This window comes from Grammomys surdaster, unplaced genomic scaffold (genome assembly GCF_004785775.1).
Source record: "Grammomys surdaster isolate TR1022 unplaced genomic scaffold, NIH_TR_1.0 317, whole genome shotgun sequence".
In the NCBI taxonomy this organism is placed as follows: domain Eukaryota; kingdom Metazoa; phylum Chordata; class Mammalia; order Rodentia; family Muridae; genus Grammomys; species Grammomys surdaster.
This window is the reverse complement of record NW_021604736.1, coordinates 931,145-1,001,905: the sequence shown is the minus strand read 5'-3', so window position 1 is coordinate 1,001,905 and position 70,761 is coordinate 931,145. Positions and strand designations below refer to the sequence as shown.

General features: G+C 40.8%; 1 protein-coding gene across 2 annotated transcripts; it reads right to left on the bottom strand.

Moving 5' to 3' along the window:
* Positions 1-10,026: 10,026 nt before the first annotated feature.
* Positions 10,027-56,788, bottom strand: Ndfip1 (Nedd4 family interacting protein 1). Of its 2 annotated transcripts, none has more exons than XM_028777955.1 (8): positions 56,528-56,788; positions 33,819-33,906; positions 29,379-29,509; positions 25,508-25,595; positions 24,554-24,678; positions 19,452-19,518; positions 15,042-15,147; positions 10,027-10,944 (listed from the first exon to the last, which is right to left on the bottom strand). In XM_028777955.1, the coding sequence occupies exons 1-7, from the start codon at positions 56,588-56,590 to the stop codon at positions 15,044-15,046; spliced, it is 666 nt and encodes a 221-aa protein (XP_028633788.1). In that variant the 5' UTR covers positions 56,591-56,788; the 3' UTR covers positions 10,027-10,944; positions 15,042-15,043. The 2 variants fall into 2 exon arrangements, with proteins under 2 accessions (XP_028633788.1, XP_028633787.1); XM_028777954.1 differs by having other exon boundaries at positions 10,027-10,928.
* Positions 56,789-70,761: the final 13,973 nt, after the last annotated feature.

The window sequence follows — 70,761 nt, the reverse complement described above, 5'->3', positions numbered from 1 at the left end:
CTTCTTTTTGCTGTCTAATTGCTCTGGCTAAGACTTCCAGTACTATATTGAATAGGTAGGGGGAGAGTGGGCAACCTTGTCTAGTCCCTGATCTTAGTGGGATTGCTTCAAGTTTCTCTCCATTTAGCTTGATGTTGGCTACTGGTTTGCTGTAAATTGCTTTTACTATGTTTAGGTATGGGCCTTGAATTCCTGATCTTTCCAAGACTTTTATCATGAAGGGATGTTGAATTTTGTCAAATGCTTTCTCAGCATCTAGTGAGATGATCATGTGGTTTTTTTCTTTAAGTTTGTTTATATAGTGGATTACATTGATGGATTTCCGAATATTGAACCATCCCTGCATTCCTGGGATAAAACCTACTTGATCATGATGGATGATTGTTTTGATGTGGTCTTGGATTCGGTTTGCTAGAATTTTATTGAGTATTTTTGCATCGATGTTCATAAGGGAGATTGGTCTGAAGTTCTCTTTCTTTGTCGGGTCCTTGTGGGGTTTGGGTATGAGTGTAATTGTAGCTTCATAGAACGAATTGGGTAGTGTTCCTTCTGTCTCTATTTTGTGGAATAGTTTGAAGAGAATTGGTATTAGGTCTTCCTTGAAGGTCTGATAGAATTCAGCACTAAAACCATCTGGTCCTGGGCTTTTTTTAGTGGGGAGGCTTTTGATGACTGCTGCTATTTCCTGAGGGGTTATGGGACTATTTAGATGGTTTATCTGCTCCTGGTTTAACTTCGGTACCTGGTATCTGTCTAGGAAATTGTCCATTTCATCCAGGTTTTCCAGTTTTGTTGAGTATAGGCCTTTGTAGTAGGATCTGATGATTTTTTGAATTTCTTCAGTTTCTGTTGTTATGTCTCCCTTTTCAGTTCTGATTTTATTAATTTGGATACTGTCTCTGTGCCCTCTGGTTAATCTGGCTAAGGGTTTATCTATCTTGTTGATTTTCTCAAAGAACCAACTCCTGGTTTTATTGATATTTTGTATTGTTCTTTCTGTTTCTATTTGGTTGATTTCAGCCCTGAGTTTGATTATTTCCTGCCTTCTACTCCTCCTGGGTGTATTTGCTTCTTTTTGTTCTAGAGCTTTTAGTTGTGCAGTCAACTTGTTAGTGTGTGCTCTTTCCAGTTTCTTTTTGTAGGCACTTAGAGCTATGAGCTTTCCTCTTAGCACTGCCTTCATGGAGTCCCACAAGTTTTGGTATGATGTGTCCTCATTTTCATTGAATTCTAAAAAGTCTTTTATTTCTTTCTTTATTTCTTCCTTGACCAAGTCATCATTGAGTAGAGAGTTGTTCAGTTTCCATGTGTACGTGGGTTTTCCATTGTTTTTGTCATTATTAAAGACCAGTCTTAGTCCGTGGTGATCTGATAAGATGCAAGGGATTATTTCAATCTTTTTGTATCTGTAGAGGCTTGTTTTGTGACCAATTATATGGTCTATTTTGGAGAAGGTACCATGAGGTGCTGAGAAAAAGGTATATTCTTTTGTTTTAGGATGAAATGTTCTATAGATGTCTGTTAAGTCCATTTGGTTCATAACTTCTGTTAATTTCAAAGTGTCTCTGTTTAGTTTCTGTTTCCATGATCTGTCCATTGCTGACAGTGGGGTGTTGAAATCCCCCACTATTATTGTGTGAAGTGTAATGTGTGTTTTGAGCTTTAGTAAAGTTTCTTTTATGTATGTAGGTGCCCTTGCAGTTGGAGCATAGATGTTCAGAATTGAGAGTTCACCTTGGTAGATTTTTCCTTTGATGAGTATGAAGTGTCCTTCCTTATCTTTTTTGATTAATTTTGGATGAAAGTCGATTTTATTTGATATTAGAATGGCTACTCCAGCTTGTTTCTTGGGACCATTGGCTTGAAAAGTTGTTTTCCACCCTTTTATTCTGAGGTAGTGTCTGTCTTTGTCACTGAGGTGCGTTTCTTGTATGCAGCAAAATTCTGGGTCTTGTTTGTGTATCCAGTCTGATAGTCTGCGTCTTTTTATTGGGGAATTGAGACCATTGATGTTAAGAGATATTAAGGAAAAATGATTGTTGCTTCCTGTTATTTTTGTTGTTAGAGGTAAAGTTATGTTTGTATCTTTTTTGGGGGTTGTTGGAAGATTACTTCCTTGCTTTTCCTAGGTTGTAGTTTCCCTCCTTGTGTTGGCATTTTCCATCAATTATCCTTTGAAGTGCTGGGTTTGTGGGAAGATATTGTGCAAATTTGGTTTTGTCATGGAATATCTTGGTTTCACCATCTATAGTGATTGAGAGTTTTGCTGGGTATAGTAATCTGGGCTGGCAATTGTGTTCTCTTAGGGTCTGTATGATGTCAGTCCAGGCTCTTCTGGCTTTTATAGTCTCTGGTGAGAAGTCTGGTGTAATTCTTATAGGTCTGCCTTTATATGTTACTTGACCTTTTTCCCTTACTGCTTTTAGTATTTTTAATTTGTTTTGTGCATCTGATGTTTTGATTATTATGTGACGGGAGGTATTTCTTTTCTGGTCTAGTCTATTTGGTGTTCTGTAGGCTTCTTGTATGTTTATGGGCATCTTGTTCTTTAGGTTAGGGAAGTTTTCCTCAATAATTTTGTTGAAGATATTTACTGGCCCTTTAAGTTGGGAATCTTCATTCTCATCTATACCTATTATCCTTAGGTTTGGTCTTCTCATTGTGTCCTGGATTTCCTGGATGTTTTGAGTTAGGAGTTTTTTGCGTTTTGCATTTTCTTTGACAACTGTGTCAATATTTTCCACCGTATCTTCTGCATTTGAGATTCTCTCTTCTATCTCTTGTATTCGGTTGGTGATGCTTGCGTCTGTGACTCCTGATCTCTTTCTTAGGTTTTCTATCTCCATGGTTGTCTCCCTTTGAACTTTCTTTATTGTTTCTATTTCCATTTTCAGATCCTGAATGTTTTTGTTTAATTCCTTCTTTGTGTTTTCTTCCATTTCTTTAAGGGATTTCTGTGATTCCTCTTTAAGGGCTTCTATCTGTTTACTTGTACTCTCCTGTATTTCTTTAAGGGAGTTACTTAATTCCTTCTTATAATCCTCTATCATCATCATGAGAAGTGATTTTAATTCTGAATCCTGCTTTTCAGGTGTGATGGGGTGTTCAGGGCTTGCTATATTGGGAGAACTGGGCACTGATGATGCCAAGAAACTTTGGTTTCCGTTGCTTATGTTCTTGCGCTTGCCTTTCGCCATCTGGTTAACTCTAGTGGTACCTGCCCTCACTGTGTAAAACTGGAGTCTGTATTTCCAGTTATCTTGCTTATTGCAGAGCTCCTCAGAGTCCAGAGGTCTCTGTGGTCTTATGCTCCTAATCTCCTGGGTGGAATAACTCCTGGGACTCAGGCCACCTCTTGGATCTGGAAATCCTTCTGCTCTGAGTGCAGTGGGTCCTCGATGACTCAGGATTCAGTTTCAGCTGCTCTGAGTGCAGTGGCTCCTGGATGACTCAGGATTCAGTTTCTCAACAGGACAGGAGCAGACCAACTCTGTGTCTGCTCCAGCCCAGAGGACCAGGCAGGGGCAGAAGGGAAGTGGAATTCCGGAGGGGCGGGGTTTGGGTAGCTGCTGTGCCCTGGATGTCCCTGGCTCCCTGATCTATCTCTGGGGTTTAGGGAGTGAGATGGAGATCTTACCAGCTGCTCTGAGTGCAGTGGCTCCTGGATGACTCAGGATTCAGTTTCTCAACAGGACGGGAGCAGACCGACTCTGTGTCTGCTCCAGCCCAGCAGACCAGGCAGGGGCAGAAGGCAGAAGTATAGTTTCTAATGCCTGCCTGAAAATATGTAAGGCCAGGAGGCTGTCACCCACACACATACACACATGCACTCACACACACACACACCTGCACTCTTTTGCAGTTAGTATTTATCAAATAGAGACCAAAGCAATGCTACAAGAAACCATGTACAGGGGCTGAAGAGATGGCTCAGAGGTTAAGAGCAGCACTGACTGCTCTTCCAGAGGCCCTGAGTTCAATTCCCAGCAACCACATGGTGGCTCACAACCATCTGTAATGAGATCCGGTGCTATCTTCTGGCCTGCAGGTGTACATGTAAGCAGAACACTGTATACATAATAAACAAATCTAAAAAAAAAGAAAAAAAAAGAAAAAGAAAAAAGAAAAGAAAGAAAGAAACCACGAGTACAGCCAAGCCTATTGGCTTATGCTTCTAATCTCAGCACTAGGGAAACTGAGGCAGGAAGATTGCTGGGTTTAAGGCCATGACTTGGGCAGCAAGGTGAGTTCATAAGGCCTAGATATATACAGGTGAGACTGTGTCTTAAAACAAGCCAGCCAACAAATGGCTTTGGTTCATTTTACACAAAATAGTTTCTAGTCATTTTATAAACAAAACAAACTTAAACAATACAGAAATGAACTTTAAAAAAAGAATTTCTGCCAGTTGAGATGATGCTGGTCTTTAATCCCAGCACTAAGGAGACCGAGGTAGGAGTTCTGACTTAATAGAAGGAAAGGTAAATAAACGTTTTGCAGAGTGGCATAAGCACCAGTTGCCGTTATTTTATAACTGGATGGTGGAGCATTTACACACTTAGTTTATTAGTGACTTCCCCATAAATGTTTTAGGAACACATTCCCCATAAAAGTTCAAGGCCAGCCTGGTCTACATAGTAAGTTCTAGGCCAGCCAGGGCTAAATAGACCCTGTCTCAAAGCAACAAGGCCAGACTGTAATTATTTTTTCAAAAGTGGAACTTGGAGCTGGAGAGATGGTCCAGGGGTTAAGTGCACTTACTACTCTTGCACAGGACTCAGCTTCTTTTCCTAGCACCCACATAGTGGCTCACAACTTGGAACTCAAGTTCCAGGGGAGTCTGATGCCCTTTCCTGGCCTACACAGGCACTTCATGAACATTCACATTCATGCAGGTAAAACACTCATACACATAAAGATCTTTTTAAAAAGAAAAGAAAGAGTGCTCACTGTTCTCCTACAAGAGCAGTTGGTTCCCAGTGCCCACGCCCAGCTGCTCACAAGCACCTGTAACTCCAGCTTCAGGGATCGTCTGGCCTCATGGGCACCTGTACTCCCCCAGCATACACACACTCAGGGACACGGACACACACAAATAAAAATAAATCAAAAACAAACAAACAAACTACAATTTGTTCATTTGCCATTACAAGACCTAAAACCCATTCGTGCTGTTTCTGAGGGGGATAAAGACCACACACGGAGAGATCCCTCAGTGACTTGGAGTCTGAAAACATAGGCAACATTTCTTAGCTTCTTTTTCAGCTGTCTGATGTCACCCAGGAAGCGCTCCACGGAGCTGACTTGGACAAACTTTTGACCTCTGTCTGGCCCTGCTTCCTAAAACCTTTATGGGAAAGTCACTAAGTGTGTAAATGCTCCACCATCCAGTTAAAAACTAACAGCTACTGGTGCTTACACCACGTATTTACTGCAAAACATTTATTTACCTTTCCTTCTAGTAAAATACTTACTTATACATAAAGGACAGTAAAAATATCCACAGCCTGCTATTAAACTTGATCTGTTCTTACTTACAGGCTTTCATATGCTGTTTTTGGGTAGATCGGGCATTACTTGAAAACAAGCACCCAGTAAGGGCCTAACTGAGATTAGCACCAAGGCACAAACCCAGCCATTCGTCCAATACAATGTCTGTCCTGAGAGTTTCAATGACTCCATCTGAAAGATCAAATTGCCTGTTAAAATGGCCAATATACTTCTAGCAGTGAGTCACTTGTGTGAAAATACCACCATAAAACACATTAGACTTTTGGGGGGTTTCTGTTTTGTTTATTTAACTTTAAACTGCAGTCTGGTGAATTTAATTCATCACATTTTTGTGAAAGTACTGCAGCGGCAGCAAAGGAGAACCTCTTGGTAGGTATTCAGTCTCTTCTTGGAGACAGAAGCATATGTAAAGAAAAATGACCTTACTCGAGACTTTTCAAAATCCTTAGTCTTTCTTTTAACTTCTGCTGACTCCATTTTATGGGGTCAGGGGGCTTCTGCTACCAGCTGGCAGTGCACATGGATGGTCTGGATGATCATCTTGGGACAAAGAACAGAAGGTGTCCATCTGCTCCGCCCCACACCCCTCCAGTCCTTTCTCAGCCCCCAGGCTTGGTTTCCTAGGCTATCGCCCTTGCCAGCAGCTTCATCTTCTCGACCTACAGTCCTTTAGGGGAAGGACTCTAGAGAAACATAAAGGAATGGGACACCAATGAAACTCCTTCAGAATCAACAAGTGCTTGCAAAAAGGCTAAGATCTAGGTAGTGATTTTCTTTGTTTCCTTACGTTGCGTTCTGGATAAAGGGCTGGTGAGAGGTGAGATGGCTCACTGGGTTAATGTGTTTGTCCTGGAAACCTAATGACCTGACCTTAGTCCCTGGATCCCAAGACAGAAACTCCCTACAGTTGTCCTGTGGCCTCCACACACATGTACCCATGTTCACACACATACACATCTCACACAAAAAAAAAAAAAAAAAAAATCCCGGGCAGACTGAACCTTTCTGAATTACTGGGTCTTTAAAAATGAAGCAGCCAACAGGAATAAGCTGACTCTGTGTAATTTACGAAAGCTTGATTCACACCTAGGACTATACTCACAGAAGGTCCTGTTAAGGGAAGCACAGGCTGAGAGCAGCACATCTGTTGGACTTGTTCCATGTCACTGACATGGCCCCATATAAACCTCTAGAACTCTGAGGTCTTCTCCTCATGGCTCTGGAAGACTGCACACATAGAAGCAGTTCTTAGAAGGGACACACACACAAACTCAACTGCAAGCTGCATTCAGGCCAGGCTGTCTGTCTGTCTGTCTGTCTCCTTCCTTCCTTTCTCTTTCTTCCTTTCTTTCTTCCTTCCTTTCTCTCTCACTCTCTCTCTTTTTTGAGACAGTCTCACTGTGTAACCCTGACTGGCCTGGAACTTACTATATAGACCAGGCTGACCTTGAACTCAAGAGATTCACCAATGCGGTACTTCTTAACCAGAAGGTAACATCTGGATTCTGCTTTTTCTATCAACGCTGTGTCAAGGATTTATTTATTTATTTATTTATTTATTTATTTATTTCCATTAGGTTTGGCTCCACTTTGTCCCACCAGGCTGTATCACTCTTCAGATGTGACAGTTAATCTTCTTTGTCACCATGGCTGGATTTAGAAATCACCTAGGAGACACACCTTTGGATATGCCCATGAGGCTGTTTCCAGAGCAGGTTCATTTTGAATGAAGGTGCCAGGCACCCTGGCATTGGCTGGGTACTGGACTTGATACTAAAGGAAAAGGCAGAAAGCAGGGGACACTGGTTCCCTCTTCTCTGCTTCCTGGCCAGGGCCAAAGACCAAGCTGTTCCCACTGCCCCACCTTCCCCAGCCTCCACACTTCTAAGTTTCCCTTCTTAAGCCCCAAGCCAAAGGAAATCCTTCTTCCTTTTGGTCACAGCAATGATAAAATTAACAAATACATCAGACAACTAAAGAAAAATAATGAACACTGCTTCTTCCTAGACCTCCAGGACACATCTTCTAAGATTTCAAGGAAACTGCTTTTCTCAGTTTGGATATCTATCAACACATGATCACTAACAGATGGGAAATCTCTTTTCATTTCCCACATAAATGACAGGGCTGCTGCTTGTGGTGCTGAATCGTGGTCACCAGGCTTTGCAAATATCAAGCACATGCTCTGCCACCATACTGTACCCCAGCCCGTAGGTGATTTTAATTAACTGCTTTTGGAGAAGCAGGAACAATATGCAAAGCAAGTTGGATGGTGTGGATGTCACACAATTCCCATCCCAACTTGCAGCTGGAGCAACTGCCTGCACAAACCTGTGGACACCCCTCTTCTTCCACAACACTCTGCAGTTAGGTTTAAGAGATTTACATTGAAGGCTGGAGAGATGACTCGGTGGTTCACAGTGCAGACTGCTTTTGCAGAAGACTGAGTTTGGTTCTTAGTACCGAGTCAGGCAGCTTCCAACTGCCCACAGTGCCTGCAGCTCCATGGGCACCTGAACTCACATGCATACACCCAGACAGAGCAACACACACATGCACAAAGTTAAAAGATCATAAAAAGCCGGGTGGTGGTGGCGCATGCCTTTAATCCCAGCACTTGGGAGGCAGAGGCAGGCGGATCTCTGAGTTCGAGGCCAGCCTGGTCTACAGAGTGAGTTCCAGGACAACCAGGGCTACACAGAGAAATCCTGTCTCGAAAAAACAAAAAACAAACAAACAAAAAAAGATCATAAAAAGCCAGGTGTGGCGGCTCACATCTTCATTCCCAGCACTTGAGAGGCAGAGACAGGTGGATCTCTGAGTTCGAGACCAGTTTTAGACCAGTCAGAGTTAAGTGGGGAGGCCATCTCAAAATCCAATAAACAAGAACACATCTTAGACTTATTACTGTAATTTTAGTAGTTTGCTTTTTTAAAAAGACATTTGTATGTGTAAATACGGAACACTCCTATTCCTCTGAGGCAGAGTCTCTCCCTGAACCTGGGGCCCATTTTTTTTTTCTCAGCTAGTCTGAAAGCCAGCAAGCCCAACAATCCTTCCTTGATGCTGGGGTTATAGGTATGTGCTAGACTCTGGACTCATTTTGTAGATGCTGAACTCTGGTCCTCATGGTTGTACAGTAAGTGGTCTTAACCTGAGTTGTCTCTCCAGAATGTTTTGTTTTTTTTTATAGAATGTTTATTTACTTATTTGATGTGTATGCACGTGTGCCAACATGAGTTTATGTGCATCATGTGTGTTCAGAACTCCATGAGGGTTAGAAGAGGCCATCAGGCACCCCAGAACTGGAGTTACAGTCAGTTGTGAGCTGCCATGTGGGTACTGGTAATCAAATCCAGGTCCTCTGAAGACGCAACACATACTCTTATTTATTGTTTTTTGAGACAGCTTTTCTCTGTGTAGCCCTGGTTGACCTGGAATTCACTCTGTAGACCAGGCTGGCCTCAAACTCAGAGATCTGCCTGTCTCTGCCTCCTACCTGCTGGGATTAAAGGTGTGCACCACCACCATGCTGCAACAGGTACTCTTAACCACTGAGCCATCTCCCCAATTTCCCTTGTTTTTAGATGCTTATTCTTGCTTGTGTGCGTGTGTGTGCTGAGGCATATATGCTATAGAATACATGTGTAGAGATTAGAGGAAACATCAGGTGTTGGTTCTTGCTGGCTACCTTAAGTCAGGGTCTCTTGTTTTTTCCTATTGGATATGACAGGCCAATCGGCCCATAGAGCATGGAGGGATGCTCCTGTCTTTGCCCATCTTGCGGGTCACAGACACTGTAGGTGGTGCCATCCCTAGGCAGGTGGTTCTGGGAACTATAAGACAGCAAGCCATGAGAAATAAACCAGCAAGCAGCACACTTCCATGGCCTCTGCTCCAGTTCCTGCCTTAAGCGTTTCTACCTGCACTTCCCTCCCTCAGTGATGGACTGTGTTGTGGAACTCTAAACAGATAGAAACCCTTAAACCCTTACAATCTGCTTTTGATCATGGTGGGTTTTTTTTTTGGTGTGCGTGCGTGTGCGTGTGCGTGTGCGTGTGCGTGTCTATGTCTGTGTCTGTGTGTCTGTGTGTTTTGAGACAAGGTTTCTTTGGCTGGCCTTAACTCAAAGAGTCACCTGTCTCTATCTTCTGAGTGCTGGATTAAAGGTGTGCACCACCAGACCTGGCTTGGTCATGGCATTTTAGTACCACAATAAACCCCTAAGACACATAAAGTTTTAATTTTTAGAATATACTCTGAGGCCGGGTGGTGGTGGCGCACGCCTTTAATCCCAGCACTTGGGAGGCAGAGGCAGGCAGATTTCTGAGTTCGAGGCCAGCCTGGTCTACAGAGTGAGTTCCAAGACAGCCCGGGCTACACAGAGAAACCCTGTCTTGAAAAACCAAAAAAAAAAAAAAAGAATATACTCTGGATTATTGTATAAAATTAGAAAGTGTTTTCATAATCAGCAAATGTAAACTCCAAAATTAAACACTAATCTACAGCAAAAGGTGCTACACAAGAGACATTTATTAATGTTCTATTGTATTTACAGCTTCATATAGCAACCAAAGTGAACTAGCACTTGGGCAGCAAGCACATCATTCTACAGTTATAACAGTTGTAAAAGCAAGGAGTACAGAATGTTAGGGATCCTCTCAAAAGTTCCAAACTAATTCTTTGCTCCTGACCCTCTGAGATTCTAGCCAGTTTCCAGAATAATATTTAATCAGAATCTGTCTTTGTCCTTTCCATTTTATATGAACTACACAGAACTACAGAATGAAAAGGTAATTTCTGAATATAGACTATGATAAATTAATGCTTATTTACCAATTGAGAACATTTTTTGTTAACACTACAATGAACTTTGCACTATGGTTTTGCTTCCAGATGTTCACACACAGTACAATTAAACATATTTCTAGATTAATTTGAACAGGAAATATGGATTATGTGCAGAAATGCAGTCATAACCAAAGTTTCAACTTTTGAGAAAACCCCTTTTCAAATAGCCAGCCTTATACATAGCTTACACTAATCTGTAATTTCAAATCTGCTTTGAGATGGAGGATGAATAAAGCAAGATTGCCCCCTACTGACTACAGGGACATGGCTCATGCTATTTAAAATGACTACAAACAATATATAAGGCATTATTAATAATACATCACAGACTTGATTGCAAGAGCTTTTTCAAACATTAACCACTAATGATTCGATGATTACAGAATTCTGCATTAACTATTAACATTTTACACCTAGGAACAAATAGAGAGAAATGATCTTTTCAATAGTACTTTATTTTTTAAAGCAGGTGACTGTTCCTCCATTCTGGTGGTGATTCACTTCCTGCAGGTGCTCTCGCTTCTCGAGGGACTTCATCAGTGCAGGAAGCCTTTGCCAGAAAACATCTGCCAGAGAAGGACACTGAACAGTCAGACTCCAGTTAGCTTGTTATGTTGGCTAAGAGCAGGGTATAGTCACAGAAGACAAGAGGCTTGGAGACATCCATGCTGCATTTCAACATAATTTGAAGATTTCTATACATGGACATCATAGTAGCCAATAAAGTCAATTTTTGGTGCTTAACATCAAGCCCCTCCTCCCACTATAAATAACTGGTGTGCTCTCTCTGAAGATTATTTATGTGTATGGGTGTTTTGTCTGCGTGTATGTCTGTGCTCTGCATGTGTACAGCACCTTCAGAGATCATAGGAGGACATTGAATCCTCTGGGACTGGAGTAAAAGATGGTTTTGACCACCATGTGGGTGCTGGGAAATGGAACCCAGGTCCTCTGGAGGAGCAGCTAGTGCTCTTAACCTCTGACTAACTTTCCAGTCCCAGTATACTCTCTCTTAAAAAACAAGTCAGGGGTCTGGAGAGATGGCTCAGAGTTAAGAGCATTGACTACTCTTCCAGAGGTCCTGAGTTCAATTTCCAGTAACTACATGGTGGCTCACAACCATCTGTAATGGAGTCCAATGCCCTCTTCAAGTGTGTCTCAAGACAGCTACAATGTACTCATTTATACAAATCAGGAGTTTCTCACTCTTCTTTCTTCTGTTCTAACATAAGAGGGAAAAAAAGGGCCATTTCCTAATACAACAGTTGTTACCATTCACTTGACAATTCTGTCAGATCTCACACAGGAAAAATTCCGTGAGGATACCAGTGATGTCACTCTTTATGTAAACTGTAACAAAGTTAGAAAGTGAATGTAAACTCACCTGTCCTATCCCACAAATGTGCTTTAGAAATGTAAAGAACCAAGGTATTGGAGCTGGAGAGATGGCTCAGCGGTTAAGAACACTGGCTACTCTTCCAGAGGCCCTGAGTTCAATTACCAGCAACCACATGGTGGCTCACAACCATCTGTAATGGGATCTGATGCCCTCTTCTGGTGTGTCTGAAAACAGCTACAGTGTACTCATATACTTCAAATAAATAAACCTTTAAAAAACTTTTTGAAGCTGGGCAGTGGTGGCGCATGCCTTTAATCCCAGCACTTGGGAGGCAGAGGCAGGTGGATTTCTGAGTTCGAGGCCAGCTTGGTCTACAGAGTGAGTTCCAGGACAACCTGTGCTATACAGAGAAACTCTGTCTCGAAAAACCAAAAAAAAAAAAAACAAAACAAAAAAAAAACAAAAACAAAAAAAAAAATTTTGAAAAAAACAAAAAAACCCTCAAGGTATCTGGGAAGCATGTTTTTCAGAATATATGCAATTCCTAACCAACTTTTAAAAAGTATTATGACAGAAAAGTATACTTTTAAAATGATGTCTGTGTCTATGTATGTCCCTGCTCTGTGCTAAGAACTGAACTCAGGGCCTTGAGTGCTAAACAGATGTGTATCACTGAGTCAAATCCCCAGCCCCGTACATACATGTAAGTATAATTCTCATGGAAATAATGTGGGGGAAACTTTAAGTATCTCTTGATTGTAATGCCAAAAGAAGCTTAGAAGTCAAAGAGACAATGGAACGACTGGAACTGGAGTTACGGATGTTGTAACCACCATATTAAATGCTGGAAACTAAAACCAGGTCTGCAAAAGCAGCAAGTACTCTTAACTGCAGAGCTAGCTCTTCAGACCCCATAGACGAGTCTACTGTGATCACTCCACAATTGTTTTTGTTGCCCATAAGCAAATCTGGAGGGGAGTATCTTCTCAATGGGGTTCCTTTTCCTCAACTCTAGCTTGTGTCAAACTGACATAAAACTAGCTAACACACTAATGATTTCACTTCCTTACACAATTCATCTTGTTTGTCCTGCATTCTGGATAGCCTAAAGAAGTCTCTACTCTTTGAGTTTTGAATGTTTAGACAGAGTCTCTCTATATAGCCCTGGCTGTCCTGGAACTATGTACACCGACCGGGCTGGCTTCAAATTCACGGAGATCTGCCTGATTACCACCATGCCAGGTGAGAGATGTCTCTATTCCAACACCCTCTGTAAACAATAAGTTCAGTCTGGAATGAAAGGTGTATTTTCTCTATGGAGTTACTTCTGAAATTCCCTACCTATGGTCTTTCTGGCACAGGCAAGCCTATACAGCTTGCTTATAACTAGGAATATTAACCACCAAAGAAGGCCAGATTCAGTGAGGTAATGCCGTAATACTTCATGCAATGAGGTTTAACTGTATCTTCTAACCAAAATATCTGTTGACTAAAGAAATAAAATATTCTACATGTACGTCTGGGTAGAGAGGTTTTATAGTCTTTTCAATGAACAAAGGTCACTCATGCCTACAGAATCTTACCATTTCCCTCCAAGGGATTTTGAGAGTTAATTGGTAAGGAAGCAATTAGATTTGTAGACACTGCTTTCAAATCCTAGTCCCTTTACCTGGGTTCAAGACTCTCTGGGCACACCTGAGTGATTTCATACCAACTACCATACGAGGCTGGGCAGAAAGCAAATAAATGTTCTGGTGCTCTCAGACAGGGCCACTCGTTTACTTGTGTGCAGGTTTCTGACAACTTTTAAAGCACACCACAGAAACCCTGCTCAAACCATTCTCTGACAAGTTCCCACAGCACTGTCCTAAAGACTGGTGATGCGCCGGGCGGTGGTGGCGCACGCCTTTAATCCCAGCACTTGGGAGGCAGAGGCAGGTGGATTTCTGAGTTCGAGGCCAGCCTGGTCTACAGAGTGATTTCCAGGACAGCCAGGGCAACACAGAGAAACCCTGTCTCGAAAAACCAAAAAAAAAAAAAAAAGACTGGTGATGCAAATTGTGGCCTAGCAGATTCATGACTTTCAATGTACCACTCAGAAATATTCTAAAATTTTAGAAAAATCAAAGCTACAGAACATAATCCCATCAAAACCCCTAACACTGGAAAACAGCATTGTTAAGCAGTCCCTGTGTCTTGGCTACTATTTGCTGTGCACTAGAAGATGAACAAAGTGTGCAATCCCAGCACACTCAGACCCTCCCTGCTTCTCTCTTCCCCTCCCCTCCCTCTTCAAGAGGGAGTCAAACCTTGTACGCCGAGCTATACTCCCAAGCCTGTCAAATATCCCTCTAAATAAAAAATGAGGACAATAGACAGAGAGAGGGGTGATCTCATACCACTGGGGAATTTACAATACTATGGAATTCCTACAGAATAGTTCTGTTTGCAAGGATGAAGTATGAGCTGAGCTGCTGTCTGTTTCTGTTCTGCACTACACCTCAGGAGACTGAAGTTCTCCCACACATAGCCAATTTCCACAAGTTAAATTCTACTGTCATTTAAGGTTTGTGACAACTGCAGCACATAGCTATCACAAGGCCTTTTCTGGGCCTTCAACAGGACTGGCTTTTAAATGGTGTTCAAGGTTTTATCAAACACACAATTCCAAAAGCCCAAAAGACAAAGAGTAAAGTCTGCAAAAACATAGCCTGCCTTATTTGGACTCCCTGCTTTATTCAAACTATCTTACTCTTCAGGTAGCTGCTGGTAAAAGACGGGAGTTAGACACTGGGGAAAACTGTGTGAATCAGTTCAGTGCTTAGTTCTGTTCCAGTAAAAGAAAGGTCTCCCTCGTTCCCTTGGATCTGAGATCCTCTCTACCAATCTGGGTATGCACCTGAAAGCAGGTGGCAAGAAAGGTCCAAGAACTAATTTTAAGAGATGGATATCTTAGTGGGCTTGTCAGTAGTGCAAGCAAGAGGGCCTGTCCCTGATGTACCTGCTGACTTCCCTCACGGCATTCTGGGGCTCTGTGAGATTAGGGAAGAAGGAAGAGGCCTGATGGGCTCAATCATGCCATCAGTGCCCTATCCTGCCCCCCCATTACTACTGAGACCCTTGCCTGTATGTTGCCAAAACACTTCTCTTCTTCCCCTTTGCCCTCAACAATGGCTTTCTGCAGATACCACCCCTCCAATAAAAAAGGGTGGAAAGCCAGGACCTTTTATGGTCTCCTTACAGTGGATGTGCCCCATCCGAGTCTCACTCTAAACTCTGCAATGCATCCCATGATCATAACAACAAAAAAACACAGCCCCCCCAACCCCTCCTCCAATACCTTTAATAAATAAAGAGAACTCTGGTCCTGGGGAGATTTGAGAAAGTTTCTGGCATCTTCCGAACTTTTGCGTAATTGATAAATCCTCTGAGAAACAGGAGAAAGCCTAATTTAAAAAAAAGAAAAGTCAAGAATGATTTTCTAATTTCTACATTACGTCCCTTCCCCAGAACTTCCCCCATTGTAACAGGAACGTGTCATTTTCCTGCTGAAGCCTATTAACATGGGCAGTTTTCTCCAACATTTCCAAAGGATTTTCTATCAGATTATCCAATGGGCTATTCTTGAAGGGAAGAAAAACTCTCAGGTGTAAAGGACTCTTTTGCACAGGATCTAATTGGTCTCTAAAGGAAATGGAATGTAAAGTGGGACCACACATTTACATCTGGAGGACTCACAGGGAAGCCTATAGAATCTCCCTGCAGAGTTCCCAAACAACAGCCACACATCTGACTCCAAAAGGAGGGCTTGCACATGGGTTTTGTAACACCAAACCAAACCAAACCCAAACAAACAAACAAAAAAAAACCAAAAAAACCAAAGACTCCAAAAAACAACAACAACAAAAAACCTAAATGGGTTTTGTTGTTTTGTTTTCTGAAATATGGTCCCAATATACAGACCAGTCTCCAACTTGCTATATGGGAAAGACTAGCCTTGAACTCCTAATTTTCTTGCCATCATCCCTGCAGTTTTCTGAGATTACAGGCACACACCACCAGAATTCTGCTTTTCTCAAGCTTAATTATGATCTCTTCTGTTATTTCATTGTCTGCCAACAGTACTTAACATTGTCCACTAGATGTCAGCATACACTTATGCAGAACTCCAGTTTTCTATCCCCCCCACCACCACCACCACACACACCCAAACAGGCTTTTTCTTAGGAGTCCAGGAAGTTGTCCTAACTGTCCTGGAACTTGCTCTGTAGACCAGGCTGGCTCTGTGTCTGTCTCCTAAGTGCTAGGATTAAAGGCGTGAGCCACAACCACCAGGCCCCAGTTTTCTACTGGTCAAGGTGGCTGGACACAGCAGACTCACACATTTACCCTCAGATGATGAGAAGCCCCTCAGATGAAAATGTACTCTTAACCCTGTTTCAGACACTCTTAACACCATTTTAATATCATTATTGACATACAATCTGCAGATATAAAGTTCACTGCATACAATGCCCTGGTTTAAATGTATTTACTGACTTGTACAACAACCACAATCTAATATAGGGGCATGCTTATCACCACTCCCAACCATTGCACTTGGCAGCTGTTACTCATTTGCTCCCTCCTCCTCTTGCTGAGCCTCAGGTAATAATTAGTCTATTTTGTTTTGAAGAATTTTTACATAGACTTCGTGGTAAAAAAACAAACAAACAAACAAACAACTTTTTTCTTTTTTCTTTTTTTTTTTTTTGGTAAACCAAAAGCTCAGAAATATAGTATAGGCTAACCCTCACATGCTGGGTCTCTTGAAATGGAATGACCAGCAGACCATGTGGGAATACATTTGCTAGACATTTCAAGTGCTGAGAAAAGTTTAAAATGTTAAGATATTTATGTAAAATATCTTGATTTTTAAATGTTCCCAACTAATTTAAAACATCTTTAAAAATAACAGGGGTAAGTGGGGCAGTGGTGCACACATCTTTAATCCCAGTACACAGGAGGCAGAGGGAGGCTGATCTCTGAGTTTGAGGCCAGCCTGGTCCAGGACAGCTAGGGCTAAACAGAGAAACCCTGTTTTGGAAAAACCAAAACAACAACAACAATAACAACTGGGGTAAACAAACTTCTAGTGTAGGTTAGCTGTAACTCCTGAGCTCCCAGTTTGGGTATATGCTCTGTACAGAAACCTACAGACACTGCCAAAGAGACCCAAAGAGGGCTGGAGAGAGGGTTAAGACCACTGACTGCTCTTCCAGAGGTCCTGAGTTCAATTCCCAGCAACCACATAGGATCTGATGCCCTCTTCTGGTGTGTCTAAAGACAACTCAGTGTATTCATATACATAAAATAAATAAATAAATCTTTTAAAAAGATAATAAAATATCAATCTATCCTCCATGAAACACTGATACAGAAATCAATCCATTAAATTTCTTTTATATTGGAAACAAGCCATCTGAAAATGCCTTCTGTCTCTCCTGTGACCCATCTGGAATTCAGTCTACCTTTAAAGCCAATAGGTGATCAGCCTTACTCCTCCTCATCTCTTTCAAATGGTGCTAGGAATTACAGCCAGGACTCAGCACGCAAGGCCAGGGTCCTAGGCCACTGAGCACACCACTCAACCCAGCCTTTCTCTCAGAGTCCATCTAAGAGAATAAACAAGCCAACATATTATTCCTCTTGAGCCACTCATTTTTATTAAACTCGTGGAAATCAAGACAGGGAGAACTTCACCCTTTCTCTTCCTGGAACTGTTAGATTCCAGTAAGCAAGAGTAGACAGTGCTCCAGTACAGGAGGGCAGAGAATGATACCATGCATGACTTGCATTTTCTAAGATGCAGAATTAGTAGTGAAAGGATCTGGTGACTAAGAAAGGCAGGCCTCAACTCTCAAATCCTTGCTGGGCTTAGGTGTTAGACTGAGCTAGCCAGATTCATTAGCAACAGTCCCACCAACAGCTTTGCCAGAGGATACAAGAAGGCATGTAGAGCAGGAACTAGACATGATGATGCACACTTGGGAGGCAGAGGCAAGAAGATCAAGCAAGCTTAATGGCTTCCTGATCTACACAGTGACTTCTAGGCCAGCGATAGGGTACATAGCAAGACGTTGTCTCAAAAACAAAACAAGATGACAGTTCAATTATAAATCTGAACACCAGGCATGGTGGTGCATTCCTATAATCCAGTACTTGAAAGGTTCGGGCAGGAAGATAAATTCTAGGTCATCCTCAGCTACATAGCAAGGTTAAGGCCAGTCTGGTCTACATTGAGATTTTGCTTAAAAAAATAATAATGAAAAAAGAAAAGAAAAACAAACAAAACAGAAAACAAAGAAGGCCAGGTATAACTGCACAAGCCTTTAATGCTAGCATTTGGAAGTCAGACGCAGACAGATCTTGAGTTTGAGGCTAGCTGGTCTATAGAGTGAGTTACAGAATAGCCAGGGCTACACAGAGAAACCCTGTCTTAAAACAAACAAACAAACATTAAAAACAAAGAAGAAAATAAGGTCTAAACCAGAAAGAACTTTTGGCAATAATCAAGAGTCACATCCTGAGAAGCAAGCTTTCAGACAAAGTGATAATGTTACAGGTACCTAGTGTCAATCTGATCATCTTTCTTTTGGAAACTTTGCTTTTAATTACATGTATGTCTGTGTTGGGGTACATGCAGGGGTTCTCACAGTCAGACATAGGTGCTAGGAATCAAATTCGGGTCCCTGCAAAAACACCCTGAACTTTTAGCCACTAAACCATCTTTAAAAGCTACTGGGTTGCTCTGCTATTGCTTTGCAGATATGACAGCACTGATAAGGATGGTCTCTGTAATTTCAGCTTATCTTTATATTATATCTTTATAAATAACAAAGCTACATTAAAATAACTCACCCCAATACAAATTTCCTTAATGATCAGGAAGAAAATAATTTAAAGTAAACAAGAAAAATAAAAATTGTAAGTAATCTGGAGATTACCAGCTAGACTGCCCTCATGTGTGCAAGCACACAAATGTGTATATGTATTTATTTATGTATAGGGCTTTGATTTTTGTTTTGTTTTGTTTTTCTTTTTCTTTTTTTGAGACAGGGTTTCTTTGTGTAGCCTTGGCTGTCCTGGAATTTGTTCTGAAGACCAGACTGGTCTCTAACAGAGTTCTGCCTGTCCCTGCCTCCCAAGTGCTGGGATTAAAGGTGTGTGCCACCACCACCCAGCCCTAGTTTCAAATCTTCCTTTCACTGTAAAGTGAGTCTTCTTATCAATGGTGAACTACAGAATTCTAGGAAGCCCATAATTTCAGAAGTTATGTGTATTAGAGCTATATATACTTTTTTTTGTGGTCTACTGACAGATCTAACAAAAGATGGCTCACATACATACATTTTAATACAATTAGTTACAGTACGCTTATAATAAACTTGGGGTTAAGTTTGCAAACCCTCTGTCGAAGCAACTTGCAAGTAGAAAAAAAGTTATACTGTAGAGTCATTAGCATGCCCCACTGATGACCATTAAGTGGACTAGAAGCATTCACAGCCTCTAGTAACATGTATGCTACTCTACTGGTGGAAACTAGTTAGCCTTTAAGAAAAACATCTGAAAATTGCATTTTAAATTGATGGTTAATACTATACAGTGAGATGAGGCTTTGCTAAAGTAATTTTAGCTGTCTAACTTAAGACATTTTTAAAAAATTAAAAGATAATTTTAAATTTAATTTTCTTATGTTAAAAGTACTTACCTAAAACCAAGAACACCCACCAGAGCCAGTACTGGCCATCAAAGTATCCAGGGAAATAGGTGGAAAACTGAAAGAAGAAGAAGAAAAAGGCAAAGACTTCATTTCAGCCTAACAGAACAATTTCATATACTAATTTAGGGGCATACAAAACACGACTGCCATCAAGAGCATATACAGGTATTTTTAAAAATTTATTTATATAATGTGTATGTTTTACATAAGTATACACACACACACACACACACACACACACACACGCCACAAGAGTCTGGAAGAGAGCATCAGATTCCCCTAGAATTAAGTTATAAATGGGGGCAGAGAGATGGCTCAGTGGTTAAGAGCACTGACTGCTCTTCCAGAGGTCCTGAGTTCAATTCCCAGCAACCACATGGTGGCTCATGACCATCTGCAATAGGATCTGATACCCTCTTCTGGTGTGTCTGAAGACAGCTCAGTGTACTCCTATACATAAGATAAATAAATCTTTAAAAAAAAAAAGTTATGAATAGTTGTGAGCCACTATATAGGTGTTGGGAATTAAATCCAGGTCCCTTGCAAGAGCAACAAGTTCTCTTAACTACTGAACCATCTCAACCATAATAATTTGTAAAGTAAGATCTATTCCAATTTGAAATTGTTTTGACAAATGTAAATTGACTTCTTTAAATGGAAAAAAAAAACCTTTAAGGTTCTCTGCTATATTATAGACTCTTCCTTATTTTGCAAGTACACAAAAGAATGTTTTTTGTTAGTGTTCAGACCAGGGAGTGGGGGGTTAGGTTGTAAATGTACAGCCCAGTCTTGCTCTTTCTGCGTCAGCCCCCTCAAGTGCCGAGATAACTCGCCTGTGCCACCATACTCAGCTCTTAGTTTGTTAAAAAAAAAAAAGTGTTTACAGTCCCTGGCATGGCAGTGTCCCCATCTGAATCCGTTTCTATTTCTACTGTGTGTACGCAGTACTAGAAGCGAGTATTTGGCTGACATCACTGCCTCCACGCCAGTGACCCTCAATTTGTTCCAAGCCCTGACTTCTGAACTTTTTATTACATAGTTCACAGTAATCCGTATACCTTTGCCAGGAACTGGCACAAGGCATTCTTTTGGAAAGTAAGAATTGAAGGCCTCTTAAAAGAGAAAAAGAATACAGATGGCCCTCAACAAAAGCAATTAACTTAACCAGGTGTGGTGGTGCATGCCTTTAAACCCAGCACTCAGGAAGCAGAGGCAGGTGGATCTTTTGAGGTCTACAAAGTGAGTTCCAGGAAAGCCAAGGGTATTATACAGAGAAACTTTGTCTCAAAAAACAAACTACAAAATGAAACAAACAGAAAAAGAAAAAAGCTGTTAACTTTATGATAGAACAGTACATTCAGTAAAAACCATCTTTTGCATTTGAGTCTTTTCCCAGCCTTGGGATAGGTAGGTTGAAACGGTTTCTCAGGATGCTAGGTGGTGGTAGCCAGCCACAGCTCTCAGTCAGCATCGAGATCATAGTGCCAAACAGGCATCATGAAGAACAGCTGAAGCTTGGCACTGTGAGAGGCCATGGAAGGCCATTTGGTGAAGGTGCAAGTGCAGTTGCAGTTGATGGCCCAGGACTGAAGGGTCATGCAAAGGATTTGAGGCTTGGCACCATAAAGAGAGCCTATGAGAGGTTACTGGTCAAGCGTAGTTGCAGCAGAAGACCCTATTGTATTGGAGATGCCAGTTCCATGGGATGATCACCAAGAATAGCAGCAGCAGTGGACATGTTAGGATACTAGGCTGTACCACTCATCAGGGTGAATAGATTATATGCATGTACAGTTCATGTTCTTCTGTGAAATACTGTTGTGTGTTAGTGTGTTATCTGTGCCACCAGCTTTTACATCTGAAATGAACAAGAGCTATAGTAACGAGTCAAAATCTCAGCTCTCCCTCCTGATGCTCAAGTACTGATCTAATGAACCTCTATAGCAGGACTTGTTTTGGTGGGGAATAGAAACTTTTTCAAATTTTTCTGACTTGGTAAGCCATTCTGAGCTTGGTTTTGTTTTAGATACTAAGGACACCTAATAACGTAAGATCAGCCTTTCTATCTAATAGCCTACATTTTTTGGCCATTTAGTAAAAAAATTTAGTGTTTAATAGATTTGCAATTCATTTTACTTTTCTTTGGAGGCCCCGGTGTCCAAAGTCTGAGAATTAAAGCAGCATTCCTTCTTTGTCCATGGGAGATAGCCTCTGAGACACTCATGAATGGCTGAAATGGCAGACAGTTTCAAAGCCTATGTATATGTATACACAATCTTTCTGACATATGAACCCTTGATAAAGTTTGATTTATGAATTAAGTACACTAAGAGATTAATGATAAGTGCCATAGAAATGATTAACAATGTACTGTGATAAGTTATATGAACATGGTTCTTAAAAGAAATCTTGCTGCCATAAAGATCTGAGAAACAGTATGGGATTTTTTTTTCTCTTTCATTATTGTGTGAAACCTTTCACTGAAAAGAAGTATGTGGCTTCTCTTTGGCGAATCCAAACTGCTGGTATCACTACTTTTGCAATTTGGAACCCTCACCATTTAAAATAAGGATTTATTAAGCACAAGCACTGTGATACCAAGATGACCTGATAACCAGGATGGCTCCTGAGCAAGACAAGTTTTGAATAGGATGGTTTGAAAAATTATTACTGTTCTATATGGCAATATAGAACAATTGGGGCCAGGAATGGTGGTGCAAGCCTTTGATCCTAACACTATGGAGATAGAGGCAGGTGGATTGCTGCGAGTTCAAAGCCAGCCTGGTCTACACAGCAAGACCCAGGTCAGCCAGGACTAAATAGTGAGACATCTCAAACCAATGAAACAAACAAAAAAACCTTATTAACTGATTCTTTCTAGAAAAACTCAGACTTTAACCAGAGGTAACTGAAATTGAGAAGCAGAGATACAGAAGGCTCCAATGCATACCTACTTTCTTTTTTCTTTCTATTCCGTGTGTGTGTGTGTGTGTGTGTGTGTGTGTGTGTGTGTGTGTGTGTGAGAGAGAGAGAGAGAGAGAGAGAGAGAGAGAGGGGAGAACCTCAGGTGTTGGTCTCTGTGTTATATGCAGACACTAGCTGACCTGCTTCCCTTCCAGAGATCCTTCTTTGCCTCTTATCTCCATCTCCCCACAGGAGCACCAGTATTTCAGAGCATGTACTACTGTATCTGGCTTTTACAGAGGTTTTAGGAATCCAAAAATCAGGACATCACATTTGTGGCAAGGACTTTCCCCAGCTCCTAATATTTTCTTTCTAAATAAAGTAACGGTTAAAATTTAAAAAGAAATGACAACTTCTCTTGAACTTGGGCCTTAAAGTCCATGGGTTTTGACTGTTTCTCATTTTCCCTAAAAGTCTATGTTTTTAGATGAATATAAATTAGCTCTCCAGGGAAAAGCCCACAATTATTTAATTTTCAAAGGATTTTGGATTCCTAAAGTAGCCAATGAGTTCTTTAAACCTGCTTTGAAAAACTGCAATGGCCAATTAATATCCATTAATTAGTTATGTGTGTGCTGTTTATATGTAATGTGCATGCATGATGAAACATGTACCTGTGCTCTGTCTGACACATGGAAGCCAGAGCAAGACATCAGGTGTCTTCTACCACTTTTCACCTAATCTCCTCAAGACAAGGTCTCACTAAACCAGACGCTTGCCTTTTGGACTAGACTGGCTCTGGGATCTGTCCATCTCCACTTCCAGTGCTGTGGAGGTTACAGACTTGCACAGTTATCACCACCTTTTTATGTGGGTGGAGGACACTCGAACTGAGGTATTCACACTTGAAAGCAAGTGCTCATACCCACTGAACCATCTTCCCAGCCACAGTATGACAATTTATAATAATCTGGCTTTGTCAACAAACTCATCTGAAGACAAAGGATACTTGTTTTGTTTATAGACAGGATTTTTCTGTATAGCCCTAGCTGGCCTGAAACTCACTGCGTAACTAGGCTGGCCTTGAACTTACAGATCCACCTATCTCTGCTGGGATTATAGGTGTGGGTCGCCCATGTGTAGCAGCAAAGTATACTTTATTGAACGCACTGATGAATCTGATTCAATATCTACGCTTTCTATTTTTTATTTTTATTTTATTTTATTGAGACAAGGTTTCCCTGTCTATCCCTGGAATAAATAAAATAAATTTGTCTGAAACAAATTCTGTAGACCAGGCTAGCCTTGAATTCACAGAGATCCACTTGTCTCTGCCTCCCAAGTGCTGGGATTAAAGGCAGGCATCATTACCACCAGGAAACATCTAAACTTTTAAGGCATACTTTGTATTGGATCCTGAACATGCATATCCTGAACATGCACAGAAGCTCCACCAAGATCAGGCACTTTATCAAGGAGCATCCTGAGAAGACTAGGGATGGCGAGAGTCCTGAGTTCTAGGAGACTGAACATAAGTGCATCCTAAGCTCACTAAAGAAATTTTAGAAACTCAGGCCAAGCATCGTGTGAACCTTTGCTCCCTCTTTGAAACCATTTTATATAGCTGTGTGGCTGTAACAAATTAAAGCTAGTTTTGTTTTGTTTTTTAAAGATCCTAAATGTTCTAGAATTTAAAGTATTTTATGCAATTTCACCTGGGTATTCCTATATCAAAGACACACATTTCTATAATTTTATTAAAAGAAATTCCCTATGTAGCAGTAGATATTGCTATATAGCCTTAGTCCTAGAAGGAAAAATTAGGGAAAGATAAAGTTGTGAGATTAAAAGTTTAAGAGAATTAACTTGAAGGATGCCTACCTTTTGTGAGACAGTAAAGAAATACCCTTTGTGTCATAGACACTCCAGACTATACATATTCATTAACATATTTTAAGCATCAAAACAACCTGTAAGATAGATCACCTGCTTGAATCTGAACATGAAAGATGGAGACAGGAACTGTGTGCAATTGATTTTAGCTCCCTTTATCATGGAACCAGAACAAAGACAAACCAAATTATCACTTTAAATGTTAAGATAACAAACGGTGAAAATGAAAACATTCAAAGTCATTCCAATTACTGCCTCTCTTCATGATCTATGTTCTCTGCTATCCAACTTACCCTGACAATAAGGATCCACTTAATTAGAGAAAGACCAAATCCTGAGATGGCCCCATACCTTCCCGCAGCTGAGGTGGTCAGACAAAAAGACAAGAAAAATCCAATCCAGTTGAAGAGGAATGCCACTGTAAGAGTGGAGGGAAAAGATATGTTAGCCAAGAACAGGAGTGTGCTCTACAGCAGCCTCCCCACAAGAGCCCTCTCTTCCATCTCTCTCAAAAGCAAAGGGAAAGACTCTGAGTCTCACGCTTGTTCCTCCATGGGCGCTGCTGTCTTTGCTGCCATACAGGCTGGAAAGTAAACTAAACACTTTGGAAATTAAACTGGAGCCCCAGAGGAATGTAATGCAAGTTTCTCATCCTCCTGCTCTGTTTTCTGACAGCTCTTACCGTCATTTCCTTTGCACTGTGCTTTCTGTGCTTTAATCGAGTAAATAAAAAAGTGCTCACTGCTAAGTGATGTGGATAAAAACATAAATATATGGCCTGGGGGTGGTGGCGCACGCCTGTAATCCCAGCACTTGGGAGGCAGAGGCAGGCGGATCTCTGAGTTTGAGGCCAACCTGGTCTACAGAGTGAGCTCCAGGACAGCCAGGGCTACACAGAGAAACCCTGTCTCGAAAAACCAAAAAAGAAAGACAACATAAAAAGAGGGAAACCAGACTGACTTTGATTTTTTGGGTTTGTTTGTTTGTTTGTTTGTTTGTTTTTTTGACCAGATTGACTTTGATCTATCAGAAAAATGTAAGCTTACAGGACAAAACCCATCAAAGTTGCTGCACTCCTACTTGGCCACCTGAGTATGAGCAGGTGTGACAACAGTGGACCCTGTGGGTCTGGAGGATTAGATTTGGCCTGTGTACAAATGAAGCACCCATAACTGCTTTAACCACACTTTCCATTAATGGCTTCAGAGCACGTGGGTTGTAGGAGTGACTGGTATGTATATACTTACTGAAAAACGTTAACATAAAAATCCCATCATTTCCTATCCTCAGCTGGTCAGCATCATCAAAATCATCCCGACCCACAAAATCTTCATCCTAAATGAAGAAAAAAGAATTAGGCAAGGTCATAATGAATTACTTCTAGACAAAAGAATAACATCAGGAAAAATACAAGGAATGAATACAAGGATCTAGGAGTACATTTATTACTGGTTCAATTCAGAACTACAAACATTAACACTCAGTAACTTAGAGCAGTTATGAATCATTTTAGTATCTCCAGAGCCTTCTAATTATTTCATAGTCCAAGCTACTATTCTTAATTTTTAAATTAGATTTATTTTTATTTTATTGGTGTTTATGACTGCATGTATGTCTGTGTGAGGGTGTTGGATGCCCTGAAACAAGAGTTACAGACAGTTGTAAGCTGCCATGTTGGTGCTGGAAATTGAACTCAGGTCCTCTGGAAAAGCAGTGAGTGCTCTTAACCCCTGAGCCATCTCTCCAGTTCCACTAGTCTTATCATTAGTTATTATTTGTACTGCAGACTGAACCTAGGTCCTCGCAAACGCCAAGCAAGAACTCTACCATTAAGCTACATTTCTAGCCCCATACCAAATTCTTTCAAGAAAATCCTCAGCTGGGCACATCCTGAACCCCAGAACTCAAGAGTCAGAGGCAGGTAGAACGATTTCTAAGCCAGTCTGGTCTATATAGCAAGTTCTAGTTTGCCAAGGGATACATAATCAGACCCTATCTCAAACAAGAAAAAAATGACCTACATAGGCTCTGTTGGAGGCTGTGGTGGTTTGAATAGATTTGGCCCCAAAGACTCATGTTTTTTAGTCTTGACCCATGGGGAATGGCACTATTAGAAAATGTGGACTTGTTGAAGGAAGTCTGTCACTATAGGGAGGGCGGTGGCTTTGAGGTCTCCTCCTATGCTCAGGCTCTGCCCAGTGTGGAAGATAAGTCTCCTGGCTGCCTGTGAATCAAGATGTAGACCTCTCAGCGACTTCTTCAGCACCATGTCACCCTGCATGCTGCCATGCTTCCTGCCATGATGATAATGGACTGAACCTTTGAATCTCTAAGCCAGCCCCAATTAAATGTTTTCACCTTTTTAAGAAGAGTGTAAAAAAAAAAAAAGTTGCCTTGATCATGGTATCTCTTCACAGCAATAAAAACCTAACTAAGACAGAGGCTTATAATGTCAGGAATCTAGAGCCCATTGAAGAGGAAACACTGGTAATGCAAGTGCTTCCTGAGGCTGAGCCAAGGGGCAAGGACAGAGTGCTCATCCACAAAGAGCACCTGGCTACTCAATGCTCAGCAATGTATGTTTGTACTGGAATACAGAGTTGACAACTCAGTTCTTACTGACAGATAGGATCTGTCCATTCTAATCTGAAAAGACAATTATTATTTTTACAGTCTAGAAGGAACATGGTCCTGGCTAACACTAAGTGGAGACTATGTATTGAATGATTTGAAAGTAACTTGGATACAACTTCAAAGTAAAAGTGACCACACTTTTACAGAGCTCAGTAAGAGCTTCTCAAATGAAAGCAGAATGTCTTTGGGACAAATAAAAGTTGAAGATCTATAACAAATGCTACAGGAGTTCTCTCTGGAGCTTGGGACCTATACAGGGACATTGGCAGTGGTCACTTTCTTTTGTAATTTAACAAACTTCCTCCACTGTTGGAAAATTTTATGATACATAATTTGTCTTATACTTTCAAAAATTAGCAAATAATCAGGCTGGAGAGATGGCTCAGTGATTAAGAGCACTGGCTGCTCTTCCAGCGGTCCTGAGTTCAATTCCCAGCAACCACATGGAGGCTCACAACCATCTGTAATAGGATACAATGCCCTCTTCTGGTGTGTCTGAAGACAGTGTACTCATATACATCAAATAAATAAATACATCTTTTAAAAATAGCAAATATCTAATATTCTGACTTATTAACATTAACAGAATGTGATTCCAGATTGAAACTAGTTCTGTATTAGTATTTATTTTGTGTAATTACTCAAAGATACACTACAAGGATAACTAAGCTAGCTTCTGAGAGCACTGTCTGTATCTTTAGTTTTTCTTCTTATCCTCTGTATACCTGTGACTCCTATCACGTTGCTAAGCTCATGCTTTCAAAATACCACTAGTCTTTTCATATTCTTATTTGAAATTTTGAAGATTCTCCCTAAGCTACACACCAGTTGCAAATGTTTCAGCTTATTGTTCCAAGGATACAAGAAATGAGAGTTCTGGTCACATCTCCAGACTCCATTCACAAACTCCTTGCTCACATAAAACCAATCATTCTATCCACAAAACCCCTGGTTGAACAAATGTATGTTCTAGGTTTTTCCCTCTATCAGAACTCTAGGTTATCGACAAACCCAATCTTCTCCGTATGATCATCTAGTAAAAAGACGAAGTTCTTGATGTCCACAGCTCATGTGCAGTATAGGTATGAGTATCTGGGAGCCTTTTACCTAAGCTGGATGGTAAGTAAGATCGATGCAAACAAATCTCCGTACTTACCCACTGCAAAATATATTCCACTCTATATAAAAGTACCTTTATATATCTACCTTTAACAAGTTCCTAAGCATGCAGATTTGTCTAAAGAATTTTAAGTGTTCTGTAATTAATCTGAGCTAATTTCTATACTGATCTATTCACCACAGATTCCAACAGGTCTTCAGAGTGCAGTGACAAACTTACATAAAAAAGATGAAGGAAACCTACCTCTCACTGGAACACTGGACAGAAGTTAAGCACTATTATAAGTACTAAACCAGAGAGGGAACACTTCTTTTGGTGACCTAAGAGAGGCATTGCTGTGGCTGGCACAAAAAGTAAGATGCATAACATGTGACATATGACAGGCATAAACAGAAACCTTCCCTTGCATAAAGACCTGCTGTAATTTGGTGCAAACTCCTTCCCTGACTTTATAAGTAGGCTGTTTGGGTCTACTTGGTAAGTTGGTTAGAAGACAAACTCTTCTGGCTGCTTCCTCAGTCTGCAATGTCAGACCCAATAAAAGGATCCTCATTCGGTCTTTACTTGTCTACTTTTAAGTAGAGCTAAAGGTCCAAGGCTGCACAAGAGTAGGCACGCTAGAAAGTACTGCCTGCTGCTGCCACTTGCTGAGTGTCTGCTTATTTTTGATTCCTTCCTTCCAGCATCCCATGTACTTCAGGCTGACTATGAACTCAGTATGCAGCTGAGTATGACCTAACACTTCTAATCCTCCTGCTTCTACACCCAATGTGGTGGGATTACAGGTATGTGCCACCATATTTGAGGTATGTTATGCTGGGGATCAAACCTGTGGTTCTGTACATGCTAGGCAAGCACTCTACCAACTGAACTACACTCCTATCTGCAACAATCTTAAACACCTGCTAACTCCTATCTCCAGCAAGCTGGGAAGAATCTGAACTTACAAATGGCATAATCTGGAATGTTTATCTGGATGATGCTAGGTTCATGAGTTTAATTCAATGATGTCATTTGTATTTCTTCTCTTCATAGGCATCCCTAACAGCTATTAGCTAATACCAAAGTGTATACAAATCAAAGCATAACCCGTGTATTTCCTAAGTCCTCTCCTCCTACCCCTGGAGGCTTGAAAGGAAGGTGGTAGTAGAAATAGTCTTAGAAACACAGGAAAATGAACAGGTCAATGATTTTCTGTCTAGTGCATCATATTCAGGAAAAAATGCTTATTATCCCAAAAGAAAATGTATATGCTTAAAATTGGCAGTAATCAAGACAATTCTAGTAACACAATAGTGGGATAATGAAAATAACTGAATTCCAACTAAGCAGCCCAAAACAACAAAGATAAAGAAAGTGCTTACTCTTCCAGGAACCAAAGGAATTGTAGCTTCAGTCTTGGTTCTCTCTGCCTCGTCATAACTGGGCAGTGTTGTAGCCACATTATACGATGGGGGCTTTGGAAACCCAGATTCATCTTTGTAGTCAAAATATGCTGCAGAAAAAAAGGAAGTAACAAAATCTATCTGAAGCAAAGGATATTTATAAATGAATGTAACACTCAGGATGACTTTTAAGTGTATATTTAAAAACCAAATTTACCACTCCTTTAATTCCAGCACTCAGAAAGCAAAGGCAGGTGGATCTCTGTGAGTTCAAGGGCAGCCTGGTCTACAGAGCAAGTTCCAACCCAGCCAAGACTACACAGTGAGACTCTGTCTATAATAAACAAACAAACAAACAAGTAAAAACAAAAACTCACTTTACATCTTCCTTATTCCCAATTGTTTTGGATCACTATGAATTCAACAGGCATTTCCTTCTGTGGAACTGGGAATCAAACCCAGGGCCTTGTGCACTGTAGGCAAGAACTATACCACTGAACTGTATCTCCAACCCTCTTTTCACTTTTTATTTTGCCCAGGCTACCCTTGAACTTAGAATCTTCCTGTCCCAGACTCCTAAGTGACCACTAAACCTGGTGATTTAAATAAAGAAAGAACACTTAGGCAAACACTTTATATGAGTCAGCATGGTAGCACACGCCTGTGATCCCAGATACTTGGGATATGAATGATACAGGGTCACATGCTCCAGTCCAGCTTAGGCAGCATAGCAAGATCTCCTATCAAAGGGTTAAAAAGCCTTCTCATGTGCACTAAGACCTAGACTGTGGTTTCCTTTTATTAACAAATTTAAAAGAAGGAAACACCTAATATCTCTGTGCTCTTGTTCTTACACTCATGTTTTTACTTCACACTGTTCTCTGATGTGCTGAGATAACCAATTTGGTTATAAAATAATCCTCTCTATAAAATCTTCATTTCCTCTTTTGAACAGTGTATTTCTAGCTCACCAACTACTCTTACAAAGATTCAGCATAACAGAAAAGATATATTTATAAGATTTACTTCTAATTTTTTTAAGTTTTGTAAAAAGAAAATCCTATAGTTCATCTCCCATTTTCTTTCTTTTATTCTCTAGTTATAAATTAATTTCTCTATTAAAATTTTCTCTCTGAACAAAGTCTTGCTGTATAATCCAGGCCTCAAACTACCATTGTCCTGCTTTGACTTCCAGAGTACTGATATTAGAGGTATGAGCTACTACAGCTAGTAAGTTTAACATTTTCATTGTAATGCATTATTGAAATTATAGCTCATCAATGCCCCTCATTAACAGAAAACAGAAAGGAAATAATAATCTCCCTTTTTCTCATATTTCTCCTCGTCTTTAACAGGATCTAGCCATATATAGAAAGTCTGTACTCAAACTGTCTCCAGTCTCAGCCTTCCAAAGGCTATTGCAGGCATGAACTATCATGCCCAGTATTCAGGTGCCGGCTGTGGTGGCACAACCCTGTAATCCTGACTCTATCTGGGTGGAGGCAGGAAAACCAAGAGTTCAAGGTCATTCTCCCTATACCTAGTTAATGAAGATAGCCTGGTCTATGAGAGACCTATTCTCAAAACAAAACAAAAATTCAATATCCATTTTTAAAACATAATAAAAATAAATAACTTCCTTAATTTGGTCACAAATGTTTAGAAAATACCCATCAGCATGATCCAGGCTATAATAGCCCAGTGACAGAACACCTGCCTCATATATATAGGACCCTAATTTCAGTCTCTAGTACTGCAAGCAAACACCCAAAGAAAACAATAGTCATTGGTAAATTATTTATTAAAAGCTTTCTCCCTCATGATTAGAGAACAAAGGGCTGGAAAGACAGTTCAGAAGTTACAAGTGCTTTCTGCCACTCCAGAGGCCTCCAGTTTAGTTCCCAGAATCCGCACTATGAGCTCACAATCTTGTAACTGCAGCCCCAGGGGATCCCATCCCCTTTTCTAGCCTCTGCTGGTACCCACACAAGAATGGCATATATGCACAAATATGTTTATATAAATTTGAAAAAAAAAAAAGGATAAGCCATTAGCTGTACCTGAATATACCAACACTAAACAAAATCTCAGTAAATAGTAGATGTCTGACCATGTTCCCAAGTTTGGCATTACACAGATGCCAACGTTTTGTGGGTATGTGTGTCTGTGGTATATGCATGTGTGTTTGTGGTGAACACTTTTGTGTCTAAGCATCCATGTATATGGGGAGGCTAGAAGTAAACACTGTATATCTTTCTCTATCACCTCTCCCCTCCCCCCATCCCTATTTTATGTGCGGGCTTGTGTGGGAGAGGGTATTTGGTGTACCATGTGTGCTTATGTACAAGTTCATGTATGTGCACATACATGAAGGCCTGAGGTTGACAATGGATACTTTCCTCTATCTACAGTTTTTGAAACAAGGTCTCTCAGTTAATTTGGAGCTCAGCAATTGGCTACACCAGCTGGCCAGAGAGCTCCTGAAATCTATCTGTCTCTACCCACTAGCATTGCAGTTACAGATATACATGAAATCCTGTCTCAAACTCAAACTCACTCTGTCTCTTTCTCTCTCACACACATATCCTCCACAGCTGATAAAGACACGACCCATGCTGGGCAGTGGTGGCGCACGCCTTTAATCTCAGCATTTGGGAGGCAGAGACAGGCGGATTTCTGAGTTCGAGGCTAGCCTGGTCTACAGAGTGAGTTCCAGGACAGCCAGGGCTATACAGAGAAACCCTGTCATAAAAAAAAAAAAAAAAGACAAGACCCCACTATCTAATTGGATTTATCTACCAGAGATTATATCTAGTTATAATCTCTATGTCAAAAGGAGAATATTTAGAAAGAATAACCAACCCCCCCCAAACCAAAAAATTTTACAATTACAGAAGGTAAGATATTCAAATATTCATCAGTAAAGGAATGATTTGGGGTAGCAAAACATAAAGGACTTTTGCTCGTGAATGAAACAGTGAATCTAAACTCTTATTAATGAGGTGGGTACATACATTTAAGGGAAGATTAATATTCATGATCAGAGTCTTGTAATCCAGGGCTGGGGAACAAACCCAGAGCCTCATACACGGCAAGAAAGCACTCTACCACTGAACTATATTCCCAATCTCTTGGTGTCCTAGTTTTAGGCTGATAATCTACAGTCCTCCCAAAGTCTGAAACTTAGCAGGGTGAGTTTGTGGAGATCACAAATAAAAGAACCGTAACTACTATAAGGGAATCGAAATGCGAAGACCAAGACCAGAGCTTAGACACTAAAGCCAGACTAGAGGTAAGATGCTGACCTATGTTCCACAAAACTAAAATGGAGGCCTTATGACCCCAGCCTACCAATGGAATCAATCTTATATCAACTCTCAACAGCCTTCCCAAGATCCAAAATAAAAGGATGCTAAGGCTGTTAAGGCTTTACAAAGATGAATGTCTTCAACTTTCTTATGATGAAGTAGAGGCTGGGGTTCAGCAGTGGCACATGGCTCTACTTGCCACTCTGCCACAATCCTGTTTTATAAAATATGGAATGGCTCTATTCAAACTGGTGAATTGGAGCTGAAGCTCAGTGACCAAGAGTACTCTGCTCTTGCAAAAGACGTGGGTTCGATTCCCAGCACCCACATGGTAATTCACAACCATTTGTAGCTCCAGTTCGAGCAATCTCATAGATTCCATGCAAGCGAAAGAAACACTCTCACATAAAATAAAATATATAAACCTAATTTTAAAACAAAACTGGTGAACTTTGAAGGACTATAGCAGAAATGATTATCAGAAACTCTAGCTACCAAAAGTTCTACTAACATTGTGTTTTTTCTCACATACATGAGAAGCTTCTCTAATGAAGAAATTATGAAAACTTAGGTGATCACTCAGTTCTTCAACCCTTCCCTCCCTCCCTCTCTCCCTTCCTTCTTCCCTTCCTTCCTTTCTTGTTTGTGTTTTTATTTTGGTTTTGTTTGTTTGTTTTTGAAACAAGGTCTCATGTAGTCCAGGCTGACCACCAACTTGCAAAGCACTTCTCCAGGGCTGAGGCTGCAGGTGTTTGACATAGCAGTTTCCCCTCCCTTTATGAGTCAGCTGGAATGAACCTGAGCTCTCCAAAAAGGTAGCATGGTAAATGGGGTTTGGGGCTTTGGCTTCCAGAGTCTTCTTTTGGCTTTGCTTTGTAGAGGGTCATCTTCACCCTTCATTGGCCTTACAATGTGTGTCTGTTCCTCACCACTAATAAAGCCCTTCTTTACCAGCTGGAAAAAAGGAAAGGTGTTTTCACCTTGGGCTACAAATTAAAATTCAAGCCATAGAAAACGTATGGAAAGCTGATGAGAAGACAAACACCAACCAACATCTACTGGACAAGTCTGAGTAGGTTAAGCGTCAGGCAGCCCTGGCTTCAGCACCCACCTGCACTCTCTGCAGTGACACTGCTGTATGGTGGAGGGGCATCACCTGCAGTCTGCGCAGGTTCCCCAGGCTCCTCTTCATTCTGCAACTGAATAAAAACATCAGTATTAATATACACATAAGACAAATTGTAAAGATGCAAACCTAAAACTAGAGTAGCCTATCTGGAAGGCTGCCTGACATTGTGTTTATTTCCTACACCTTAAAATGTGCAAACTCTCTTCTAAAGTACCCTATTCCCGGGAAAAAATACTTTACAGAAATAATTAGACAAAAAGAAGTTACTCGAGAATGACACTCCAAGTAGGCATGGTATATTCATGGTAGACCCAGCACTTGAGAAGCTGAGGCAGGAACATCAAGAGCTGTAGACAAGACTGGACTACATAAAATATGAGGGTTATCAAAAAACAGAAAAAGCTAAATATAGCCCAAGCTTGCTCCAAATTTGTCAAGAAGCTGATGAAGGCCTTGAACTCCTGACCTTGCCACCTCTGCTTCTCAAGTGTTGAGATTACAGGTGTATGTCACCATGCCCAGCTATCAAAAATGAGATTCAAGGAAAAAAAATGTAAGTGAAGAAAACTTAACAACTTGGATACTTATAGAACTATTACATGAAAGGCTGATTTTTTATCAAACTACACATTGTTTAATTTTGTTTGCAAAAAGGTAAATATATAAATGGAAAGATCAAGAATGACACATATCTACAATTCAGCACTACCTCTAGGTAATGGAAGCATAAAGGATTTCTTCTTGTTTACATTTAGGCTCTAATTTTCAGTACTTAACATTCATCACTCGCATAGTTTCTTTAGATTCAGAAAAGCAATCTGATAGGACAAAGAACAAAAATAGGGAAACCAAGCCTTACCGTTTTATTCTGTTTCTAAGTAGACATTTAACATTAAGTAACTGAGACAGTTCTGAAAACATAAACTCCTAACCTCTGTTAGCACACTGTCTTTTCCCTATCTCAGCCTTGTTCTGGGTAGCTAGATTTTTCAGTTCTTTAATTTAGTGTTTTAGAGGTCGGAATCAAACTCTGGACTTTAGGAATCCCAGGCAAGTGGTTTACAGCAGAGCTGACTCTCTGGGTCCTCCAGTTATTTTAAACAGCTCACACTGGGAGAGAGGAAGAGAGGGAGGGAGGGAGAGAGAGAGGGAGGGAGGGAGAGAGGGAGAGAGGGAAAGACAGGGAGGAGAGAGGGAGAAAGAGGGGGGGAGGAAGAGAGAGAGAATATGCCTATTGCTGCTGCTATGGATGACCCACCCAAGTCACTGTCATAAAACAGAGTTGTCTTAATAGATTATAGTTTTTAAATGAGATGTCCTATATTGGAGTTAAACTATAAAGGGAATTTGCTGATGTAAGCAACAAAGTCTGATCTTGTTTTCAGTATTACCACACAGGAAGCCAACTGAAGTGCTTGTGAAACACACCAGCTCTTAAGCACACTTTACAAAGAAGTCCATGGTGAACTGAGACAGAACAGAATGAGCTTGGGGGTCTGACATAAAGCAGAGCCTGTATCAATCTCCAAACATGTGCTATACAGAACTAGATTACTACAAAAATTTAGTTTGACATGGGTTCTTGGGCCATATTCTTAGTAGCATCTATCACCTAGACATTTTTTGCCCCTACCCTCCATCCCTGTGCTGGGTATGAATCCTAGTACAAAGTTTTACCACTGATTTTCATTTCCAGGTCTTGCTTTTTTTTTTTTTTGAGGCAGGGTTTTCCTGTGTATCTTGGGCTGGCCTGGAACCACTAATCCCCTTATCTCAAATACTGGGACTATAGGCATGTGTTATCATTTCTGGCTTGAGCCCATTTTTTAGCTCTAACAATCTAACCTTAAACTTAGGGCACTCCCAAATAATTGCACTGTAACCTAAGGTAAGTTTTCCCTTGGAAATGAAAGCATAGAGGTAAAATAGCTATAGGAAAACCGATGTTCCAGGGACATCAAATAGTCAATTATTCAAAGAGCTCCTTGCAGCAGGGGTCTCCTCAACCAATTGTCTTAATATTATCTGAAGCCCTAGAAAGATGCTCTCAGCCTCCTCATAACTAATGAGCACTGTATGAGAGAAGACAGCACCAAGCAAGAGACAGAACAAGAAAGAGCAAGATGCAAGAATGCAGACTTCATTGTAGCAGTTGGTACCATTCTGTATTTCACTTGGCTTGACATTTCTAACCTGCTTTAAAATTCTGGAGTCTGGTCAAAGCAAGCATGTCTCGTTTACATAACTTGGTTTCAGAAAGGAAGCTTGGCAGTTCTAAGAAACACAGACATTCAAAAAACTCAGGAGGTAAAGAAGTCTGCCATTCCAATAGCTGTAAGATAGGCTGCCCGTCTCCTAGCAACCTGGAAATGTGATAACTCTCCAGCACAGTAACAGATAATAGAGCAAAGAAATTCCAGCCTTCTTAGAAACACCATCTCTTTGGCGAGGAAAAGAGAAACATTACCAGGTCAAGATTTTTTTCCCTCTTAAAATACGGTATTTTAGAACCATACATTTTCAACTAAAAAGTGGAAAAACAAAAGCAATTCCCCCAAAAACATTATGACTATGGAGGCCCCACATGTTGGGCTAACCCCCAACTCACAGCCTCCTCCTCCTCATGCAGAAATCTAATTACTTCCACACTGCTGATGATAAGATTAGGCTCAGGAAAGCTGCTCTAAAACACAACAGTATTTGCTCACAGGAGGGGGCAAAAGTCATGTCATTCCAAAGGCCACATGTGCTGATCACCATCCATGTTTAATAATGATTTGCTGAACAACAGAAACATAAGCATCTGCATTCTCACACTTTAGAACCTCCAGTCTATCACTCACTAATGAAACAGTGAAATACATGCGCCACAACTAAAGTGCAGAACATGCTGGGAAACAGTTTACTTGGTTCCATAATGGATTTTGCCCACTTTCCTGTTCTGTCCCTGGGGACCTTTCTGGTGCAGTCTACCCAGCCATGTCTCTTTAGGAGATCCTCCCTCTGGATGCTCACAGAGAATGAGCATGTTTTTTCTGGGTCAAGGCTGGAAAGGATCCCACTCTTCCATCAGCTGGGTCAAGTGAGCCCAGGTCCACCTTAACTATCACAGTATGGGACTGGCTGCAGTGAGTGGGTCTTTGAGGCAGGTCTAAAATGGGGATCTTAACTCAGAGCACACCAAATGCTACTGAGGAAGGAGGTCTCTGATGGTGACTCTGGAGACTCACAAATACCACCAAAGCTAGATTTCCCTGCCCCCTCCATTACACTGCTTTTGTTAAAATTCAAACCAACTTTATCTTTATTGTGATAAACAATAATGACTTTTTTTTTTTACAAACAAAACCAAAACATTACTTACAAATACACAGAGAAAGCCAGATGTAGTGGCTCACACCTATAATCTCAGTACTTGGGAGGTTGAAGCTGGAAGAACATTAAGGACAAATTCCAGGCCAGCCTGGGCTGCTACACACTGAGATCCTGCATGCCAGACAAGGAGCCATATACAAAATGCTAAGTTTAACATGAAAAAAAGTTTAATATGCTCGCTTTCTCCGGCAAGATGCTAATAAGCTAATAATCTGAAAATTCAAGTGGCTTTTTGCTTTGTCACACTCTTACACTGTGTGCTGACTTTCCCATAATCCCACTTGGTACATGGTCTTAATGAGCTATGATACCTTTTGGTCTTTCTTGATAATCTTTGATTTAAAAAAAATATGTATCGTGAGGGCTGGAGAGATAGCTTGGCAGTTAAGAGTACTGACTTATCTTCCAAAGGACCCAAGTTCAATTTCCAGCACTCACATGGTGGCTTACAACCATCTGTTAACTATGTCTGTGGTATATCAACATATATGTAGGCTAAACACACATACATATAAAACTTAAAATTTTTTTAAACATCATCTTAGGTCTAGAAAGACATCACAGTAGTTAATGCTTGTTTTTCTTCAGAGGTCCTAAGTTTGGTCTCCAGTACCCATGGTCACATGGCTTGCAACCAGCTGTAACTCCTGCTCCAAGAACTCCAATGCTCTTTTCTGACCTCTCCAGGTAACTGTACACACCTGGCATATATACAGAGACCCACACAAAGACACACACAGACAAATAAATACAAACGAACAAAAGCTTACAAAAATAAATCTAAAAAATCTAGAAAGAGGTGCTATTATTTTGTTTTTAAAATTAAGTCTACAAAATATAGTGCATCTAAAATAAAGGGATCATCCTCCTTTGAATCTAAGTACTGTGCCTACTAGAAATAAATATAGCATTTTAAATTAAAATCTGAGCCAGGTACAATGACACTTGCTGGTAGTCTCAACTTGTGGGGAAACTGAGGCAAAAGATTCATTTAAGCCTAGTAGACTAAGGCCAAGCTGGGAATCCTGGAAACTGAGTATATTCCTATCTCCAAAAACAACCAAAACTGCTAGCTATGTGTGGGAAGACAGGCCTATAAATCCCAAAAAGTTAGGAGATGGGAGATGGGAGCATCAGGAAGCCAAGGTCATGCTGGGCTACGTAGTAGAAGCCAGAAATCCTCACTACAGAAATAATATACAGTTCTAATAGAAGCAACTTTGAATTTAGTTAGTAGAAAGATCCTTATAGGGGCTGGAGAGACAGCTTGGTGGATACAGGTGCCTGCTACAAACCTGACAACAAGGGTAAGCCAGACGCAGTGATGTCCAGCAATCCTATAGTGATATAGGAGGTAGACAGAAATATTCTCAGAAACTCTTGGGCCATATATCCTGGAGTATATCGAGAGGCAGAAAAGAGAGAGTCTGACTCAAAACACAAGGTGTAAGGAGGAAACCTCCACAGGCATCCCACAGCAATACACACACCACATATATATCTTCGGATTTAAAACAGCTGTTTTGAGGAACAGCAAAGTAAATCTCGGACTGGATCTTACTAAGAGGCAACATGTAATCTTACAGGAGTGGTACTAGCCCAAGGCATTTACATTATCTAAAGGCCAGAAAAACAACAACAAAAAATTCTTACTACATCAAGTAGGTATGGTTAGGCACACCTATGACCCCAGTCCATGGGAGGCACAGACATGATCTCAAAAGCTCAGATTCCTGGTCTACACTTGAGTTCTGAGCTGCTCTCAATAAAACCAATTCAAAACAAACCTCACAAATCTTTACACCCATATATAAGATGTCAATATATACCTCACATAAACAAAAGAAACATGGCAAATAATGCAAACTAGTTAACAGATCCATAACATTATATTTGCCCTAGTTAATTTGTTGTTGTTGAGTCCTATTTAATTTTATCATTCTAAAATATTTTAGTTTTTTTTTTTTTCAAGGCAGGATTTCTCTGTGTAGTCCTGGCTAATTTTAGTTTTTTTAAAGACTTAATTTTATGTGTATGAATGTTTTATCTGCATGTATATATATAGTACATGTGTGTGCGTGGTGTCTTCAGAAGTCAGAAAAACGTATAAGAGTCTCTGGAACAGAAGTTATAGATGGTTATGAACTACTATGTGCTGGTAACCAAACCCAGGTCCTCTATAAAAATAGCAAGTGTTCTTAACCACTGAGCTCTCTCTCTAGCCCCTGTTGTTATTTTATTTTGTATTTTGTGTTTTTCAAGACAGGGTTTCTCCAAGTAGTCATAGCTGTCCTGGAACTCTGTAGACCAGGCTAGCCTCAAACTCAGAATGCTTCTGTCTCTTGAATGCTGGGAATAAAGACATGTGCCACCATACTCAGCTTTACCTTAAGAGTCTAATCTTTTTTTTTTTTTTTTGGCCCCACTCACTTCAGCCCAAAGGTTTCTATTTATTATGTTAGTACACTGTAGCTGTCTTCAGACACTCCATAAGAGGGCATCAGATCTCATTATAGAGGGTTGTGAGCCACCATGTGGTTGCTGGGATTTGAACTCATGACCTCCAGAAGAGCAGTCAGTACTCTTAACCACTGAGCCATCTTACCAGCCCTCGAGTCTAATCTTTTAAACATCTCCTTACCAACTCATTACTTTAGCATACTCTAAATCATACCGGATGACACAATGTAATTACCAGGAGGCAAACATACATTTCTGTAGATAAATGGTATGAATATGGTATTTTACTGTCACTCAGACGTAGCCAGGGTGAGAACTGTACATTTTATATTACATCTAATTCAACTAATGCACTTTAACCTCATTAAATTCTTTACTTTCTTTCTTTCTTTTTTTGTTTTTTTTTTTTTGGTTTTTTGAGACAGGGTTCCTCTGTGTAGCCCTGGCTGTCCTGGAACTCACTCTGTAGACCAGGCTGGCCTCGAACTCAGAACTCCGCCTGCCTCTGCCTCCCAAGTGCTGGGATTAAAGGCGTGCGCCACCACCGCTCAGCTACTTTTTTTTTTTTTAAGTGTTTTTTTCTTTTGTGTTTATGAAAATACAGTATACTGTGTGTATGTGTGTGTGCACATGCCTACTCGCTTGGGCAGGAAGAGTTCTCTACTGACTTGATATTATTATATTAGGTATATTTTAGGTAATTCTGACAAGGTACAAGAGACTCAACTATATAAAAGGCAATCTGATCTAAAAATGAGCAATGGAGGGCTGGAGAGATAGCTCAATGGGTAAAGTGCATGCCATGTAAGCATGAAGAAATAAACTCAGATCCCCAGTACTGGGCATGGTGGTGTATGCCTGCAAGCCTAGCAATGGCAGGCATAGACAGAAGGACGGCTTGGGGTACTGGCCAGTCAGTCTACCCCTAATGGCAAGGGCAAGCTCCAAGCTCAGTGAGAGACCCATCTCAAAAAATTAAGTGAAGACTAAGTGAGAAAGGCATCCAGATGTCAACCTCATGCCTCTGCACATTGCCTGCATAGGCAAGTACAGCTGCACATATGTGTGCACACTCAAACACCACCAACACACACAGGAGTTAAACATTTTCTCCAAAGACAGTATATAAATGGCCAGTAGACATAAATGCCCAACACTGTTAGATCATTAGAGATATTATGACATAACACTTCACACCCACTAAAAAGACAGAAATGGGTTCTGATGCATATGGAAAAACTAGAACTTTTGGTGGGGAAAGAGTGTTTCTCAAATGGCGAGACCAGAGTTAAGATATATGTCCATATAAAATTTGATGGTACAGAATTACTTGTAATGACCAAAAAATTCATCAACATACAAATGGATACAAGATCTGTGGTTTACCCAAACAATGAAACACTAACCAATCAGAAAAAAAAAGGATAAATTGTTATACTATATGTTGTATGCTTTTATTTATATAAAATGTTTCCAAACTGCAATTTCATGGAGAAAGATTAATGATTGTTGGTAGCTAGGATAATTCAGGGAGAGTAGCAGCTGACTGCTGATATGTCTGAATTTCTTACAAGGTCATGGAAAATAATAAACATGTTTAGAAATTAGGTGGGTTATTCAGCCTAATGGAAACAGTTTTTAATTACTCTACAGTTTAAAAGAATAAGCTTGGGTTGGAGAGATGGCTTGGAGGTTGAGGGTATTTGTTACTCTTGCAGAGAATCTGGGTTCAACCCCTTGGCTCATAATTATCAATAACTTCAGTTCCACTGGATATTTACTCTCTTCTGACCTCCAAAAGTACCAGGCACACATATAGTGAATGTACATACATGTAGACAAAACATTTATTATGTAAACATAAAATAAATCTTTTAATTTTAGATTATTTTAGATTTGAAAAGAATTTTAAGGAAATAAATTTTAATTTAAAAAAGGAAATGTTGCCGGGCAGTGGTGGCACACGCCTTTAATCCCAGCACTTAGGAGGCAAAGGCAGGCGGATTTCTGAGTTCGAGGCCAGCCTGGTCTACAGAGTGAGTTCCAGGACAGCCAGGACTACACAGAGAAACCCTGTCTCGAAAAAAAAACAAAAAAAAAAAAAAAAAGGAAATGTTTTCTATTTTTGAAATGCCAATTCTATACTATATAATTTTACTTAAAGCTTAAAATTAACTGGTCTATAGAGCAAGTTCCAGGACAGCCAAAGCTACACAAAGAAACCCGGTGTGTGTGGGGGGAGGGGAGCTTGGGGGGAAGCCACCTAAAATAAACTATCCAGTGCCAGGCCATTGAAGTCTGTACCAACACCAGCTACTAAGTCTGCTGACTATGATGGGTGCAGAGACACCCAATACACATGTACAAGCTAGGGGGTCTCCCATGCAGCTCACTAGTAGAATACCTACCTACCATGCAAGGTTCTGGGTTCAACTCTCAGCACTGCAAAAAAAATTTTCCTAATTAGCTGGGTGTGCAACACACACACTTAATCCCAGCATTGAGAAAGACAAGGTAGTCAAATCTCTGAATTTGAGGCCAGCCAGGGTTCACAGTGAAACCGTATATCAAAAAAATTTTTTTATTAAAATTTAATGAAGGTAGGCAATACTCTAGCTATTGCCTAGCTTTCTGTTCTTTGCAGTATATTCAATAACTTTTCTTTCTTTTAAAAAAAAAAAGGTAATTGAAAAAATGTAGATACTTACAGATGAATGCTACAAGCAATAAAGGGGCTATGACAATGGCCCCAGGAGTCAGGTAGCATCCCCATCACTACTGTGCATGAGAAATGTGTTAAACACAGACATACTCTATGGGAAAAGGCATTCTGAAGCATGGAAGGCTTGCTGTTACCATGTAGTGTAAAAGCAAATTTGTAAGAGAAACAAACCTAAAAAAAAAATCTGCTAATTACCTGTGATATAAAGTCACAGGTGCTTGACTTATCAACACTCTTCCTGGGGATAGGGATATATACCCCCCCCCTCTCCTTTCCTGTGTATCAAGAATAAATAGCATCAGGCAAGAGATGCTAAGTTTTACAGTTAATGATTTTAAAAAGAAATAGCAACAAAGAATTAGAAACACAAATGAGAAAGACATCCCTGGGTTTTTTCTCTTTAAAAATAGCAATATTGAATAGGGATGGTAGGATGGCTCTGAGGGTAAGGATGCCTGGTATTGAGTTGAGTCTTAGAACCTAAATTCAATCCCAGAAACCCACGTGATGGCAGGACAGAAAGGACAGAGCAGAGTCCTGCAAGTTGTCTTCTGACCTCCAGTGTGTAATCACTGTACACGTGTACATACACACACACACATTTTTATTTTTTTAGAGAAAGAAATCTTGAACATTTGTTATTCAACCTGTAATACATACCATAGCCTGCTTGATACAAATAACTATTTAATAGATGTTTGTGCTACATATAAGGAAAAAAGTGGCATTTTTATCAAATTGTAATTCCTAAAATGCTTTTCCTTCTAAAAAAAAAAAAAAAAAAAACCAACCAACTGACCTAGTCACTAAACGCAATTTAGATACACAGGCTCAAAGTCAATAGCCTTGCTGTGACGTAATTACATTGCTAAATTGTGTGCTGTTTGAATTTACTAAAAAGCTGGCTCTGGAAATGGAGTTATTCAGCTGGGCGGTGATGGCGCACGCCTTTGATCCCAGCACTCGGGAGGCAGAGGCAGGAGGATTTCTGAGTTCGAGGCTAGCCTGGTCTACAGGGTGAGTTCCAGGACAGCCTGGGCTACACAGAGAAACCCTGTCTAGAAAAACCAAAAAAAAAAAAGAAAGAAAGAAAGAAAGAAAGAAAGAAAGAAAGAAAGAAAGAAAGAAAGAAGGAAAGGGAGTTATTCTCTTCCCCTTCAGAATCAAGCATGCTTATCTCAAAATGTCCTTCAAAGCCTCTTGTCCAGGGATGGACTGACACACACACACACCCATAACAGAGAGAAAAGAAAACAGCAAAACAGCCCACAGGTAGGGATACTGTGCCCTTGAGGACTAGAAAGTGAACTATTTTCAACAGAGGGTATTACTGTTTATCCCCCAAAATAAAAATGCCATAAGAACCCATCCATAAGAAGAAAGCTCAACAAGGAACTCCAGCAGAATGCCTCAACTTCCCTAGCAGGTTTTTGCTGGGTGCTGTAAGCACCAGATTACATGGTGTTATCTGCTGTCATTTGTTCTTTCACTTGGGAGCCTCACTAGAGAGGACATTCTGCTCTGCCTAAGTGTCCTTTTCAATCCAGACAGAACTCCCGCTGGCTGCCTCAACTGGTTTTCCCAGTTATTTCTGGTCAACGTTTTTAAGCCCTCAATTTAATAGTATTTTGTTCTATGCCTGCTTCCGTCTGTATCACTTGCTATTTATTCTTTTGCTTGATGTATACTTAATAAATTTATTCATTTAAACCAAAACCAAAACAAAACAAAGGCCAGGAATACCTTTAATCTCAGCACTCAGGAGACAGAGGCAGGCAGATTTCTGCACATTCCACAATGGTCTGATCTATACAGTGAGTTCTAGGCTGGCCAGGGCTATAAAGTGAGATTCTAACAAAAACCAAACAAATCAAAAAAGAGAAAGCCTATAAAACCAAACAACAAGAGAAGAAGTAACATCAAAATCCTGAAAGCTGTAAGTGAGACAGATTCAACAGACAGGGGAAAGCTAAATCTTAAACCAGAACACAAAACAACCAACCTGTTTCACATGCACAAAAACCTCAGAAATTGGTGACACAAGGTACTGATAAGCTGAGCTGAAAAAGATTTGCAAACAGAAAGGAGGGTTGCAGGAACAGTTAAACACTGGAGCTCCCAGGTCTCCTTTAGAAGGCATGAGCTTCCTCTAGCAGGTATGAGCACAGCATCTATCCCCAATACAAAAAAAAAAGCGCTATTCTTTGGAAAGTATAAAAAGGCACTTTGAGGAGACATTAGACTTTTTTTGTTTTTGTTTTTGTTTTGGAGACAGGGTTTCTCTGTGTAGCTGTCCTGGAACTCAGTGTGTAAACTAGGATGGCCTTGAACTCACAGTATCTGCCTGCCTGTGTCTCTCCTGTGTGCTAAGATTAAAGGCATGGGCCACCACTACCCAGCTAAAACATCGGAAGGAAATGGGTGACATCAAGAAAAAAAATGGTTGGAAGATTTGCATACTAAATGCTGAGATTTCCCAATCTCTTCCCCTCATCATCTCTGAAGAAACAGACAGACTTATTATGGGAAACTGGCCAGCTCAAAAGACTCAAAAGATAATGACACTCAGAACAAGCAAAAATACCAAACCAGCCCTCAAGACTGGCAAGTTGGCTCAGCAAGTGACACAGCATTTTCTGCTATGTCTGATGATCTGAGCTGGATTCTCCAGAGCCCACAAGTTGTCCTCTGACCTATACATGCATATGTGCAAACATATAAATAATAAAGATGTATCTGATGCAGAACTGAATTCATTCAGCATTTATAAGTTTCACCTTAACAAACACTGAATGAGAGCTATCTGTTGTGTAATAGAACACAATTCTTGGAATTCACAAGGCCCTGAATTTCCCAACACAACAAAAACAAAACACTAAATAAAAAGTAAAACTGAGGTAGGTATGGTGACACAACCTCATAATCTTAGCACCTGGGAGGGTGAAATAACAGGATTGAGAATTTGAGGCCAGCTGGAAATGCATAGTGAGACTCTCACTTCAAAAGAAAAAGTCATACTTTACATATTCTAAAACAAGAATAAAGCTTTTATAAAACCAGTACAGGAAGATTTTTAGAAATACCTTTCCTACATGCTGAGAAGAAATTTTGTCTAATAAAGAAAAACACATAGGAAATAAAAATTCCCAGAATTCTTTGAATATTTCAGAGATATACAAGCTATAACATTCTCTACTTTAGTGTGCAGGGTATTTTTCTTTATCACTAAGTACTGTTTTATGATGTCACTGTAGTGTGTCTGAAATTTAAAATATTTAAAGAAGAAAAAGTTCATTTCTTAGAAAAAGATTTTTTAAGCTCTTAAAGATAGCTGTAATTAGGGATAGCTAGATACAACAATTATACCAGCACAGAACTCAGCATCTGAATACACAGAGTGCAAGACCAACCCCAACAGCCTTAATTAGGGATAGGGATAGCTAGATAACAATTTTACCAGCTCACTAAAAAATAATAATAATAATAATTCAGTGAAGATATGCCTACCCAACTGCTGAGGTCTTTTCCAATGTAATCAGAGATTCTCATCTCAATACTGTCACTAAAATGTAAAGTCTTAGATCTAAAATCATTTGGATTAAATCTATTTGAAACCTATGAGCTCAAAGCCAGACTGGGCCACAAGAAAGTTGGAAGAAGAGAACCAACTCCATAAAGCTGTCTTCTAGTTTCCACACATGTGTCATGGGATATGTGAGAATCCCCTGTCCTCTTTCTTCCAAACACACACACCAATAGCTGATTAAAAAATAATAAAAAGTTGCTTTTAGGGAGCTGGAGAGATGGTTCTGTGATTAAGTGCATTTCCTGTTTTGTTTCCAGCACCTGTATCCAGCTCCAGGGAATCCAATACTCTTCTGTTCTTAGTGGGTACCCACACACGGAGAGCATATATACATATAATTATTTTTAATTCACAAACTGACAGACTAGACAACTAACGGGAATACCTATTTTTAAGGGCAGTTTTTTTTTTTTTTTTGGTTTTTCAAGACAGGGTTTCTCTGTGTAGCCCTGGCTGTCCTGGAACTCACTCTGTAGACCAGGCTAGCCTCAAACTCTCGAACTCAGAAATCCGCCTGCCTCTGCCTCCCAAATGCTGGGATCAAAGGCGTGTGTCACCACCGCCCTGGCTTAAGGGCAGTTTTTTAAAAAGAAAATATTTTCTATGTCTGAAACTATGCACCAATTTGTAATGTTTCACCATAAACTTACCTATGTATACTTTAGTGGCATTAGTCAGGGCTGGGAATTAACTCAGTGATGGAGTGTCTGCCTTGTAGGCAACAAGGTCCTGGGTTTGATCTGGCGTGTGTGTGTGTGTGTGTGTGTGTGTGTGTGTGTGTGTTTGTGTGTAACAATTTACTAAAGAAATATAACACTATCACTATTTCTCTGGATCAAAGCTACTAGTTTCTACTTTCTACACACACACACAACACACACACAACACACACACACACCAACTATGAAGCTGGAACTCTCAAAATGAAATGAGTCCAGCTTCCTTTATAAAAGTCTAGAAAGATGTTAATGTTCTTAGCATCTCACAGCTACTTCATGACAGAAGTGGGACTATTGCTAATTCAATGTTTCAGTAATCTTTACATTCTCCTCAGTTATCCCCTTTAGATAAGGCCCAAATGAAACTAGATACTAAAATCTATATATCTCACAAGCTTCAAACCAGAATGGAGCTCAGTGGCAAAGCACTTGGCCTAGCATGAGCAGGCCCTGGCTTAGATCCTCAATAGGACCATAGAGAAAGGGAGGGGAATTATTAAGTAGAAATTTTATATGATGTTTGAATGCCATAACACAAAGCTCTCACAAAGGGAACTTGAAAAATCTAAGAGAACTACTGTTGGTTCCCTAGTCTACAAAATTTCCCAAGATATTAACAAAGGCAACATAAGTAAATTCTTTAAAAGTCTATACCTTTTAAAAATAGAAAAGGCGCTGGGAGGTGGTGGTGCACGCCTGTAATCCCAGCACTTGGGAGGCAGAGGCAGGCAGATTTCTGAGTTCGAGGCCAGCCTGGTCTACAGAGTTCCAGGACAGCCATAACTACACAGAGAAACCCTGTCTGGAAAAAAAAAAAAGGCAAACATGACCATTAATAGGAACATGAGAAAATTCTCTATTTTTCTTGAAAAAAAATTTTAAAAGAGACACTAAGGTGTAAAACATATAGACCTTTACAACACAGAGTGAATCTTAATATATATGAATATTAAAAATCCATTTAGACGAAGCCAAGCATAGTGCACAACTTTAATCCCAGGTAGAAGGCAGATCTCTGAGTTCAAGACCAGCCTGGTCTACATAGAGAGTTCCAGGACAGCCAAGGCTATATGAGACTCTATCTCAAGAAAAAACAAAACAAAAACCAAATGAAAAAATCAATTGCACTGGCAGGATGATGGGCAGACCATGACAAAACAATGTCTTATATATGCAGGACACCACCTCTCTCAAGAGAGTAGGGGAAGGTAACTCTAGAACCTAGTAGTTGACATCTATGTGTGCACTCTGCCTTCTGAAGAATAAGAGTTCCCACATGTATATGAGTTAATAATAAACTGAAAGTATTAAACTAGAGAATTAAGTAAACAGATATTAAACGGTAGGAGCCAAATGTCTAGTTGTTGCAGTAGGGGTTTAAAGATCAGCTGAATGAATAAGCTGATGTGATCCATATGCTTGAGTCAGAGTTGGAAATACAGTGTCAACTAGGCTTTGGATAATTTATTTATGCCAATATTGCTTATAGGGCTGAGGATATAACTGAGTGATAAAGCACATATACAGCACATAGAAGAGCAAGGGTTCAACACCCAGCACTTGAAAGAACAAGTGCACAGGCATTTTCTGGCTTTGCTACCTTAGAAGACCTAGAACTAACAATATCCAGGGCAGATCTGGTTTCTGGCATCATTGTCTAAAAAGGAAGCAGGGTTTCTTGGGGAGCACGAGTCATTCTAAGATGATATAAGAAAAGATGAAACTAAAACCAAGATGTAGGTATGTCAAAAGGAACCAGGTATAGGACACAGGACCAACTGAGAATTCCCAATGGTCAAAGCCAGCACTATACGGTGTACTGGAATTATGTTCCCTAATAACTGTAAATATTTATGAGTCCATAGAGATAAAATGATGAAGTTAATGGAGAAAAAATAAATATTCCACCTATAAAAATGGCAAATAATGTGTGCCAATACTTTGCTTGCAGTGTTAGGCCCACCCCTTCCATATGAGCTGTGAGTGCCACCATTCTCACACAGTGAGTTCTCCACACAGCATGGAAGAGGGGCAGAGGACCTTTAAGAAGAGAACCAGACAAACACATAAGCAGTAAGTCTTGCTGTGTACATCTCTTTGAGAAGATGTATTCAGCCATGAATGGAGGCCAAAAGTGGATAGAAGCTGTCTCTCATTTTCTATTTGTCATTTTACTTTTGAGGCAGTATCTCTCACTGAACCTGGAACTCATGGAATCTGCATGGCTGACTGGCCAATAAGCTCCTAGGATCCTCCTGTCTCCACTCCCAACTCTGGCGGTAAAGTCACATAAGATAGCCTGCCTGCACTTTGCATGTGTGCTGGCAATTAGAATTCAGATTCTCATGACTGCAGGTACTTTTACTTAGCCATCTCTCCAAATTGTTGGCAAAATAAGAAATACATAGCCTGGTGTGGTGGTGCACACTTTTAATCCCAGCACTTCAGAGGCAGGTGGATCTCTGAGTTAGAAGCCAGCCTAAGTTCCAGGGCAGCAAGGCCTATTATAGACCCTGTCTCAAAAAAGCAAAAACAAAAGCCAAACCAAAAAGAAATTATATATTCAGAAAAGTGGGAGAGAGCCAAATTTACAGGCAGAGTGTACTAGGTGATATCTATCACACTTGTTCTAACACTACACTTGAATTAATACAAACTGTTTTTCTACCTCCAGCCACCAGAAGCAACTGTCACTAAAAGGTTTGCAAAGCCCAATAGATCTGATACATGTTTACCAGTTGCCTAGTTTATTGGCAACTTGACTTGAGGGTGAAGACTATCTTCAACCTTATTTTCAGCATTATTCTACAACTAAAGTAAATTTTTGAAAATCTTAATTGGTTTAGTCCTGTACAAGAATATGGTTCCTACAAAGCAGTTGTATTTATCCAAAAATAACATCAAAATAAAGAAATCAAAGATTCATTTTAAAGCCTTTGTAATCCCATCATTATGAAAGCTAAAGCCCAAGGGTCCCAAGTTCAAGGTCTGTCTGTGCTACACAGTGAAACCCAGTCTAAAGCAAAACATCAAAGTCATTCTCATGGTAAGATTTATTTTTGGGGGCCGGGCGGTGGTGGCACACGCCTTTAGTCTCAGCACTTGGGAGGCAGAAGCAGGCGGATTTCTGAGTTCGAGGCCAGCCTGGTCTACAGAGTGAGTTCCAGGACAGCCAGGGCTACACAAAAAAACCCTGTCTTGAAAAACCAAAAAAAAAAAAAAAAAAAGAGATGTATTTTTATAACTCAATATAGTACAGTGTATTGTAACTGATGTTTGAAGTAAACATCTATGTCCAGGAACAGCAGTGAAAGTCCTTAGAACAGAATTCCCTAGGGCAACTCAACTGAGTCTTGGCTTCTGTCTAAACCAGGAAGTTCTGTTCTGTTTACAGAGCACAGACAAAATGATGAAGCCAATTAACTCTCCCTTAACAAGTGATGGCTGGTGGATGCAGCCAGAAAGCAAGAATGGATCAAGAATCCACCAGTGCCACAAAAAATGACGCAGAAAATAAGGCTTGCCAAGAGTAGGTCAATTCAAACACATGGGACAATCACAGTTCTGTGGTTCCTGACATTTACAAATACTATTTCCATATTTCTTTTTTTTTGTTTTGTTTTTTTGAGACAGGGTTTTCTCTGTGTAGTCCTGGCTGTCCTGGAACTCACTCTGTAGACCAGGCTGGCCTCAAACTCAGAAATCCGCCTGCCTCTGCCTCCCAAGTGCTGGGATTAAAGGCGTGCGTCACCACTGCCCAGCTATTTCCATAATTCTAACAGATTAAAAAGAACTCTCAGGGCTGGCAAGATGGTACTAGCCACCAAATCCAATAACCTAAATTCCATCTCCAGGACCTGAACAACAGGAGAAAACCAGATCCTGAAGGTTGTCCTCTGACCTCCACTCACATCTACCAAAATTAACATAATCAAGGATTTTGTAAAAGTTCTCATGATATTAACCCCATGTGACATATCTACTTGAAATATCATTCTTTTCTATATTTCACATAAAATGTTTGTACATGAAATAACAGCACAGTGGTATATGCCTATAACCCTAGGACTTGAAAGACTGAGGCAGGAGGACTGTTCCAATTTCAAGGCTAACCTGAGCTACACAGAGTTCCAGGCAGTAATAAGATCTTATTGTCTCCAAACATATAAAACAGAAATAACCAAAAAATTATATATATAGTTGATCCAAAATATAATATGAATATAAATGAAATAATAATGACTATTTAGCCGGGCGGTGGTGGCGCACGCCTTTAATCCCAGCACTCGGGAGGCAGAGGCAGGCGGATTTCTGAGTTCGAGGCCAGCCTGGTCTACAGAGTGAGTTCCAGGACAGCCCGGGCTATACAGAGAAACCCTGTCTCGAAAAACCAAAAAAAAAAAAAAATAATGACTATTTATTGGTATTTACTGAATGCAGGTGATGGTTTCCATAAGGTTTATCACACTACCCTATTTGGTATATATTTGAAATACTAATAATAATTCCAGAACTTAGAAGCAGAGACAGGTAGTGAGTCCAAGGCCAGCTTGGTCTACATAGCAAGTTCCAGAACAGCCAGGACTATATAGTTCGACCTTGTTTCCCCCTCCTCCCCCCAAAAAATTTGAAAATATAATATCATTAAGAAATAATTTCTGGGGGCTGGAGAGATGGCTCAGCGGTTAAGAGCACTGACTGCTCTTCCAGAGGTCCTGAGTTCAAATCCCAGCAACCACATGGTGGCTCACAACCATCCGTAATGAGATCTGATGCCCTCTTCTGGTGTGTCTGAAGCCAGCTACAGTGTACTCATCAATAAAATAAAAAAAGAAAAAAAAAAAAAAAAAAAAAAGAAATAATTTCTGGTCCGATATGGTGGTAGACACCTTTAATACCAATTTATGGGTGACAAAGACAGTTAGAGTTCTGTAAGCTAACCTGATTTATATAGAGTTCCAGCCCAGCCTAAAAAACAATCTAAAAAAAAAAAAACCCAATTATAGCAATAGCCATTTCTCCAAAGCCAATATACAGTCAATATACTGTACTTAACTAATCATTTAGGAAACAGAAATCAATATTGCAAAGGAGATAGCTTCACAACCAACAAACAGATAGCTAGTACTAAGAAACCAGAAGAGGGCTGGTGTAGAGCTTGCCAGCCATGAACAAGGCCTGGCTTCTATCCCTAGCACTGCAAAAAATAAAAATAAATAAAAAATTAAAAAAAAATCAAACTGTTGTTGAGAATATGAAGAAGCTGGAATCTTTATACAGTGTTTGCAACAATGCAAGATGGTGTGGCTGCTATGAGCAACAGAATAGTTCTAAGAAAATTTAAAAATAGGATTACCAAACTATTCAGGAATTCCACTTCTGGGTAAATTCTCATAAATCTCAAAATCCAGGACCGAGAGAGATTTGTACACCCATGTTCTAAAGTGCATTATGCACAAAGACTAAATATTCATCAGTAAATGAATTTATTTTTTACATGTAGCATAGGCAGGCCTGGTGGCATCAGCCTGTATGGAGGGAGGATCAGGAGTTCAAGGTCAGTATACATATACGTATACGTATATGTATGTAGTGTGTGTGTGTGTGTGTGTGTGTGTGTGTGTAAAATGAAGTCAGGCCATGGTACAAGAGACTCCATCTCAAAACAAACATACAACAAAATATTGTTCAGCCTTAAGAAAGAAATTCTGGGGCTGGTGAGATGGCCCAGTGGTTAAGAGCACTGACTGCTCTTCCAGAGGTCCTGAGTTCAATTCCCAGCAACCACATGGTGGCTAACAACCATCTGAAATGGGATCCGATGCCCTCTTCTGATGTGTCTGAAGACAGCTACAGTGTGCTCATATACATAAAATAAGTAAATAAATCTTTTTAAAAAAAAGAAAGAAAGAATTCTCACACCTACTATTTGGATGAGCATTGATGATAGGCCAACGAAAAAAGAAAGTTACAAAAAAAGGAGAAATAACTGCACTTACACTGGTGTCTAGTTGAGAGGCTAGAACAAGCAAAAAGGAGTATTGTTTAATGAGTACTAGACACAGGGCTGATTTCATACATATGTGAATCCACTTAATGTGTGCAGACTTTGTACTTAAAAATGCTTAGGGTGGGAGATGCTCAATGGCAGAACACACAGCTACTCCCTACTCCTTACCAAAAGAGGCAAGGGGATTAAAATGTTAATATAGCATATTTTGTTTGTTTTATACAATCTAAAAATTTTTTTCAAAGATATAATTTATTTATCTTCCATAAACAATGTACCTATGTTTGTTTAAGACAGGCTTTCACTATGTAATCCAGACAGGCCTGGAGGCCATCATCCTACGGCCTCAGCCTCCAGAGCACAAAATCACATGAGTGCACCAACCACTGCGTCCTGCTTCAAGATCTTTCATACATTTTCTTTGATAACTAACCATTTGGCCACAAATACAGCAAATAATCTTTAAAACTGACAAGATACAAAAGAGATAACCTGTGATACAACTATAACTTCTGAAACTTTATAACAAACATGCACATGGGCATTCCTTAGCCCTTCCAAGATCAAGACTTCACCAAATACAGTCTCGCCTGTTAAAGAGATGGCATTATTTCCCTAATCTATCAAAATGCCCTTACAGAACATTCAGAGAACTTAACCCAAAAAGCTATTGTCCCCATGCCTGGTTTATGATGTCATCTGGAATACTATACAAACTTACTGGTGATAACTGCTAATACGCAACTTCCTCAGCAGGCTATGACCTATGTCTAAAACTGCACATTCTGTGGTTTGTTTTTTAATGTATATTGAAACACTACCCATTTATATAAAATTCAAATATCTCAAAATATCGGGCATGAGGTAGCAAAATTCATGATATAGATACAAAGATCTACTGCAACTGCACTAAGGATACTGGATAACCTGCAACTGATGTCCTCAAGCTAGCTGCAGCTGTGAATAAGCCTACCTAAACCTTCCTGAAACTCTGTTCAATATATATTGGATATAGTCTCAGTTTTAAAACTGCAAAAAGGAGGGAAAATCATGCTACAGGGAAACTAAGCTCAGCTTGTCCATAAACTGTCAGTATACTAAATTCAAGTTGTGCATACACCACTAAAAACCCATAAAAGCAAAGGAGGCCAGCAGTGTTAGCAATTCTGAATGAATCATTAGGCTTTCCATTAGAGTCCCTTGGCTGGAGGACCACCTCAGATTAACAGATCAAAAGAAGTCACAGCAGCCTTATGTGACAGTCTAAAGAGTAGTATGTTCCTATCAAGTGGCCTGGACAATTCATCAGTATTCTATAATTCAAAAGCCTTTTAAATATGTATAGTCTCTGGTTACACACTACAAAAGAACAGTTACAGGTATGTGGATAACAAACTTCAATAAGTGTTAAAAATTATAAATATTCTTAGGAACTACCAATAGGTAACTAAGTCATGGCTCAGTCATACAATTACACGCCACACAGGCATTAAAAATAGCTGATAGAGGGGCTACAGATATAGTTCAGTGGTACAGGGCTTGCGTAGAAAGTGAAAGGCCCTATGTTGTAAGCCCTACCTTCAACACTGAACAACAAAAAAAAACCAGGAGATTTGAAAATCCGTATTACTAATGATTGTGTGTCTTTGTACGTGTATATGTGCACAAAAAAGACATGAAAGTGAATGCGCATGGCTGACACTATGGACACATCCAAGTGTAATTAGAAGCTCATGAAACTGCATGAATATATAAAGATGTGCCTGCCTACATTCATGAGTACATAATAGACATGTATACATAGGTATCTGCTAATGAATACAGCCTGTCTTTGGGCCATGAGCCTCTTATATAGGTGAGTATATGAACACTCTTGTTACCACATTTTAGCAGTTTTGTGAACTTGAATAAGTCACTGAGACCCTTAGAGACTTGACTTTGCCATCTATAAAATGAGAACAAACCTTGACTCATAAAAGTGCTGTAAGGGTTCAATGAAGATGGATGTAAACCACGTCTGCTGTGACTGGTACACAATCAACGCCAGCACTCCTTATCTGTGCACACGCACACTGACCATGCTTTTGTAAATTTACATAGCTCTAATCTATAAGAGTATGTGCCCACGTATTAACTTTTAGGAATAGATTTGTGTTTGGCTAGACTTTTTTGGTTTTGATGTTTTATAATTTCTTCTAAGATTTTTTTCATGTCTTATTAAAGATTACTATTTATCTTGTTGTTGTCGTGGCAGGGTCTTCCTGTATCTCAGGCTGGGTTGCAACTAATTTGGCAATGCAGGCTGGCCTTAAACCTTCAATTTTCCTGCTTCAGCCTCCCAATTGCTAGGATTATAGACATGAGCCACCATGCTCAGCAAAATAATTACTTTGAGAGTAACAATATAAAGATGGCCCATCACTAACAACACCTAAATTCTGTATAATTAAAAAGCTACTAAACATTAAGCCAATAAAAGCATAATTTTAATACTCTAACCAATTTTCTGTATTATAGCAGTCAGCCAGCATTACCCCATAGCTCAGTAAGATGGCGGTACAAAGAAAATCCACAGCTCTTCTGCCCATCCAAGTCAGGAATGAAAAGACTGACACTACAAGGTTGGGGGGGGGGGTGATTGTAAATACGTCATGGAGTCTAGAAACATCTATGACTCGAATTTATTAAAACAGGGAAGCAAACGGAGTCCCATCCAAGGTCACAGAATAAAGGCTGTGAAGACGTAAAAATCATTCTGCATGGCCACAATTTGGGGCGTTTATGAAACCAAGAGGCTAAATTCTTACTAGTCATTTCAGGAGTCCAAGCAGAGGCGGAGGCGGGGGCGGGAAGAAGGGGGGATTACAACACAACGCTGAAGACAGCAAAACAAACCAGCAATTGACCACGACAGGGTTAATCTGCAACACGCTTTAATCGTTCTGGTTTTATTTCTACAACGTAGTAAACGTAGATCACTTAATTCACGCCATTTTATGTCGAAAAAGCAGGATTGCCATTTTTGTATGCAAGCAATACTGAAAACATTTGAATTTAACAAAACAGAAGCACGATTACGTTATATTTTTGATTAATACCTAATTTTCCCCCAAAAAAAGTCTAAATTCCCGAGGAAACCTAGTCACACACCGGGAGGGGGAAAAATCTCTTTTCCCTAGGGCCTCAATTTACAGAATCACACAGCAGATAATAACCCAATCATCTGGATATATTTCCTCCCTAGATATGCTATTAAATCTCTTAAACGTCATTTCTCAGCGTGCAAAATACACCCGGGCACACGCCCTGCAGCCTCACGTAGCCCTACATTTTGGGGCCTCTCTAGCCAAACATCGCCTCTTCCAAATCGATTGAAAGCTGCGGGCTCCTCTCTAGCTTCATTTTTTGACTCCAATCTTTAAAGGGTGCGAGGGGGATGGGTTTGGACAGAAACGAGGCTCCGAAACCCTGAGTAATCGCACCTCGCTGCGGACAGCCGCCGGCAGAGGTACTGGAGATTACGATCTTTTCTTCGGAACCCATTTCCTTTACCTTTTTGGCTTAAAAAAAATTTTTTTCACCCCCTGACTTTCCAATGACATCAAACCAAAGCTAAGAGAAGGAAAAACTGATGCCTCTTGGATGGAGCCCCTTAGAGCGCCACGAGTTCAGGCTCCGGGCCCCGCCCGACCTGGGAACCGGGGTTAACGAGGTCCCGCCCGGCTGGCCCGAACCACCACAGGCCCAGGCCCGGCGCGGCCTGCAGAGCCCTGGCGTCGAGTGGCCGGCGGAGGGCGGGGCGGGCCCGGGGCCTCTCACCTGCTGGTACCCGCTGCCGCAGGCAGGCTCCACGGCCGCCAGCGCCGCCAACGCCAAAGCCATGGCGCAGCGGGCCTCAGGGAAGGAGAGCGAGCGAGAGAGCTGATCGGGCGCGGGCGCCGCGGCTGTGGGTCGCCGGGAGGCCGAGAGGTACGCGCCGCGGCGTGTGGCTGGACGCTGCCGACGCTGAGACGCTCTCCTCAGGCACTGAGCGCCGTCACCCAGGCTCCGCCGCGGCCCCCGGGGAGGAGGCGGGGACGACGACGATGACGCTACGCCGCCCCGCCCCCTCCGCACTCTGCCCCGCCCCGCCGGGCCCTGCCGCGCCCCTCGTCCCCATCACAGCTTTCCTGGAGTCACTGAAGTCGCCATCCTGAAGGGTTAAGGTTCCCTTCATAACTGCCATCCTCAGCGGTAAGAGGTCAGCCAGCCACGCGTCAGGGCCCTCATCCCGCCAGTCAAGACCTTGAGGATGTGTGTGCATTTGACATTTAAGTATCCTCAAATAAAGTTTTATTGTAACATGGCCTCTTCCTTCTAGTGTGGCCTGCAAACTCTAAAGAATGTGTCTTACCCTTTACAGAAAGTAATTGCTGACCCTAACTAAATCTTGAGACCAGGTTATTTTTATTAGAGCCTAATGTACGCGGCCGATTAGTAGTTTTTCTGTTCATACAGAAACTATATTACCTGAAACAAAACTCTCCAAGGAAGTGATATCAAAGTCAAAATTAGAAGGATTTATCTAGACATGTGCTGAGGCTATGGCAAGAGAGAGCTAGCCTTGCCTAACTCAGAGCTCTCCTCACTTGGGTGTAGGAATTCCTATGAGCAGCGGTTCACAGATGAGGAAACTGCAAGAGGATTCACTATTTTACTCACTGACACTGAGTTAATGAGGGGAAAAATTGGAATGCAAATTTATTAAGCCAGCTTTCTTCACCATTATCACACAGTTTAAATTATAAACTTTGTTGAGGCAAGAGTGTTTGTCTTCCATAGAGTATGGCTATATTGCAGGCCGGAGCTGGTTCTTTTTATCCTATCTAGGGATCTAGAATCACTGCTAAGCACATATCCATCATGAATGAGGGACTAGGAAGAATCCTTCACTCCTTAAAACATGTTACAATTTCTGTTTCTTTTTCATCGTTTTTCCAAGTTAGTATTCTGCAGTTGATTATAACAGTAGGGCTATCTTAGCCTCTAATTTTTTTAACTTTATCTTTGTGTATTAGTTCTATTTTTAAAATCATAGCTGCTTTGAACTACCCTAAGATTTTCATATAGAGGAACACATAATAATCAATAAAAAAAAATGCTGGGCAATAGTGGCTCTTGCAGCACTTGGGAGTCAGAACTTTGAGTTCAAGGGCAGCCAGAGCTACATAGAGAAACCCTGTCTCAGAGGGGGAAAATTCTATAGAGCTGGAGAGATGGCTCGGCCGTTAAGAACACAAGCTACTTATCCAGGGGACCCAGGGTCAATCCCCAGCACCCACATGGTGGCTCACAACCATCTGTTCTGTAACTCTAGTCTAGGAGATCTGAGCCTCTCAGAGCACTGCAGGCACTGCAGGTGCACAGTCATGCAGAGAAACACCCATACACATAAAATACATATTTTAACTAAATTTGAATAACCTCTAGAAGTGAATATTTTTCAGTCTATGTTTCCTTATCCAAGTCCCTACATAGCTCTGTTTCTAAGTATTAGCATTGACCGTTTGTGTGCAGAGAGTGGAGATACGTTTAGAGAGATGTGAGAGAGGAGATAAACTTAGCAATATGCTATGCTAGGATGTCTGCTAAGCTGCTCGCTCCTTTTCTTTCTTCTCTTTCCTTTTCCTCTGCAGTGCTGGGAACTGAAGCCACTGACTTGTGCTTGCCAGGCCAGCACTCTGACTCTGAGCAGCATTTCAAACCCAGAAAGACAAACTTTAGGTGTTAGTTGCTACACCGGACCAGACAAACATAATGTCCTTCCATGTGGTCTTACATAAGGAAAAGGGGAGGAGTCTGATTTGGAATTTAAAAGCAGATATCATCAGTGGAAAATAGTAATCAGGCTACTCTGTCTAAATTTATAAGTAAGAAAAAAATAAAAAAGCTTCTGTCTGTCCTGTCACATATGGCTGTTACAACAACCGCCACCATCTTGCCGGCTGTTTCTGAAGGAGGAGTTGCTGTTGTCCATCTCTTATGTTTCCCTTAATATCTTTATGCTGCTTGCATATGAGTCTAATATATACAAATTATATAAATAATAGCCTTTCTCACAGGACTTGATCTCAAAAAGCCAAAGAAAATCCTTCATTTCTAATCCTCCTTCTGAATTCTATTTTTTTAAACCCTCAACCATAGTTTTTTGACTAACAACAATATTTTAGTCTCTGTATTTTTTCCCTCTGAGATTCCTAAGCTTTTAACACACAAATCAAGATTCTTTGTCTTGATTCAATACATGTCTAAACTGGAAATTGGAAGATGTTTTCTCTCTCCCTGACTTTCCAATGACATCAAACCAACACAGAGAAAAGAATGGGTGTCTCCAGGTAGGACCCCCCCCCAGCACTGGGAGTTGAAGCTGCCAAGGCAGTCAGTGGGGTGGAAGGCTGCATTGCTTGTCCTGTGGACCCACCCTGGTACACACTAAGCAAACAGGGAGGGTAATCTAAGGCTAAGAAAACTGCACCCAGCTTCATCTCCAGATGTTGTCAAAAGAACTTCCACTAGGATAGTTATTAATTTCAGATTGCTGTACTTAGAAACTTATTTCCCCAGAGAGCCACAGTAATATTTTCCAGGCATAACATTCTTTATGTGACTTGCTGGTGCAGAATCATCCATCCTAGGAGAGAAAGGAAACATTATGGAAAAGTGGGAGCGTAGATCATGTCTGCATTGCTTTCCTTCTCTAACTTAGATAAAATATCTGAAATAGACGTGACTTTCTATATGCATAGGAGGCTTGACCTAGGCATCGCTCAGCTCCCTAAGTAATCAAGTGTCTGTTCAATTTGTTCAAAGCTTCAGGAGTCTAGCGTCTCCTTTGAGCTGCCGAGGCTACTCTTACAGAGAGCTTCAGCTGAACCATGTGGGCTGTTTCACTTCTCCTGGCTGAGTGTTTCCTTTTAGTCATACTGCCTCGCCATGAGTTTTCTTAAGGGCAAAGGTAATTTCTTCATATTCCAGATTAAGAAGTTAGCCACTGGTGACCACTGCTGCTGTAAAGCATTTCCTGGGTCGTGGACACTATCATACACCATCTTTCTAACCTTCACAACGAATGCACTCAGCAAATAACCAGATTGAAGAAATCCATAGCAGTTGTTCAGCTAGGGAGGGATAGGGCCAACGTGAAGAGTCAAGTCTGCCTGACTTAAAATGTGAGCGCTGCTCAGTGCATGCAAAGAAATACAAGGCACCGAAGGGCCAACCTTTGGGTCTTTGCAGTGAAAAAGAGTAGATAATAAGCACACATCAAAGATTATGTTTAATGTAAAAATTCCAAGTTGGAGCTAAAGCTACAGCTCAGTAATGAGTACCTTTGTAGCATGAGTTTAATCCCTAGACAGACAGACAGACAGGACAGATACACACACATATACACACACACAGAGAGAGAGAGAGAGAGAGAGAGAGAGAGAGACAGAGAGACAGAGAGACAGAGACAGAGAGACTGAACTGCAGCCCTGTTGAGCTGAGGAATAGTGAAGAGAGTGGGGCAGTTAGGTAATGACTGAAAAGGAAGAGTTTTAAATGAGGAGCAGGCTTCTCTGCATTGGGAAAGGGGAGAGCACACTAAGCCATAAGCATGCCGGCACAAAAGCTTAGCTCAGCACAGAGCTTAGCCACCAACCCTTTATGTAAAGGGACAGATAATAACTATTGCAGGCTCTGGGGATCATAAGCTGTCTGTGACAGATACTCTGTGTACATTATGTGCTGTCGTTGGATCACAGACACAGCCGTGGATGTTACCAAACAAACTGGCATAGCTGTGGCTAAGGTTTAAATGTCCAAACTTCATTCCCAGTGTAGTTGTATTGAGTTAGGCATGGTGGCACATGCCTGTAACCAGAACTTGACAAAGGGCTGAAGCAAAGGGGCACCACTTCAAAGCCAGTGCAAACTAATAACCAGAGCCTGTCTCAAAAACCAAACAAAAGGTTATAAATGTTACAAATACACCATAGACTTGGAATCTAATTAGAGGCCTAGTTGATTACATTATTGATAGTGATTGATAGTGACCCGGAGATGAACGAAACAAGAGATAACACCAAGACCAAGGGAAAAGGTTCCTCCATGGATGATCACTAGTATTCAATTACAAATACAAAAGAGAGAGAGAGAGAGAGAGAGAGAGAGAGAAACATAAATATGCTAAGCTAACTCCTTTGTCTTAAACAAAGCATATGCTTTATTTTCATCTGTCTTGTGCTTGTGAGTGTTTTGGTCACATGTGAGTCTGTGTACTACATGTGTGCCTTGTGTCTATGGAAGTAAGGAGAGTGCACTGAATCCCCCTGGGAATGGAGATAGAGATGGCCTCTGTAAGCCAGCATATAGGTTCTAGGATTCAAACTCAGGTCCATTGCAAGAACAAGTGCTCTTAACCACTGAACCACCTCTCCATCCCACCATGTATATACTTAAAGTCTGAGTGTTCCTGCATCCCAGGAATAATGCTATAATTGGACCCTATGGGTTGCCACACTTGATACTGCAAATGTGCATTGTCCAGCTCCAGTGTCAATTTAGCTGACCTGAAACTCACTGTGTAACCCAGGCTGGTTTTGAATTCACATAAATCCTCCTGCCTCCACCCCTGGGTGCTAGGATTACAGATATCCACCGACATACCTGGCTTTGAGTGATTCCTCACACTTACATACCCAGACTTGAACTTGCCCAGGAGCACACGCAGAGGCCAGAGTTTGCCTTCCACTATCCTCTTCCACTGCTCTTTACCGTGTTTTTTGAGACTGACTCTTTCACTAAACCTAAAGCTTGTTATTTGGGCTAGATTGTCTAGCTAGCAAGCCACAGAATCCCCCTGTCTCCACCTATCTTCCCTTGCCAGCACTAGAATTACAGATGCACACGCCCACACCCAAATTCTACCTAGGTGCTGGGGATCTGAATTCTGGTCCTTGGGCTTGCACTGCAGGTATCTTACCAAATGAACCATGTCCTCAGCCAAAAATGTAAGTCTTTAAATGAGGATTATGCAGGGATCAGGCTGTGCCATGCCCAAAGATATTCTACGTTGTGTAAAACAGTGATTTTTTTTTTTTTATCCAGGCTGTGCCTTGCCCTGAGAGATTCCATCCTACAAGCAGCAGTTGACTCTATTTTGAAGATGTGGGACAACTGCACCTGAGTGGACATGTGAACAGTACCATCTGTCTGGCACCACCCACATGGCACACACTGATATATGACTTAGTCTTGGAAGTAGAATGTTCCCTATAAACTTATCTGTGTGAGATGAGATTTTAGGGACAAATGTATGTATTAAAAGCCCAAGAACTCAACATGACTTTTCTTCCCACAGTCCCCCGTGCTTGTCCTTTCCAGCTTGAGCATGGCAGAATGGCTCCTGCAATGGGTGGCAGAAGGGTCATTCTGCCATCAACGAGGTGGTGACTGGAGAAGACAGCATCAACATTCACAAGCACATCCATGGAGTGGACTTCAAGAAGAAGACTGCTCCTCGGGCACTCAAAGAAATCTGGAAATTTGCCATGAAAGAGAAGGAAACTCCAGATGTGCACATTGACACCAGGCTCAATAAAGCCGTGTGGGCAAAGAGAATAAGGAATGTACTGTATCGCATCTAAGTATGTTTGTCCAGAAATCGTAACGAGGATGAGGATTCACCAAACAAGCTCTACACACTGGTAACTTACATGCCTGTTACCACATCAGGAAAAAAAAAATCCATAGATGTTATCTATGCAGATGATAACCAACCTGTTGAATGTCAAATAAAGTTGAAAAAAAAAAAGCCCAAGAACTTACTGGACACGCCAAACCAAGGAAAGTGTGTGACTATCTCATCTGGACCCAATAAAGGAGTGAACTGATAGCATCGTGGTGGCAATGGCACCCACTCACCTGTCGTTTGACCACCTTGTGTGTGTAGCATGGGGCAGACAGGCAGAGACCTCTCAACTACTCAGGGGCTTCAACTTGACCTGGACCCACTTTGATGTAGCCTATTCACATTGCTGCCCACCTATCTTGACCTTCCATCTGTCTGAGAGGCACTCATCCAAACCTGCTTCTGCTCTTTGCTTCACTTTGCTCCTGAAGCTCAACTCTTACCCTAACACCTAACCTTATGGCCAGCAGCTAGCAGCTTCTCTAGCTCTTTCTGCTGCCCAGCTGGGTTCATTGTCTTATCAAGACTCCATCATCCTTATCAGTTTCTGAACTTTGGTCTCAGGCCTTTTGTAACTCTTTGCCTCCTAACTCTTTGTGACCTTTCTATAACCGATAGATAGATAGATAGGTAGGTAGATAGATAGATAGATAGATAGATAGATAGTTAGATACACACACAGAGATACATAGGTAGATGCATAGATATAAATTAATCATCTGAGAGTCACTATTAGTAATTAAGATTAAAATAAAAGGGTCATCAAGAGGGCTCAGCAGGTAAAGGCACTTGCTGCCAAGCCTGATGACCTGAGTTCAATCCCTGGGCCCCACATGATAGACGGAGAGAACCGACTTCCTGCAAGTTTCCTGCTGACCTGGATGTGTACATGGACAAGTATGCACATGCACACATATCACATTTTAATAAATAAAGATATTATGAGAAATTTTAAAATATTGGAATAAAAGATTCTGTATTCATGTATTCAACGCTATTGAAAGCAGGACTATCTGGCAAATTACTACCATTAACCATCATACCTTTTTAATTTTATTGTTTATCAATAAATTCCGAAGTTGTATATGTTCTGTGCTTCTGGCATACAGTGCTCACAGTTATTTCAAACTGATTATTTCGTGAAGTAGCAGATACAAAGTGCTGTGAAAGTAGCAGACGTGACTTGTGTGTGAGGGGAAGTCGCAGCCATAGGTGTGGAGATCTGGCTGTGTTTTGCTCTAAGTTACTCCTCATTGTAGAAGTCAGAAGCTCCTAGGCTATGCCTCATCCTAAGTGACTCCATTTTTAATAGCTGTGCAAGTAGGAAGCAGAATGACTCGGCACCTAGTTTTACATGTGAACAATCACCATCTGCCCACACAGACCATGAGACACAGGCTGACGATTTATTGATGCCAATGAAACATCACCACCTGTGAACTCACCCATTTACATCAGGCATACATGGACACAACAACAAAAAAAAATGTTATGAAGCACCAGGCCTGTGAGCTCATCACCAGAATCACCAGACAAACAAATAATGTAATGTCCTTATGTGAATCATATAAAAGGAAAAGTGCCTAACACTATAGGGTACATTGCTTCCCCCACACAACAGGTGTGCCTTCCGGAGCATGCGTCATAGGAGTCACGGATCACAGACTCCCAATTTTATCTCTGGGCCTTCAGCTGAGCCTATCATGGCCCTCTGGAACTGTCATTTGTGCAGATCCACTGTGCTTTGACAGTCTTTACCCTGAAGACTATGTGTCTAGATTGGTTGTGTTGATGGCTAATCCCCTGCAGTAACTCTCCTTTTGTATGTATCAGCTCTCTGCTACCTTAGGTGATGCTCCTTTGGACTCTGTAGCCATTTTAACCATGATGTAATCTATATATCCTGGTGTGACCTGTAAACTGGTGTTCCTGGGAACTGAGAGCTAATAATCAAGATTGGAAGATACTGAAAGAATCCATGTTTGCTAGTGGTCACAAGTGTCAGGTGAAATTAAAAATAGTGACTTAAAGATGATGAAATTGGCATATTTTGTGCATATATCAGTAAATCCCGACACTGGAAAGGTATAATCATGTCCTCTATATGATTGACACAGCTCCCTAGAGACAAAAGGAAATCTCTGTTTGTACACACATCTCCATGCCCTTGCCAAGAAAAGGAGTTCTAAATCTCAAGAGACAGGCCCCAATTATATCTGTAATAATCCTGTGTTTGCTTTTTTGTTTTGTTTTGTTTTTTTGTTTTTTCGAGACAGGGTTTCTCTGTGTAGCCCTGGCTGTCCTGGAACTCACCCTGTAGACCAGGCTGGCCTCGAGGTCAGAAATCCACCTGTCTCTGCCTCCCAAGTGCTGGGATTAAAGGCGTGTGCCACCACTGCCCAGCTCCAAAGCAACTTTTAAAAGAAGGCATTTACTTGAGGGCTTGCTTACTGTTCCATAGGTTTGATATGCTATTATTAGGATGGAGAGCATAGCGCCACAAAGGCAGACATGATGCTGGAGAAATATCTGAGAGCTCTACATCCTGATCCACAAGTTGCAGGCCTGGCATGGCCTTTTGAAACCCCAAAGCCCACCTCCAATGACACACCTACTCCAACAAGGCCACATCTCCCAATTCTTCCCACACAGTTCTATTAACTGAGGACCAAACATTCTAACATATAAGCCTATGGGGGACATTCTCATCCAGATAACCACCCCTACCTAATTTGCTTTTTTAAACTCTGATTTAGCTGAGAAAGTTATTGCAAACTGAACTCCAAGCCACCTCTATGACAATTCCTCATTCCCTGGGGAATCTAGCATGTACACACAACATGTGCATGTTAGTTACTGTGATAGTTTGTATGTCCTTGGCCCAGCATGTGGCCCTGTTGGAGTAGGTGTATCATTGTGGGTCTGGGCTTTAAGACCTTCATCCTAGCTTCCTGGAAGCCAGTATTCTGCTAGCAGCCTTCAGATGAAGATGTAGAACTCTCAGTTCCTCCTGCACCATGCCTGCCTGGATGCTGCCATGCTCCTGTCTTGATGATAATGGACTGAATCTCTGAACCTGTAAGCCAGCCCCAATTAAATGTTGTCCTTATAAGAGTTGCCTTGGTCATGGTGTCTGTTCACAGCAGTAAAACACTGACTAAGACAGAAGTTGGTACCAGGGACTAGTGTATTGCTATGATAAGCTTGACCATGCTTTTGTTTTGGAAGAATATGAATTTTGGGACTTTGGCTTTGGAAAGCAGTGAAATGCTTTAAATGGGGCTTAATGGGATATCCTAGTAGGAATATGGAAGCCTTTGTTACTGAGAGTGATGTGAATTGTGCAGACCTGGTCCAAGAGATTTCAGTGGAGAAGAATTTTAGTATGTGGCCTAGAGACTGTTTTTGTGGTATTTTGGTGAAGAATGTGGCTACTTTTTGCCCTTGTCTGAAGAGCCTGTCTGAAACTAAGGTGAGGATAATCAGATTAATTGCATTGACAAAGGAAGTCTCAAAAAAGCTCATCAGAGACCTTGTTCTCTGGTTAAGTCTTATGAAGAGCATTTTGAACAAGCATAGCAAGCTTAGAAAGGAAAAATATAAAATATATGGTTAAGTATTAAAGGGGCACCAGGAAATGAAATGAAGCTGAACCCTGTGTTCTAGGAGATAACAGATTAAAGGAGTGGGACTTTGGGGCAAGATCTTACCCAGCTAAGTTTAGATCCAGGCATGGTGCAGGAGGCGCTGAGAGTTCTACATCTTCATCTGAAGGATGCTAGAATACTGGCTTCCAGGAAGCTAGGATGAGGGTCTTAAAGCCCAGACCCACAGTGACACACATACTCCAACAGGGCCACACCTTCTAATAGTGCCACTCCCTGGGCTGAGCACATACAAACCATCACAGTTACCTGTCATTTGTTCTTCTGCCCTTTAACGTGTCTTTTGTTACAGGAGTTTCAGCCATGAATTTAGAAGAGTATTGGCAAAATTATTTCCTGTTCCCTACAAGTCCCTGTGGCTGACCAAGAAGTGAGAGAGAACAAAATGTCCAGGCACGATAAAGTCAAGCCTGATCTTCATCTTTGGATACAATGTTCCCAGCAGCTGAATTTCAAATACCTTGAAAAAAGAGAGAAGAGCAGGGAAAAAGCTTGTCTCCTCCAAGCCCAGGGGCTGAGTGAGAAAGTAAAACAATGGCTTCTCACATTTCTCAGGGTTCCCAGGATGGTGGTTTGCTTGCTGTGTTTAGGGAGTTATCATAAGAAACACAATTACCCAAGGGAAATTATTAAACTTGGAGCAATTGTGTTCCCTGAGATGTGTCAGGGGGAAAGTGGTATGTGCTCTTTATGGCACAGAAGAGGAGCTACCTTCGGGGTTTCCAATGGAGAAGCCGGCATTTGTTGCTGTTGGGCTGCAGTCTGGGACCATGCAGGCTGGTTGCTATAGGCTTCTATAAGATGACTCAAGGGCCACAAAGGATGCCTTGATTTTTAAAATAAGGTTGAAGTTCTGGCCTAATAATTCAGACTTTCTCTTTAACATTATCCCTGAGAAGGCAACATCTTCAATAACCAAAGCCCAGGGACAGGAACAAATAATAGCCCCTTCCATTTTTCCTTTGGAGTTAACAGTAAATAACAGATAGGGCCGTGCTATTATTTAGACCTTAAAAGGCCTTTACCAGTGTTGTAAATGCTTGTCATTACAAAGAAGTGTTACAAGGAAGTGGAAACTTTCAAGGCAGAGAAAAAAATTAATTTAATTAAATTTTTAAAAAGCCAGACACCCCTTCCGGTCTGGGCCCGACCACTGAGCAGATCCAGGGCAGCTGCTCTGAACCCAATCTCACAAAACCCAAAGGAAGTGGGCCTCCCAGGAGCTCTAACCCAGGGAGCATCTTAGGTAAGGAGACAGCAAACCCCGCCCCCCAAACAGGGAGTAACTGGGACCCACTAGGACCCAGGAATTCACTCCTGGCCCAGAGCACTGGTTCCTTCCGGTCTAGGCCCGAGCACTGAGCAGATCTTGGGCCCCAGCTCTAACCCTAGTAGTAACACCAACCCCACACAGTTCTGAAATAACCAAGATAATAGGAAAGACAGGCTCCAGTCAGGGCAGGTAGCACTAAGAAGATCCAGATGGCGAAAGGCAAGCACAAGAACATAAGCATCAGCAACCCAGGGTACTTGGCATCATTAGAACCTAGTTCTCCCACACTAGAAAGTCCTGACTTCCCCATATCACCTGAAAAGAAAGATTCAGATTTAAAATCACTTCTAATGATGATGATAGAGGATTTTAAGAAGGACATAAATAACACTCTCAAAGAATTTGAGGAGAACACAGATAAACAGGTAGAAGCCTTAAAGAGGAAACACAAAAATCCCTTAAAGAATTACAAGAGAAAAAACCAAACAGGTGAAGGAATTGAACAAATCCATCCAGGACATTAAAATGGAAGTAGAAACAATAAAGAAATCACAAAGGGAGACTACCCTGGAGATGGAAAACCTAGGAAAAAAAATCAGGAGTCATAGATGCAAGCATCACCAACAGAATACAAGAGATCGAAAAGAGAATCTCAGGTGCAGAAGATACCATAGAAAATATTGGCACAGCTGTCAAAGAAAACACAAAATGCAAAAAGTTCTTAACACAAAACATCCAGGAAATCCAGGACACAATGAGAAGACCAAACCTAAGGATAATAGGTATAGATGAGAGTGAAGATTCCCAACTTAAAGGGCCAATAAATATCTTCAACAAAATTATAGAAGAAAACTTCCCTAACCTAAAGAATGAGAAGTCCATAAACATACAAGAAACCTACAGAACACCAAATAGACTAGATCAGAAAAGAAATACCTCCCGTCACATAATAATAAAAACACCAAATGCACAAAACAAAGAAATAATATTAAATGCAGTAAGGGAAAAAGGCCAAGTAACATATAAAGGCAGACCTATCAGAATTACACCAGACTTCTCACCAGATTCTATAAAAGTGAGAAGATCCTAGACAGATGTCATACAGACCCTAAGAGAACATAAATGTGTGCCCAGGCTACAATACCCAGCAAAACTCTCAATTACCATAGATGGAGAAACCAAGATATTCCATGACAAAACCAAATTTACACAATATCTTTCCACAAACCCGGCATTACAAAGGATATTAGAGGGAAAGCTCCAATACAAGGAGGGAAATTATACCCTAGACAGAGCAAGAAAGTAATCCTCTTCCAACAAATCCAAAAGATGATAGCCACACAAAGATAATTCTACCTCTAATAACAAAATAACAGGAAGTAACAATCACTGTTCCTTAATATCTCTTAACATCAATGGACTCAATTCCCCAATAAAAAGACATAGGCTAATGGACTGGATATGTAAACAAGTCCCAGCATTTTGCTGCATACAGGAAACCCACCTCAGTGACAAAGACAGACACAACCTTAAATAAAAGGCTGGAAAACAATTTTTCAAGCAAATGGTCCTAAGAAACAAGCTGGAGTAGCCATTCTAAAGCCTCCAGCCGGAGAACACAAAGGGAGGGACTCATGGCTCCACCTGTATAAGTAGTTGAGGGTGGCCTTGTCAGGCATCAGTGGAAGTGGAGGGCCTTGGTACCTAATAGTTTGAATTCCCTAGTGTTAGGGAATTTGAGAGCAGGGAGGCAGGAATGGGAGGATGGTGGGAACACACCCTCATAGAAACTCCCAGAATTATATGGATTAGATATGATAGAAACAGGCCACCAGAAGACTAGATTCCAGAATTCAAACAAAAAAATATCTCAATACGGGGCTGGTGAGATGGCTCAGTGTTAAGAGCACTGATTGCTCTTCCAGAGGTCATGAGTTCAAATCCCAGCAACCACATGGTGGCTCACAACCATCTGTAATGATATCTGATACCCTCTTGTGGGGTGTCTGAAGACAGCTACAGTGTACATCTAATAAATAAATAAAAAAATATCTCAATACTAAAATTTGTTTTGAGAATTGTATATTGCAGAATACACAACCTTGCTGTATCTACTCATCAAGCAAGCTGAGCAGATCTGCTCGAACCTCTGATGTCCTGGAATCTCAGCTGAATGCAGTGAAGACACAGACGTCAGAGGCTTATCAATTTACTCTCCCCCCACCCCGTCCCTCTTCTAATATCTCAACATCCGTAATCAGCTTGAAGAAGTTAATGAAGAGTTGGTGCCCCATTCCCTGGGCTTGGGGACTGAGGTGGTTAATATTGGGCTGTCTTTCTAGGGAAAAGTAGTGGTTTTGTTGGAGCAGGGAGGAATAGCTAGGATTTATTGCATAGCCATAACCTATTGGTAGAAATCTGTATAATTGTTATTAAGCTGAAGTTATAATTTCTTAAATGGTACAAAAGTTACTTTGATTTAAAATTTAAGGTTTTCATTGGTACGAGTTTCTTATTGATATAGAAGTGAGATTACTACTGTTACTCTCATAGGCATTGTGCCTATATAACACATTTAGGAATACAAGGCTTAGGCCCAGTCCTTCATTAACTTTTTTAACTAATTTGAGATGGTTAGCTTGTGAGTTAAGGGCCTATAGCAAATTCATGGCTCTGAGTTTATTGTTAGGGTGTTTTCTATTTTTTATTTAGAAATAGCTGAGAGGAGTTAACAAACAACAGTCCAGAATGCCTTACATGGAGAGTTGGTTTTCAAAACATCAGAAGTCCACAGAATTGACATTACAAACATTTCTGCATTAAGGTTCATTTTGATTAGAGACCTGTCTGCTCCTGACAGCTTCCTGTCTTGGATTCTAAGAAGAAATTGAGTGTCTTTGGAGTTACTCCAGTTGTGGTGAGACAGCCACTAGGCAAGAATTGCCTCTTTTCATCTACAGACAAATTACTGTCCTGAAAAGGACACACTTGTGGAATAGTCGACTGATTATATCTGCCAAGACAGAGAAATCAGCCCTAATAATTCTGCATCACTAGGTCTGTCAGATGATCCTGGGCCAGAAGGCTGAAGATCGAATGCTCCAACGTTTTGTAGTATAGGGACTGTCCAGGTGTTCAACGGTCTCTATAATTTGGCTAAGTTTTAGAAACTATACTTTGTGCTTCCCATAATTTCAGTTAATTCAGTCATTCTGGATTTCTGATGGGGTTGAAGACTTATAGTCTTATAGCCAATCCCAGCTATTCACTTTGAGAGAAAAGACTTGAGAGGATGGTTTTCAGCTGACATTCATTCTAAAGCCAAGAAAAAAGCCAGGTTCAGAACTAAGTCTTTTAGTTAGGAGAGATGAAAGAGGTTCTGGTTAGTCAGCAAAATGATGGA

Bases quoted from the DNA above. Each gene is read 5' to 3' on its own strand.
- Ndfip1 (XM_028777955.1), bottom strand. From the start codon at position 56,590: ATGGCTTTGGCGTTGGCGGCGCTGGCGGCCGTGGAGCCTGCCTGCGGC. The intron at 25,596-29,378 runs GTAAGCACTTTC...TTCTTCATTTAG, and splicing joins TTCCTTTGGTTCCTGGAAGA to GATGAAGATTTTGTGGGTCG. The intron at 15,148-19,451 runs GTAAGTACTTTT...TTTTTAAATTAG, and splicing joins GTGGGTGTTCTTGGTTTTAG to GCTTTCTCCTGTTTCTCAGA.